This window comes from Poecilia mexicana, unplaced genomic scaffold, assembly GCF_051168715.1.
Source record: "Poecilia mexicana isolate PSO_F unplaced genomic scaffold, ASM5116871v1 scaffold_4, whole genome shotgun sequence".
In the NCBI taxonomy this organism is placed as follows: Eukaryota; Metazoa; Chordata; class Actinopteri; order Cyprinodontiformes; family Poeciliidae; genus Poecilia; species Poecilia mexicana.
Genome location: NW_028263373.1, coordinates 17,408,021 through 17,480,109, shown reverse-complemented (window position 1 = coordinate 17,480,109; position 72,089 = coordinate 17,408,021). Strand labels below are relative to the sequence as shown.

The following is a 72,089-nucleotide window of genomic DNA, read 5'->3' as shown; positions in this document are numbered from 1 at the left end:
TGCAATAGATCAGTCATTTTTTTAATGTTTAGTTCCTGCTTTTATACTTTACATTTTACGACAAAAAGAACAAGCTAGAGTTCAAAATAAGTGTTAGGTAGCCGGACTGATCAGTACTAAGTTTATATTCAAACAACATAATTGATAATTAAAAAAAACAGTTGTTGGAAAAAATATCATTAGCTGTGCTGGGTCACACTATACGTGCTAGATTTCTACTTCAGTGACAAAACTACTTGAAGTCTTTTAATTTAATTAGTTCACTCACTAAACCTCAATCAATTTCATGCTTAGTTTTTTTTATGTCTACACCACATATGGCAGGTAAAATGTAAAAATGTCTAAGATGAATTTTTAGTGGGCTGTCAACGTTTACAGAAAAGAACAGCCTCCTGTATGTTCAGACCTTTTCTGTAAATTAAAATATTACTGAAAAGTTCATTCAGTTCAGTGACTCAATTTACTAATTGAAACACAATATAGATTAATTACAGAGACTGTTTTCAATTAATTTTGATCATTTTCCACTCAGAGCCAATGAAAACATGACATTTCAGATTACATCAGACAAATAGAAAAAAAAATGTAATTATGGCATTTTAGGCTTAATGAAAAGCAAAGGTTTTTATTTTCAAAAAGGTGATTCTAATCTGAGAAACAACCCTCGTTGGAAAGTATATTCTAATATATAAACTCAATAAAATACGACTGTATAGTCCTCCCAGTATGTCCCCTCCCAATCAGAAATTGTTTAAAAGAAATTCTGTCATCTTGCTGCTTTAGTCTGACTGTGTCATTAGTGTGCCAACTGTAGGAACCTTATATAATAATAATAATAATAATAATAATAATAATAAAATGCTTGACATCTATTTGTGATCAACTTGATTTAATTTTTTTTTGACATATAACTTAGTCAGTTTAGGCTACTTATATACCTTACCAGTAGGAACAGTATTGCAAAAATATTTTTTTTGACTGTTCCTGTGAGTGAACCTCTGCAACTCTGACAGACCAGGTGCCCTCACAGCAAAGGATTTTTCCAATGAACCTTGGAAAACTTCTATGTTGAATTATGAGGATCTACTTAATAGATGTACTATATATCAGGCATCTCTAACGCTCCTCTATCAACCAGCATGGGGGTTCCTCTGTGGTTTTTCTTATTCTTGCATTATGCCGCTGAGTTCATTAACACTCATATTTCACTATTAGCTATCCAAAGAAATCACTGGACTCCATGGGCTTGTCAAGCAAAGTACCGCATGTGCTTTTTAATATGGCTTCTAAAATTCTATGTTGTTAGAATAGTCCAGAAGCAAATATTTATAGCTTTGAACTTTTGACCTATGGGTTCTCTGTCTCAGGTGCTTGATGTGGTTCCAACACTTTTTTACAAAAGCAGCAAGATGATACTGTGCTATTTAACAAAGACTGAGTTTTAAGAGGGGTGAATGGGGTAGATCTTTTCAGGAGTGGGAATTCATGGTGTTACTTGAGTTTGACCAATGTAGGTTTTTCCATGGGTGAATATGTTGAAAATTCAGAGTGTCTGAAGACATTTCAAATATGTTATCCTATATTTAGCTGCATGAGTCCTAAAACATAACTGTCACTTTGAATCGTCTCTGCCCTTAGTGGATGTATGTTTGGGTTTTCTGTGTGTCTTTGTGTTGCCCTGTGATGGACTAATGACCTGTAGACAGTGTACCTCCCTTCCCGCTCAGTGGCCTCTGGAAGTAGGCACCTACCCTCTCAGGCTCAGGTTCAGGAGTGTTTTGACATGATTATTGTGTCATGTTTTAGTCCAGGTGTAGGATTCCCTGTGAGTAGGGGCTCTTGATACACTGAATCTAACCTCAGTCCACTCATCGTGAAGTTTCCTAAATTATTAGGAAATTCAATGGAATTTGCCTGATGATCCTCTCAGGACTGGTGAACCTTTTCCTACCTCACTTTCTCCTTCTACTAAACTTTATATGAATATGTTTGAATACAGCACTCTGTGGACAACCAGTCTCTTTAGCAACTTAATACAAGTAGTATATTTTATAGATTTGTTAATGGATTGCATAATTGATAATCACTGCAATGTGCAAGACTGGAACTGATGTTTTCAGAAAGCACTTTGTTAAAAGAGGCACAATAGTGAGTTTCAAGAGCTGAAACAAAATAACGGTCACATCATTACACATAGATAACACATAGTTAATTATTGATTCATTTTTCATCCTGCCAGTACAAGTAGAAAGATATGTAACACATAATAAGTGTCAATATAGAGGACTTGTCTCTTCTTCATGCATAGTAGCATAACACACTGTGAGCTTGGGTTACAGAGTATGTGTAGGTGCTTTCTCTACATTGCTGATTCCATATGTCATATGTACCCTTTTCCAATACCAAATCTACAATAGACAAAACAATAATGAATTTCACAGCTGCAAGTGACACACAATAGAGACATCTATTAGATGTGACAGTGGCAATAATATTGTACAGGCAGTCTCCCTGTTTTACCAGTGGACCCTCCCAGTAAAATCAACACGATCAAACAGGACCCAGGGTTCATGTGTACATGTTCCAAAACATTGTAACAGTCTGTCCTGCCCCTTCTTTTCAAGTTTTCAAAGATTAGATTGGGCAGGGAACTCCCATGAAACACATGATTGGGTTCAGGTTTGAGGTTAACAAAAGGCAATCTTGCAACTGAAAACCTTATTTGACCAAACGCTAAGACCTGTTAAGGTTTTTCCCAGGAACTGGAACAAGGGAACAGGATGGGCATGGGAGCAACGCTCTATTATTGGTATAAATCCCCCAAAACGTAGCATAGAATATGATTTATGTGAACAAACCTGCCTACAGAGGAAAAGATGAAAGATCGCATTACTATTTCTATGTTTGTGCATCTGGGGCTCACAGGCAGTGTGTAACAGATCTCAGTCTACACACCTAGTGTTTTTGCATGGGTTGGCAGAGACACTTTTCAAATCATCAGATCATTTGACCGGCTTATACTGTGATCAGACAAACACTCTTGAGGTTGTGAAAAATATAAATTTTAGGCTTTATGGAGATGGCAGAACTTAAGCAGAAAATATTACAGTAATTGTGCAAAGTGTAGAAACATTCTCAATAACTTATTAAAGCTTTTTGTTGCCATTGACTTTTTGCCCATTTAAAAGAAAGTCTCAATCTGGTTCTTCTGTTTCAAATACAAGAAACAAAATATCACTGAAAAATACAGATAGAAATTGCTCACCATGTCATTGAGTGAAATAACTATTTGATCCTGTAAAAAACCATTGTTTGATGCAGAAAGCTTTGTTTGCTTTTATTCATGGCAAACCACTCAAAAACTTACCAAAAAACCCCAATCCATCCAGATTGTTCTGGTTTGTTCAAAATGTCACTGTCTATCACTATGGACACAGAAGCTTGTTTTATGTCAGCATATCCTTTTTTTTAGCAACTTCAGAATGAGTTATTTCTTATTTCTCTATGTTTGGAAACAACATAGTAAGCATTGAAAGACAACATAAAGACACATTGTTAAATATTTGACTGGCATTAACTAATTTTTAAACTATGACAGGAGAAAATGTGCATCTGCATGTTGTGCATATATGTGCTTTAAAGGTGATGTGCAATTTTAAATAGTAATGCTAAGTCAGTACTTGTGAGTTGTTGTTTTTTTTTTTCCTTAAAATGCATGTTCCTATTATCCAACAGAACAAATCAAATGCAACTCAAATATCAATCTTGTGAGATTGATATAAAAACCTTTCCTGTCTGTAAATGATGTTGTGTCAGCAAAGATGAAGTCAGACTTCAAAGTCACTCAAGTTGAGAGGAAGAAAGAAGGAAATGAAGAGGGCTGTTCTCTCATCTTATATTACACAGTTCAAAGAGAATTTTACATATTTTCTGCTGCATTTATAAACAATAACCTTTGTATCCAGAATAGAGTAAAGCTAGCTGGGTGTTTCTGCTGTGATCTTCAGATTTTTCAAGTAATTAACATTCAACTGACAATTTTATTTGCTAGGGATAACCTGTCTGCTCAATAGAGCCACCAATTACTATTTAATTTATGACCTTGACAGTCTATGTAAGAAACTTTGTATTCCAACAAAAAATGCTCAATTCTAGCCTTTGACAATTTCAGTAAATTGATGTTTCTTTCAACATTAACAAAACACAAGTAGCTCCAGCACAAAGAGTTCACAGGAGACTAAATCACAGCTGTGCCGTGTTGGTCTTTGATGTCTCATTAAGGGAAGGCAAAACAAGTGGAACCGAGAGTGAAAAAAGAGAGAAAAATAACACTTGGACATCACACCAGATCCAAGGAGGAAAAAAAGCTCAACACTGTGCAGACCCCTGGAGTCCTTCGGTGCCTGGTTTTCTGCAGGACCACCTAAAAAGCAGCTCTGCAAACCCCAAAATACGTGAGAAAAATCAGGGCTTCTCTTTAATGGACAACACCCTTTCCATTTACTCATCAGGCTCTCTCTAAGCAAGGAAGGTTCACACTCTTTTGATGTGGCTGAGGCTAGACCGTGAGCACGCATGATTCAATTATGCTCAATCATTGTTGTGGAGGGCATTGACTTTCCCCAGGTCAGCTGCCTCTCTGATTTACAAGGAGGCAGTGAGTGTGTGTGCGTGCGTGTGTGTGTGTATGGGCGAATGGTCCTGGATGTCACTTCAGCAAGATAGCCATAACAGTATCTCATCCATGCACTCATTGTCTTGGCTGAATAGCACTGTGTTTACATTGTGCAAATGGGCTAATCTAATGTTGCTCTGCACTCTTAACAAATCCATGTCCTAGACTAATATTAAGAAATGTGCAGCAGAAGTTACTATAAAAATAGAAGGGACGCTTTAAAATAAACCCCAACTGATTTTACATTTACAGAAATCAGAGTTCATCTGAGTCTCCTTCCACATTTTTGACCGCAATCTCTCACTCACTTTTCTTCACCGTTTTAAGTCAAATGTAAACACATGACCACAAGATGTAGTTCTTCTCTGCAATCCAACTGAGATAATGTTTCCTTTTCTTAAAAAGGTGCTTTTGATGAGAGATGTACTAACAAACAGGTAAATTTGTAGGACCTTTGTAAAGGGGAGTTGGAAAATATTACCAGTGAAATCATGACTTCCTGACTGACTGCAACTTCAAGACAGTCTATAGCACATGTGTCAAACTCAAGGCCCGCGGGCCACATGTGGCCCGCCATGTCATTTAATGTGGCCCGCCCCAGCATTTTATAGGCCGATGATTGACTTAAAATAGGTTTTGAGCACGAATTGACTACAAACTACATCTCCCACAATGCATTCCAATTGTTACCAGCCAAACATTACGGCTTCTCGCCACTAGAGAGCAGCAGAGTCACCCCAAGCTGCTTATTGATTTTCCCAGCGAATAAAACTGAGACATCGACAAGCTAACATCAAAACGTCCAAGAAAAGAAACATCGATTTACAAGTAAGACTGTGAATGAAGATGTGTGTGAGTTGGTGTCAGGGTGGCAGGGGGCGCTAGACTTTTTTTGTTATCCGTTATCTTGACCGACAACATAAAAAAATCGGTCCTGTACTATTTTTATCCGTGAAATCGCAATCATATTAACATCGGATCTTTAGCCGCATTTTATGCGGTTTAGTTAATATTCACCGTGAATTCAGATCCCATCACAGATTAAGCAGATAAATGTATCTACATTTTTCTCATAGTGACAAAAACCACCCCAATAACTTTTAATAATTTAAATTAAGCGACTTCACTTCATTAGCATCACTTCACCCGCTGGGGTCTGAACGCACTTCCTCCTGGTTCCCATCTGCAGAAAAATCTGCGCTAATTCATCAGTCAGTTGGATCTGTCTGATCCAAACAGATCAACTGAACTCTGTGAATGTTTTACCCTCCGCGGTCCGGTGTGAGCTTTTACCAGGATTTTTTTATTTATTTATTTTTTTTTTTGCGTGGTTTTGCTTCTCCGAAACGGACAGATGTTACGTCTGCAGCTCCTCCAGAGAGCCGCTCTCCTGGGTAACGAGCACCAAGAAGGCTCCATTTGTTAAATCCGCTGGATGAGTTACTTCCAGCGGTTTCTTTCTAATTCCGCAGTGGTTGAGCTGCGGACTGCGCATGTTACAGTCTAATTAACTTTTGCATCGTCATTTATTTCCTCAAGATAAACTACTGGCTCCTCAAATGGATTAACACAATGTTGCATTCTCTTTAGTTTTCTCTGGTCTGTAATGGAGACTTGAATTTAACACGCCATTTCAACAAAAGGTTTGTAATGCGCGTCCTAACCATTTTTTATTTGTAAGTATTGATTATATGGACAGAAACAGTTACCATTATACAGTTTGAACTCTTGATTTTATTTTTGAACCATTTTTTTAAATTGTGAAGTGTTGATTTTATTTTTGAAACCTTATTTATTGTAAAGTGTTGATTTTATTTTTGAACCATTTTTTAATTGTGAAACATTTTTTTATTGTGAAGTGTTGATTTTATTTTTGAACCATTGTTTAATTGTGAAGTGTTGATTTTATTTTTGAACCTTTATTTATTGTAAAGTGGTGATTTTATTTTTGAACCCTTATTTATTGTGAAGTGTTGATTTTATTTTTGAACCCTTATTTATTTTGAAGTGTTGATTGTCTGAAAGACCTTAGACATGAATTGACCATGTGGGGTTTGAACCGATGACCTCAGCATTACCAGCATGGTGCTCTAACCTGCTGAGCTAACTCACCTACCTTACAAACTGTTGAGTTTCCATGGATTTAAGAAGAACTTACATGATTTTACCACAATGATTTGATAAAAGTGCTTATATTCTAATGTTTTTCAAAACAACATACATAATATTTTATTTTCCAGAGATTTTGTATTTTTAAGTGTTGATATTATTTTTGAACCATTTTTAATTCTCAAGTGTTGATTGTATTCCAGAGATATTTTTTTATTTTAATGTATTAATTTTATTTTTGAACCATTTTTTATTTGTAAGTATTGATTTTATTTTTTAGCCATTTAGCCAAGACTCTGTAGAACCATTTGTCTCTGCTAATGACATCTTCAATACAATTTGTTGATCCCAGGCTTAGTTTATGGACTGTAATATGAAATTAGGCACAAGTATAAGTCTGACAGTTTGTTCACCAAGTTACTGTGCTCTCTGAGAGGATCTGTGGTATTTGACATTGTCCCATGCTCGTTATTAGTCTCTAACAAAATTTGGATTATCTACCAGGAACACTGCAGAGAACATGAGTTTCTGTAGTGTAGTGGTTATCACATTCGCTTCATATGCAAAAGGTCTCTGGTTCGAAACCAGACAGAAACAGATTTTGCATGTTCTATTCATGACAGGTGTTTACTAAAGGTCAACAAGGGTTCTGTGGTGTCATGGTCTGTACTCTGAATCCAGGCATCTGAGTGCAAACCTCAGTTGAAATTTTCATGCGTTGCATCTCACATCATCAACTTTAGAACCTCAAACTGAAACAAAGCAGAGAAGTTCAGTTCCTGTAGTGTAGTGGTTATCACGTTTGCTTTACACGCAAAAGGTCTCCGGTTCGAAACCAGACAGAAATGGTTTCTGTAGCTTATGCATCTCTTGGGGTGCAGTGAGACAACAAGAGCCTTCCTCTTTTGTGATGGTTCATTTGCCAATCGACTTCAATGTCGGCTTCTTTGAAATCGAAGCTACTTTACTTCAATTACCAATTGGCAGTTCTATGGCGTAATGCACATGTGTCAAACTCGTGGCCCCCCAGCATTTTATAGGCCATGGAAACTCAAATGCAATATATAAAACTTCAATACATAAAATCAGTTATTTAACTATTGAGGTGTTTAATTTATTTTTAACATTGTATTTTTATACAGTTATGCTAGGGCTGCCCAAGTCTAGTTTTCCAGAGCTACCATCTGCAGCTTTAGATGGTTCCTTCTCTAACACACCTGGACCATTGACTCATTATAAGCCTCTACAGAACTGAATGACGGAAGTCAGCCTTTTGTCTGGGGTGTGTTTTAGCAGGGATGCACTCCTGATTTGTACCGTCAATGTGGCCTGTTGAGGGGGGCCGATATGCTGAAGTGGCCCTCGGTGAAATTGAGTTTGACAACCCTGGTCTATAGGGTTATACCTGATCCATTCATCCATCTGCCCTTCCATAATCGTCTATTCACAGCAATACAGGACAAACGACCAAGAACACCCATTCATCTTTAAGGGCAATTTATAAAGACCAAGTGATATAACTCATATGATGTTAGACTCTGGGAGGGCGCCAGACAGAACCGAGTCAAGCACATAGAAAACATCCAAGCTCTATGAAGTCCTGGCTGGGATCTTCTTACTGCAATACCACAGTGCATAAAAACTCTACTAGTTGGATATCTGGTAAAATATTTCACATAAAAAATAATAATAATGTCACTTGGATTATGGGTTTATTATTACACACAAGCAAATGTTTGTTTTTTTTTGTACATATCAAACTGTCTGTTAGGTTATATAATCTGACACAACTGCAATGTTATTCTGTGCCAACTAGAACTGGTGAGCTATGCAATCACCCAGTTTAATGATTCAAGTTGTACTGAATCAAAAATTGCAAGTCTGAGTGGAAAGATTTTCTATTCTTCTCTTTGGACAATTCATCTGTAAGGAACCACAAGAACAAAAGCTGCAATGACATACTGTTTAATTGACTTTATTCGCTCTCTTTTGTTATCATTTTTCAAACCAGATGCAGGTTATTCCCTGCTGAAGCTTTAGTGACAATGTTTTTTGTTGGGAAAGAGAACAACAGTTACTCAAGAGACTTAAATTTACCATCGCTAATGCCTAGTGGAAAGCACCAGGTGAAATCGGGAAAATGGGAAGAACATCCTGCTCAGAACATCTCAAGTGTTCCCTAGTTAACCTCTTGAAGTCGGAAACCTGAACAGCCACAAAGAATGCTGTGCTGGCATTAACGCGCATGTCAAATAAGTGTGCTGGTGCTGCTCATAGTCACTTCTCATATGTAACAAGTATTCATTTTACCACAAATAAAAATTTCTCCAGGCACTTGAACATTTAATATGGTTATACTGCGTTTGTTTTGCATTGAGATTTAGGCTGAGGGAAAGAAACATTTACTTACAAAATTCAGATTCTTTGTATGCAGTACGTAAATAGAGGCAAAATAAGTGGAAAGCTATTTTGGGATTCAGAAAAGCCACAGATTAAAATTAATTCAATTCATAATTTCCATTTTTGCTTTGCTGCCAAGCATAAGAAAACCAGGGACCCACACCATAACTAAAGTGGGATGGTATCATATAACAGATCCGTCTGCTTTACAAATAAAGTTTTGTGTGTTTGCATGTTGCTGAGCTACAGGGCAGATTAGTCTTTTGCAAGCCACGTTGGAATATCTTCAGTTTCGCTCAAGTGCTAACCCCCTTTTTTTTGTCCAGGCCTTCCTTGCTTATTGGAAAAAATTTGAAACCAGCTACAATAATGTTCCAAAAATACATTTATGTGAATCTCCAAAAATGATTACCATTGGACATCTTCTGGGTTTTTGACAAATGAAAGTGGTGGCGCCGAAGAAAATGGTGGAAGGAAGTGTTGTATTTCACCCTGTCCCAATATTTTTTTTTTCTGTCAACCTCAGTGTAACACTTACACAAGTGCAACTGGGTTTTGCACTGTTGACGAGGTAAGTTATTTTGATTTGCATTACATGAATATGTAAAATAACATTGTGAAATTTAGTGGAAAAAAAAATATTGAGTGATTATTATTACTTTTTTTTTTCCTTGATACATTTTTTCTCCATGCAGGGGATATTATATAAAATTGACTTCTTTGAGCATTATATTATTTTATAATGTTACTCCCTAATCAAAACCTAACTTAGTGAGTTGCTTTGATTCTTTCGTGTATGTTTGAGACATCCTTGAATCACTGGTGGCTTCTTCTTTCACCAGACAAGTGGCAGCAGCAATTAGCAACACCTGGAGGTACTGTGAGTCTGCTGAGCTCATCATATGATCTACTTCTCAGTCCAACGCTTCAAAAAATGATTTATAGCGTCATAGTGGAAAGGCACTGTTGTGATGACGTGCTGAAGGCGGAGTGTCGGAAAGAGCAGGACTTTCTTAAAGAGACAGCCCAGTTTCAAGGCGTCAAATAGCAAAGTCAAATGTCTTTTCAATTATTTTTGATATTTCTAACAATTTTTATAACAAATGAAGGTAAGTTACTTCACTCTGTTAAGAACTACATTATACTACACCTTAAAAAATTATGTCTTCATTAATGAAAACGTTTGATGTAATTTGTGTCATTCACAGGGTCTTCTTTCCACCAAGCTGAGAGGACTTTTTTAAAAACTCTGCAGACACTACAGAAGAGTTAACATGGCACAGTACATGATATATTTATTGCTCATTACTCTTGCCATAAGTGGGCTATCTCTAACCCTTTACAGCTACTGGATGTTATCACAGCTGCAGCTCATTTGTCCGGCAACGCTTGGCAAAACTGCGGCAGTAACTATGGTTTTTTTTTCCCTCAGGTTTCGGCCGCGTTTGTGGTTAAAACTATGGTGCAATGGATCTCTTTAGCTGTGCTTCAGCAATTCCAAATGCAGCATTTCTGTCAGATTGCATATGTGTTACAAAAAAACCTCTGCTATGTATTAATAATGCGGCTTTCAGCTGTGTTTAGATATTGTTACACACAGTATAAACGAATAAGGCCATGTCATGATTATATGATAACCACATATGCAAACATGGCTTTAACCACAGTTGCAGTGACTGCAGTGACATCTGTGTTATACCGTGGTTGCCAGTCATAACATAAACTACCGAAACTTTTTTTTTTAGGATGCACACTAATATTTTCTTCAAGTAACTATGTTTCTTTTTTATCTCTGAGTAAACAAGGTCACAACTCCCAAAATTGGTTAAACTCTATGTCCTTTCTCTTTTAGCAGCCATACCGCTGAGTATTTTCTTCAATGCCTGTTTCACTACATCTATTCTGGTCTTTCTCTGCATTTAAAGTAACTACCAGCTGTATGTGTTAGCCTCTGCTATGGTAACAGGCGAAATAGAACCCCGTGTTAAAATCATTATGATGCCATGATGATGACACTTTCACTGTCACTTTCACTTGGGAGGAATTCCAGGTGTGCTGCCACTCCCTTCAGAAATGTTTAATTATAGCTGCATCTCAGAGAATAATTATGTTTTCTTCCATGTCACGTTTTCCAGGAGTTCACCCTTGGTTTGTTACCATTGACTGGGCATCACACACGTGTTGAGTGAAGTTGTTTCTCCGAATTTCATTGTAATTATCGCCACATTAACTTCACAAGGCTGTTAAGCTGGAAATTGGATTTCTTTGATTTACGTGGTTAGGTTGATTTGACGAATGAAAACGGAGGATTGAGCTTTCCTGTTGTACCCCCCAAAAAAGCAAAACATAAAAAAATAACTAATTTTATCAGTGTACAGACTTGAACTGCAGAAAGGAGATAAAATGTTTCATTTGATTCACTGTCTCTCTGGAGAGAGCATATTAAAACAACTTCTACCTGCACAATATTCATTACCTATGGAGGGTGACTAGTTATAAAAAAAAACCTGATACATTAAACAAAACATTCACTAAGAAAAAAAGGAAGAAATGTAACAATCTACAACTAAAAAAAAAAGAAAATTGGCTGGCATTCCTGGTGTTTGGTCCTAATCAAACCAAAAATTTACTAAATACATTATTTTGGGTAAGTCTTTAAAAACAGCAAACTAAAGGAGACTGATCTTCCTGACTTAATTGAAATAAAATATCACCTGAAAAGAATATATTAAGGGTACATAAGGTTATTTGGAAAAAGAGTGGGGGAACAGACAGCAGAATAAAATATGTCTGCTTAGTATGTGAGACTTTCTTAGTGTTACCATTCAAAAGAACCATTTGCATAAGTACCGAAGAGTAACTAAAAACAAAACATACAATATACTTCTATTTACTGGAAGTCCAACTGAAAGAAATAAAGTTTAGACATTTTATCTTGGTGTAAAACCTTATCTTTTGCACATGTGCATTTATCTTGTAAATGGCTTTGGTCTCTGAGATTGTGCAGGGCTGGAAACTATTCCTATCCGCAGAAAGACTTTGAGCAGCAGGTAGGCTGGACTCAAGGTAAAATAATTTTTTGTGTTGTTGAGGAGATACGGAAAAAACCTGTAGAGAGAATCAATGTGCATTCCCTATTTTATCTTCATCCATTTAAATTTACTAATCTTGTTCCTCCATTCTTTTCTGAAGAGCTACAGAGACATTGATTGCAATTACTATTTAATTAACTCCCCGTTATCTATACTCCAGCAAATTGATTGGTCTTGTTATCAATTTGAGTGCTCTAAATGAGACCCCCATTTATTAGCTTCCTTATCAGCTCTAAAAGTAATTAGAAAAATGTAACAACAATTAAATGCCCAAGCAAATGTAATGAATCAGAGTAAAAAATGGAAAAGCCACCTACAAAATGTACTTTTTTCCACTAAAGCCTGTGCAGTGTTTTAAGCGTATACATTACTGTAGTTGTCTAGTTGTAGAAGCGGTAATTTGACAGCTTCTTGTGACCCTTCCAAACCTTATGGTGAGGGACAAAACTCCCACAGAGCATTTAAAGAAAGGCATTACATCATTCTTGCTTGAGGCCAAGGTAAGTAGGATTGTGTACGCTGAGTCAGGGTGACATCATCCCAGCCTTTCATCTGCAATGGCCACAACCGTGGAGCCGGTTTCCCCCAACCGATCCCCCACATCCTCATCTGCCACCTGATTGCTTTCTTCTTAGAATCGGAGGGTTCCATCTGTCAGCAATCATCCACTCTTCAAGCCCCACTACTGGACCATTGTTTGCCAATCGGCCCCACCTGTCAGTAATCTTCCCTATAAGGTTGCAGCGTTGGTTCTGAACCAGGGCCGTCATTTGTTTCCCCTCCGATAGTAATCACCTGTTTGTTGTGAAACTCCCCTTTCCCAAGACAAGGCGGGAGACACTTTGCCGCAGTGTTTTGAGGGGGAATTAGATCCAAAAACTTAATGATCCGGGCCTCGTTGAACTGAACATACTCAGACTTGACCAAATGATCACAAAGATAGCTGCTAAATGGGGGGATCTAAATCACTATAAATTGCAGTTTTTAAATTATGTTTTTTCAGATAAATGAACAGTAGTGGTTGTTTCATGAATGGCAAACACTTAGCTTTTGCATCACTCTACACACTACCAATGACGCAGAGTCTGCAAAAAAAACAATATTTTTTTTGTTTTTTTTTACCATTTTATATAATGGAACCACAAAAAAAAAAAAAAAAAAAAAGAAATTTTGCTTAAAGTCTTCTACAAAATGGAAAACACTGCATAAATAACTCCCAATCTGTGTTTTCAAGAACCTCTATTAAGAGTAGAAGAATCAAATTCCAGCTGATGAACTAGAGATGATGAATGCTGTCAGATATCAAAGTTAAGGTGGGTGTGTACACACTGGGTCATTTATCTATTTTTTTACAGTCTCTCCCAGGCCTCGGAGAGGAGATATATATATATATATAGCTTATGTTGCGTACTTATAATATGTGGAAGTGTGGCCAATACAAAATGAATGGTTTCGTTCACTTCCTCTGCTGCCATTGCTAAAACTACAGGTAAAACTACAATTACAAAACAGCTCAGAAAATTGACATCATCATTCACAATTCCTCCTTCCATTTGCTGACTGGCCTGGTTGAAATTCAACAGGAGAAATCCAACTCAATGGGAGAAATACCAGACTGAGCTCAGAAGGGAGATGAGAATCAACCGGAAGATAATGGGCAGGCTACAGTTTTCTCTGACTGTTGCAAAACATACATATCAGGTTAACTGACCACTTTAAATTTCCCTTTGGTGTGAGTATTCATGCCCATGTCTTGTTCCCCTGTCATGGGCCAGTGACCCACAGGTATTTGGGTTAGTTATCCCATTTGGCTACAGTGACACCAGAAGAGTTGTAAAACAGTTACGTCATTAAAAGAGCACCAACTGAGGCGCAGTTTTATGGTTGAAGCTGTCTTGGGATGAACTTTAAATAGCAATTTAAATTTCTCCTCATTTGCCTTTGAATGTCTCAGACCATTAATTTGTTTGGGTAAAGAAATGTTTTGGTTTGTTCAGGAGAGAACTCATAAAGCACAGGTTGTTTAAATAGTACAGCACTAACCAAACAACTAAAATGTCCTTCACTTGATCTAATTGGAATACATATGAAAAAAATATATATCTATTTAAATTTCTGGACTTTTTATTATTAAAAACAAAGTGTTCATAAAAGTTGTTTGGCATTTCAGAGTGGTTTTGTAGGTTGAAGCATCATCAGCGTGTTGTTGACATGACTCATCTAGGTTGGAAATAATTTCTTTCCAATATGCAGAGCAAAAAAATAAAACCAAGAACTTCTGCGATACCGCAGCCTCACTGGGAAACACCACCATTAACAGTCAGTCATGGAATCTGAATGGAAACATACCCTGTTACCTTTGAAAACTTGCCCAGGACCCCCTTTTTAAGTGCATTACCACTCCAAGCAGCTCCCTGTTAAAAGCATGACCAGAAACGGTCTTGAGGTTTTATGAGTACGGTGGTTTTGATTTGGAAAATGGCAAATGTCACAGCAGGGAGGACAATTTCTTTAGAGGAAATTAAACTTGATCATACTCAAATGTTTTGGTAAATAAATTTTAACAGATCTATGTTTGCTACTTTCCTTCCCTGTAAGAAACTTAACTAGGTTTAACATTTCCCTAATGAACTGCTGTCTGTGTTTTATCTGTGGTTTGCTAAAAACCCTGTCTTAGGGAACTAATTGCCTACATACTGTTAAATGAGACAATTCAGAAGTTTTAGAGTCAGAAGATGCATATAAAGTTGAAATCCAGCGATTTTGAAGAAAGAAATAATCAGAACTGGTTAAGCTAAGTAAAAAATAGTACAAACCACAGGGTGAAAATAGCAATATAAATGATTTTATTATTATTTTTCCATGATGACAGGTGAGGCTCTGCCTCACCTGCCTCCCCTGACCGCACGTCACTGATATATATATATATATATATATATATATATATATATATATATATATATATATATATATATATATATATATATATATACAATAAAGGAAAATAGAAATAATAATGCCTTCCATTACAGACATCAATATACAAATGACACCAGCAATATTATTGGAAGCAGCTTCTGATGCCACCTGAGCTCATTAATGTTTTTTTAGCAAACACAAACACAAGAGACATCCTAATTCTCAGCCAGCACATAATAGTAACTGTGAAGCCTCAAAGGTCTTGGAACAGACACCAACCCAGTGGCTCTATATGATTTGTCCCCCTCCTACTGAATGTTCAAACAAGGACTAACTTTTTTCCTAATTCTTTGCTTCTGTTATGACTGAACATGCTGGGATCTCTAGATATGCAAAGCATCCAACGGAGCCAAATCCTGGTAACTTGGTGAATGAATAATAGAAAATGTACACCCTCATAAAGCAATACGTGTGTTATGGAAGAAAAAAACATGTGGGAAAGGTAAAGAAGGTGAAGTTATGTTTTTATTTATTAACTGTTTTTATTCATTTATGCTTTGATGCTTTTAAAATTAAACAAATGCATTCTGATTGAATGAAAATGCTCAGACTTGTAAACATTGCTGCTATCTTGCTAGATAGTAGCAATCTCTTTTACAATCTCTTGGAAAAAGAGATTACAGATCTCAAGTAGGTTTTGTATCTGGTTAAATAAAGGCTATTAATGATAATAATAATAACAATAGTAATAATGTAAAAGACACCATTGAAAAACCTTAAAAATCTGCATTTTTGTAATGCAGCCATGACATCACTGACCCTATTTTCCTTTCTTTGACCCATGTACTATCTATAGAAACCTAAATTATCCTTAAAAGCTTAAAGATTCTTTGCCACACTGCCTCTTTCCAACCTTTACAAAGGCCAGGTTTTTCCATGTTTTTGCTCAAATTTCCAGCACACTTTATGGTTACCCATAATGACCTGATTATTTGTCTTCCCCTATCAAAAACAGATCCCCACAAATTCTTTCCCTTGGAAAGTCGAAGGGTGATTCCATAAAGGCCCCTTCTAATCTTAGATGGTTTATTAAAGCAAAACATGCTGGCATCAATTAAAAAGCACTACAGACTTCACACCAAGTGGAATGTGCTTTGATGTAGCTACATTTGTTCGGGGCAGCTTGTAACTCTGGTCCATTTGTTTTCTGTAATTAAAAAAAAAATGCACGCCTATGTTGGCTTAGACAAACCTAAAAGTGGTGGAATCATCTGTATTTAATAAAATAATATAATACTTTAGCACACAGTGGGTGAATACACCGTGACACGCTCTGTTATACGGTCGGTAGTTTGTATAGGCAGCAGCAGGATATTTTTGTGTATTAAAGAGCGTTGCTGTTTCTGAAGCCTTCCATTAAAAACATCAATTAAAAGCATGATTCATTATTTCCTCCCTGCTACCGTTGCCTATTAAAGACATGGATGGAGACAAAGAGGACTTCACAGCTGGCAGGCGGAAAACTGATAAAAACAAAATGGCAGCCCAGTGCCTGATGTGTGAAAGCCACCAGCTATGCAGCGCCGCAGGGCGAGCTTTGCTAAAAGATCAAATATCACAGTCTGCAAAGTCTGATAGTATTATGCTTTTCACATTACTTACTGCTGGCAGGAAACACAGAGAACCTTCCACTGACTCAACAGATTTGACATACACTGCTACACTGATTGTGGGAGGTAAGGTCATGTTGTTGCTAATATCTGATGAAGTTCTTGATAACTGATAAACCTGTACAACAGTATGGAAAGATTTACACCGTTTATTTTTGTGTTTTCTCGTAACTGCGAGAGGTAAACTTTCAGCGACTGTTTTCAGGAGTGTTTAGATCTTAATTCAAAGTTTGATTTCTTGCAGGTTGTGAATGGTCTCAATTAAATTCCTGTGCAAACACAATACAGCAGAAGCCTCTTTGCAGAAAAAAAGAAAACGTCTTGTCAAGTAACCCAAAATGATTGATTTCATGATAAATGAATGTCACATGTGTCTAACGCTGTGTAAAGTTGTGTTAACCTAACAATTAGCAACTGGTACAATCTGGTGTTTTTCTTTCACTTTTTATCCTTTTATTTGCTCACACAAACTTCCAAAGTAGATGTGACTTGTAAATACTACGCTCTTGAATTGCATGCCAGCATATCTGAACTCAATGCCATTTAAGTGTAATATGAAATCTTTTTTTTAAAACAAGATTCTTTGTGAATTAATGTAGGTCGAAACTATTATACCAAAACATTGTTTTGTACCATATTATTTCTCAGGAAGCTGCTTACAAAATGGCATGAATGGGCCTCGTCTTGTGCAAAAATAATAGAGCATGGCTTTGCTCTATAGCTTTAACAACAATGTGTGGAGTATTCTGAGTTTTCTGAATGTCACTACATTGTGAACTTAACGCTATACGACCTCACGGAGACCAAAACCAACACTGTTGGTACATATTTAACATAATATCACCGGTGATTTTTCTGTATGAAAAACATGATTGTTAGGTCAACTGAATACTCTAAATTGCTGTTAGGTAAGAGTGTATGCGTATGCATGCATGACTGTGTTTTGCCCTGTGACTGACTGGTGAGCTGTCTAGGGTGTATCCCCACTCTTGTTCAATGGCTGCTGGAGATAAGCAACAGCTCTCCCATGACCCTGTAAGGATATGCAGGTATAGATATCTGATTATTGGATTTCCAAGAAAAATGAAAAAAACAATACAGAGAATTAGCATAATAGCATAGTGAACTACTTTGCAACTAAGAACATTCAAAATATAATGTAAAAATTGAAAAACTGAAATGAAATATGGTAAAAACACACATTTTAATGTAAATAGAGTGCTTTGAATGTGATCTCATTGTTACAGTTTGTAAGGAAATCCTTACTATCTTCACAAATTAGAACATTCCCCTCTTACAGTCGGTGTTCACTTCAGACCTCTGCCATTAATGACTCAAAATGCCTCCAATGTTTTGGTGTCTGAGGTCACATCCTTAAAGGAATTAAGAGCCCTCAGCCTCAATGCAAGGTTTAAATGCATTGATCTCACTCTACCAAGGGCAAACAAGCAATTTGTGATAGAAAATAACCCAGTTTCACAGTTGTTTGCAGCAAACCAAAAAGAAGAAAAAAAGGTTTTGGCTGTAGGTTTATCAGCTGCTAAAGGAGATAAAACGTGAGATACGAGAACCTTTCAGTTGTATGTATGTTACCAAATGCAAGATATTTTATTTACTTTACCACAAGTGGTTTGTATCAAATAATTTCCAACAAAACACAAAGACAAACTGAAAAACAGATAACCTCCATCGAGTCACTATAAAGTATTTTCCATAGAAGCTACTGTGATGCAGGGCATCACTCGACGCAAACATGGTTTAGAAAAAAAAAACCAAAACCTTGATGTATACATTCCTGTGGTGCAATATGTCGTTCCAGAACATCATGCCGGTTGCATTCTCACACGTCATCCTCTCTTTTCCCCAATTTCCTTTCCTCTCACGACTCCATGTCTACTGGATAGACAGTAATGTCTGTGAATTGCGCTGTAATTAGGTCTATCTCTTATAAAGCTACAGATGCCTGCAGCACCATCTGGTTTCAAAGCTAGAGCCTGGCATGTCCCTAGGAGACAATTGTTTTTTCTCATCAGGTAATTAGAGCAATTAGCCACATTGTACCTGATTACCTGCTGTCATTTAGAGTAATGATAATACTTAAAAGCACTCTTTAAAGAGAGATATTGCTACTTACCAAGCCTCCATTTTCTTTGTTAAAACCATTGAAAGGAAACACAGCAGCTGTTCTGCAGATTTTGCTACATATTGTTCACAACCGGAAGGCTTTGCACCTTTTTTTCAGCACTAGTAGTGGATTAAACATGTCCTTTTATGTGACAAATCTTTGATCCATCTGTTTAAGGCCACAGTTCTCCAACTGTGGTACAATTACCACTGGTGTTACATTCTCTGCTTTTAGTGGTACTCAAATGAATTTTTGTCATTATTTATTTGTAAGATAAATACATAATAAATTACCTGTGATGTAGAACTAAGGATTTCCACACACACAAAAAAAACTGGAATTTGAGCACATTTATCTTTGCTAAAAGATAAAAGTTTTAAAAACTTTTCAAAAGATATGTTGGGTGGAGAACATTTGGAGAACTCCCAGTAATAATTAAAGTGGAAATAATGAACAAGGAACAAGCAATGGTGTCTTGTTATGTTGCGTTCATACTACCTCTGAAGAAGGAAGTAGTCGAAATAAAAAATGTTTTCCATGATTTAAAGTTTTTTAACCCTCATCCTTATTTATTAACTAAATTGCATTGATTTTATTAGATTTGTGGATTACTTTGATTATTGCCGACATCTGGTGTTCATTTAAAGTTTAGAAATGTTAAAAGCACATTTTCTGGAAAACAAAACAAAACATTGTTGTATTCTAAACCTATTTTACTCACTGCCGATTCGAGTACATGGCTGGCAATGGAGCTGAATTCTGCTCAGGACATTTCCCCAGCAGAAATCAGGGAAATGTTTATTTGTTTGTTGCTTTATTTTCAGGTTGGAGGAGGTATTATGAATTTTAATATTTTTACACAGCATAAATATAAACAATGTACTCTCTAGTAGTAATAAAAGTAAAAGTTTTTCTTCACTGGCTTCCCTCAGCAAAGGATGATGGTGGCACATAAAGCTCAGCACAGATTGGAATAAGGTAAAAGCAAAGTTGTTTTTTGATCTCTCTGGGGCTAGAGAATATTTTTTGCATTTTTATTTTTTAAAACATGATATAAAATAAACAGGTGTAAAATAATAAAATTACAAAATTATTCACATATAAATTATTTTCATCTGCTTCTGAGCAACATATTCAGCAAATAAACATTAATGTAAAAAAAAAAAAACAAGCTAGTGGGGTGGGGCAACAGCACAGTTTCAAAGTGACTTCCCACGTGGTGGTCTCTATTTAGAAACTCTGAGTAGTGTATACGTTGCTCAGCGAAAGCTCCCTGTCATCTACACCACTGGGCACTAATTGCCTGAAAAGAGCAGAGTCAGCAGCAAAACAAAAATAAAGTCAGTCGTTCGAAAAGTCCTGAAGAAGTCTCTAGCGCTTGCTAAGACATCAAAGTGCAGCTAAAGTAAAAACAGCATTGGGATTTCTGCCAATCCAGGATGGGTCTTTAGACTTATCATAATGAGTGTGCAGTTTTGTCAGTAATCATCCTTCAAACTTAAGGGGCTTGCAAGCACAGAACCATGTCTTGTAAGCATAATCTAGTGAGAAAAGACCCCTGCCAGACTTTCTTTTTTTTATCAGGCCTGTAATTTACTCTGAACTTTTGGCACTTGAGAGGAGTGGTCATTGCACTCTAAAAGATTGAGGAAGAAATCAAGAGCACTGGGATAAAGAATCTTCAGACTGCAATTAAAATAAAGCTTCAGATTTAAGTATGAACAGCCTCTTCAAAGACAAAAGAACTATCTTCAAAGAACACTATGAATTACATTTTAGATTTTTTTAGCTTTTGAACATTTTCAGGTACTTACTGCTTGCTTTGAAGTTACTGAATTATTCATTTTTATAGTGTACGCCTCCCACTGATGAGAATAGCAAAACACAAGGGCATGGAAATAATCATTCAGCCTCCTTTCCTTTCCAAATACATCAACGTTCTATCAGAATTCCATGAAAGGCCTCAATATTAAAAAGATCCCTGTGCTGTTTTTCTTTATCAATATTTACATTTAGTTTATTTCTCAGTTGTACTATGAGATTAAATAAGATGTTTACGCAAACCATAAAATATAAACAATCTTCTTCTCTGTCTGACATTAAATCAGGCCAAATATTTCCTGCTGAATGCCTGGAATGGCTGCTAAAGAAGAGGAGTTATACTCATTATCATTGTCTCAGTCTGTGTGTAGAGCTTTCAGCCCAAAATGGTCAGGTGAAGGTTCAGCATGGAATGAAAACAAAAAAAGACATGAATGAACAGTAAAAGTAACTTACACATCCCTGATGAAGAAGTATACTGTGCATTTTGCACCGTTTGTCACACACACACACACACACACACACACACACGCACACGCGCGCACACACACACACACACACACACCCACACACACACACACACACACACACAGATGCATTATAAGTTCCGCAGATACTTGCACAGAAGACTTATTCCTTTTTTAATATTTGAACTAAAACATGTCTTAAGATATGTCAACACATGAAGACAAAAAAAGAGTGTAATGAAAATTTGACGAAGGAAATCGTTTTGTTTTTTTTGTTTGTTTTTTTCCATATTTTTGACAACCCACTTTTATTTCCTTATTATTTACACTACTGATGCTTGAAAAGTGAGAATGAGGAAGGGAAAGTGAGTCCCAATTGTTTGCTCTGTCCACCTTTGTTAGAGGATCATCACACACAGTGTGTTTAAAAGAAGGCTGTGAAATGTCTAAACTGTAACCAATTTATTCTTCCAAATAATTACCCAATTTCTGCTTCCTGAAAGTGGCCCAAATTACTCATAAGTAGCTGACTGGCAGTCATCCTGACCACAAAACGGAACTTCGTTGGCTTTCTAAAGTGTAGTACAGCGAAGGTTCAACTCTGTCTGCGTTTTTCTGTTGTTAGTCAGTCTTGTCTAATTCATTAAAATCAGATGCAACATTAGCATTATTTGTCCATGTAAAGAGGTTATCTTGGGGCTAAATGGTAAAGCTTTTGGTCACACATGGGCAATTGGCTTAACATGATGCAAAATTCACAATAAGTAATTGTCCAAAACGGGAGTTGCTCATCATTTTCCAGCTTATATGTGATTTATTTTGAGTTGTCTTAGATCAACATACAAAAATGGAACATTTCCCATTAAGTGAAATATGCTTTTGAATCCTGTTTGCCCCAGAAATTCTAAGAAACAGTTTAATAAACAATGAAATCTTGGGGAAGCAAAAAACGATTAATTAAATGAAAACTAACAAGTCCAAAACTAACAAATAAAACAAATATGGATAGTTAGACTTAAAATTATTTGACCCAATACGAATTAGGTTTATTTGCAGAGTATAAAACTTAGCAGCTAATCAAGAACATTAATGAGCTCAACACAAGAAACTTTACATATGTAATTAAAGATAAAATTAAACCTTTCTCAAAATTATTAAACTCCTTCATGACAAGCATGTTTACTGTTTTATTGAGCAGCATTTTGTTTTTATGATGTTTTGCAAAAGTGATTCACTGCCAGACAGCTTCTGGCAAAGTTTCTGAGAAATCTTAGTCCATCCCTCATGAGCTAAAGCTTCCAACTGCCAAATAATAAATGCTTCGACCCCGCAGCCAAGATTTTCAATAATTTTCAAGGCAGGCAACTACAATAACTGTCTTGTAGGCCTTAGTTCCAAAGATACTTTAGTATCTTTGACAGATAACTTAATTTATAGATTAAAAAATACAACAGCTTAAAGATAGATGAAATACCAATAAAAACAGTTAAAACAACAGGTATAAAATTAAGGGACTAATGACACAGTAAACAAGTGAGTCTTTAACTTAGGCTTAAAATATTCCATTCTGGTCTTCAAGTCAAAATATGACTTGAAGACCAGAGTTGGGAAACACTGGGAATGCTAAGGTCATGATTCAACCGTTATTACAACATGGCACGAGTTTATTATGGGCACTCAGAAAGCACAGAACAAACACACTATTGGTTTTGTTTTCATGTTTAGCACAGATAAAAGTACAACTTCTGTGTTTTTCAGGGAAATTTTTAAAATTAAAAATGTTAAATTTAAATTGTAAAGCCTGGCGCACATAAGCGCACATCAGAATTGGATTCATTAATTTTGTGCTTATGTTAACAATACATTTGGATTATTTCATATGAATACATTTCAATCCGATCAAGCAATTTTGTGCACATAAACATTCCTTCAGTTGCTACCATGCTTTTCACTCTTTCAAATATTGCTGATTCACAGAAGCAAAAATGTCCAGCTTTGATTCGTCATTCCAAAGGGAAAAAAATCTCAAAGCATTTTTTGCTTGTTTACATATCTCTGAGTACAGAGATTTTTTTTCATTCATTATATCATCATTTAAAATTACAATAAAAAAAGAATGTTATGAAAAAAGGTTTAAATAGAATTATTAAGATCAAATTCTCCTATTAGAACTTCATTCAAGCAATATTATTTCTTTATTCTCTGATTACTTCATTCTTATATTATGGCAACTTCATTAATTATTACAACTATTATTTTTGTCATTTTAATACAAACACCTGAGAAATATTGACTCATGCCAATAAACCTAATTTGCAGTGGGGAATAAATTTATTTTTGTGCAACTGAACTAATCAATTTCTTGACTTCTAACAGTAGTTATTATAGAGAAAGAGCCCTCAAAAGTGAGATCTAATTATTATGCACTCCCCTGAAGAGATAATTAGTGTTCTCCAATAATGGAATCACAATATTCCTACTCAAAAACTGAGTTACTGAAGTTTATTTAACCTTTTGGTCCAAAGCTCCACTCAGCCTTATGACATAACACTTCTGACTTCTTTCAGGTCTGTGGGGAAGGAAGCAGGGCAGTGTTCAAGTAATGGCTAGGACAGAGATTGTCCTCATGGGAATGTAAAACCGGGAATTGGTGTCACCATCCCCTTCCTGCCTGTCAGGCTAACTGCACAACTTCATCCCTAAGATAAGACCACTGAGCAGTCTTAGCTCAACTTTATTTCAGTGGTCTAATGCAAAATCCACAAGTCAATATGTGGCTTCATACCCAGGCGGCAGGTCATTTTTCACCAGCACCAGCAAGTGACATGAGCGGATACTTTAAGGGGAAATTAGGGAAGCAATATTTGTCTGTTTTACATTACAAAAGTCTTCCGTGGAGGATGAGACAATTGACAGCATGACTCCAAAACAAACCGGTGCTATGCAAAACCATCGCTATGAGGTGGTTCCATGATGATCCAAAGGTTTTATTATCTCATACGTTTATGTTTGCTTTAGATGAATGGGACATTTTGAGCCATGCTAATGAGTCACTGGTTACTCAATAGAGGAGAATGAAATGGTAACCAAAAACAAAGGTATTTTGTTTTGGTTCAAATGGCACATTGTGTTTTTTCATTAATATGAGTGTAACTGAACACAACCCTTAAAAATGTGTTGAGACATGTTTGCTATTCTTTCATACAATAAATTTTGACGATGACAATGAAAGAAAAGTATTTTGAGAACTGTAACTGTCATGTCCTGGGGGTGTTTGGGTTGCTTTGCTTTTTCTGTGTTTGCATTTTTACTTTTTTGTTTATCTGTGATCTGCCTTAGTTTCTGTTTATTCATTAGATCAGTCTTTTCTTGCTTTGGTTAGGTCTGTTGTTCATTCCTTGTGTTTAGCCATTCTTTATCAGAATTTTATTTTTGCCTATTTGTTGTTTGTTCCTTCTTGCTGTCTTTTTTTCCTCCGCCTATCTGTCTGGTCCCCTCTCCACCTATAACATGTTGTAAGTTGTTTTGGGGATTTCTTTAATGAAACTTAAGTTCACCATTACCTCTGGATTCAAACTGCAATGAAGTGGAATCCAGTCAGACACATCATGACAGTAATAATGCATGTTGCATCACTGCAATATAGATGATCCTGCAGTAGAATGTGATTGACTTGTTAATCATGCCAGGATTGTGATGATTGAAATACCTGAAACAGTCAATGTAAAAAAGAAACCTGGCAAAAAAAATAATAAATTATTCTGCTTTGCTAGCTCCTACGATATGGGAATAATATCCTTCATGGTCCTGGAGGTCATGGGAAACTAAGTTTGCATTAAAAGTGAAATATATATACGCATTGCCTGCTTTGTGTCTAAAGATGTATCTATATGGATAATTGATTCACACTTAGTTGCTTATGATATAGTGAATTGGCAGTTGAGAAAAGAAGTAAACTATACAAGATTTATTTTTCTTCAAAGTACTCCTTCAGATTAAAAAAATGTTATTTGTCATGTGACCTAGTCATTTTAAACTGAAAATTAATCACACAAAAAAAATTAATAAATAAAAAAGCAATGTTTGGTTCAACAACCACATGGAGCCAAACAACACCTTAAAAAGTAAATGGCAAAAACACACAATGTGTGTTTACATACGTACAGGCAATTAAGTAATGCAATTTGCAGATTCACGGAATCCTAATCAATATTCAGAACTGTAAAGATTGAAACAAACTAAAAGCTTGGAAAAAATTAACATCTTGATTTGTTAATACTTTAAATTAGAAAGAAATTTTAGTATTTAATGGTGTTAAAATGTCAATGAAGTTCTGAACAATAACACCAGTTTTGGTGTTTGAGAAATTGATTGAAGAAATTCCTGATGAACACAGTTAAAAGCAAAGAAAAATAAATGTGGAACCTGAATGAAATTGTAAGTGCCTGATTCTTATCGTAGTTTGCCTTGTGCATCTTAAGACATAACTCTGAGGTCGAGAATAGCCCACCTGGGGCACAACACATACTGTTAGAGGAAGTGGTCCCTTGCCAAAGAAAGCAGTAGAAATTTTCAGCTAATTGAGCAGCCTGCTTGGATCGCTTTGCTACAGTCTGAAAACAATATATCTAATTTTGAGTTTAAAAGCTCTACAATATTTCTTTTAAATGTGGTAATATCAATTAGTTGAATTGCATTTGGAGATGTCAATGTGCTATGCACAAATATGTGAAAATCACAGGCAGAATGTACATTATCTATTGCAATCAACAAATCCATTGACATTTGTACTACTGGCAGTGTAACATTTTAAATTATTTATATCAAACAAGCATATTTTTTCTTATAAGAAATGTAGCAGCTCTCATAATAACTAAACAATGTATTAGGAGTATCAGTTTTCAAACAAAAATACCTGTTTTGTTTACATACTATTTGTAGAAAAAGTTATAAATAAAAAGATTTATACACTTCTCAATAAGCATTTCAGAATTTTGCAGCTAAAGCCTTCTTATAATTGCTGACCAATCTTCAGCATGTTTCCATAGTTTTAGCCACCTCTCCGTCATGCTATACTTTAGCTGTCACCAACTTATAACAATGCTTTAAAGAGAGGGTATTGTGTATATTCCAGGCAAATAGTTATATTTTATAACACAATCAAGAAACTATGTTATCTTCAGTTGTTAAGAAAATGCAGCATCTATCAAAATAACTTAAAAGAAATTTGACTTCACATTTTAGCCGTGGCTGATACCTTGAGATTGGTCTCTGTCTCCTACACTTTCCGACTGCAATGCAGGCAATCACTGCAATGCTTCTCCATGCCATCCTTTGATACCATTTACAAGACTTCTTAGGAGAGTTGTAGTTCGTATGATGAGCTCGGCAGACATGCAGTTTCACCAGGTGTTTGCCAAATTGCTGCTGCTAGTCTGGCAGGGCCGTGGAGGGAAGGGTGCTCTGTGGGTCAGTAGCTCAAGTGGGGACTAAAGTGCCAAGGAAGAGCTTTGGGTAAATAGGTGATGCACTGAAGAAGCAGGTACTCTGGCACCCCCAAACAGCACACATGGGAGATTCAAGGATGAATGAGTTAAAGCAAAACTCTGGGTATGGTTTTGGTGAGGGAATGGTATTATAACATGATGGGCCTCTTAATGACAAATAGTCATGTGTTACGATATGAGCAAAAGGCTTTATAAATGAACTGCATTACTTTTTCTTTTCTGTGATGTCGGTTTGTGGTGTTGAGCTTGATTTTCCAGTGCCTGCACCTGTTCCCAAATGGACTTGCCTATTATAGTGCAACCTATTACAGGTTAAATTCCATCCCAGTACCCAATAAAATTGCTATTTAGATTTTTATAGACTGAATCTGTGCCGGTCATTGCTTTTAATGGGTGCTTTTTATGGTTTGGTTACATTTTGAAGAACTTTATCTCCCATTTTACTGCAAAACTGTACTTTTTCCTTTCAAAACTTCAGCCAAATCATCGCTGTGCTTCATGTCTCCAAGGTTTTGTAACAGAGAAAGAGTTCTTATGGGTAAAGCTTTCTTCTTGTTTGGTTAACAACGTGTATTTATTTTGTTCCTGTTTTGACAAGTAAAAATCCACACAAGCCTTGAAATATCTAAAACAAACATAATTTAGCTAAGCATGGGTGTTGGTTGAGTTGAGACTATGAAGCCCCTCACCAAGAATGGCAAATCAATCATATTGGAATGTATTAATTAAAGGCATATTTTTGATAAGAATAGATCATGATGGACACACAATCCCAACAAAACCACCAGGAAAAATGACACACAAATCTCACATTCCCCGGTTCACAAGTCGAGCCTTCATCGTGCCTTCATTCAGCCTAAATTCATAATTTTTATTTCAATGAAGATAAGGTTATCTAGAGAATTACTACCTAATTAAGACAAGTTGGGAGGATGAGGAAAAGGCGTATTGTTCTGAATAAAGGTTATCAGAGAGGGCCTTGCATCTGAACTTTCTCTATATTGTTCAGGTTCCTTATTCCAGGAAATTGGTGGGGTTCTTCCTGTCATGTATATTGAAGTCATGCTGATTGGTGTTTACACAGACATTACTAATCCTGTTATCAAGAGGCTCTTATACTTGAGTCAAGAAGTTCCCATTAATGTTTCAGCACACCAAAATATCAGTGGCGTTACTTTGCTTCTGAGTTAAATTTTAAATCAAGATAAGAACACAGTGTTGACCCTGTTCAATATTCTGTAAATTGTTTCTTTATTAATAAACTCTCAGTATAAATGTAAACCATGTTTAACTTTAAATATAGTGTATGGCCTTAACAGATAAGACCTGTCAATGGTTCTTTTTATCTGCTTTGAAACAAAACAATGTAATCCTTGAACTCCGCTATTATCTCTGAATAGTCCACTGCTGGGTGTAGTTCTACGGGAAACTGCTCATGCAGACATTTCCTTTAAAGAGTTGACAGAAGCCTAACTCATACCCTTTGTTTTGGGAGTGTGTCAGTTTCCCTCGGGATTTATGCAGTAGGATCACCACAATGATAAGCTGAAAACCTTGTAGTAATACTATTGACAGTGTAATTTCTGTTGATATTTAATAGAGATCTATTCTTGGTTTCATTTTGGCAACTTTCTATTTATGATTGAAGACATCCAAGGTTTGCCTTTGTTTTTAACACAATAACAGCATTCAATCAGGGTCACTGCTGAAATGGAGCAATTTTCAGGAATCAGATTCTGCTTCAGCCCACAAAGTCATTTGGCAAGTTTGTTTTATTATCCATAATTGTCTTAGAGACAATTTTGGAGACATTCTCCGATGCCTATGAAGATTACAGTGGGTTCTCTGTCATACATGAGTGAGAGTTCCCCGACTGCTAGTTATATCACATCTGGTCACTGCCAGGTACCAAGCAAAAACATTTCACATTGCAGCTGCAATGGACAATACAGGCTCACAATAAGTCTTAAGTCAAGCTCAGACCCTTGAATATGGAATCATGTCCACATTAACAGGACTATCTATTGGAGTAAGGTTCCTAGCTAAGGATTTAGATTAGGAGTCTATTAATGTCTATGTTTTAAGAGAATATTTTTCAATAAAATCCATTTCCCCTTCTCCAAAAATTTCAGTTGTTTCATTACTGTCATTATCAGTATTATAAATTACTATATAATTTCATTAATTGTTTATTGGACATGCAGAAGACAATTTAACATAGCAAAACCCACATTTATGCGTCTTTCACACTGCCCACTGTGCCATAGTCCACCATCACAAGTGCTGCTACTTCTGTTTGTGTATATGTGTAAAATATGAAGATAAATAGAGTGGGGCAGGGTTCTCTGAGACACATTAACAAAGCGTGCAGTGGAACGGGTCTCACAACACATCTGCGCAAAAACAGTTTTATATAAAATAACAAACTGACACAAAACAGAAACATCTCAATGGAATAGCAAGGATGGTTGATGGCAAAAGGGATGACAACTTTGTGAAACTTAAAATGGAAAGTTGAATGTGTTTGCTTCTGTGTTTCCCTTTGTTAATGGGATGGTTACAAAATTCTGGCAAAAGAAGAGACCCACTTTGACAAAGTGGTTTTGATGCAATGACAGTTTTTTTAAAAATTTCACAGACAGAACTTTTCAATTTTTCCTGCATGAAGGAGAATTGAAAGTGCCTGTGTACAACAAAAAGAAGCTGTATTTGACTTTCATTAAAATAATAGTAAAATAACGAGACTTTGACAGTGTGCCTTCAAGTCAGTATAAGCAAAGAATATCACCTGGTTAATTCTGAACATTGCTTTACCTATAACTGTTTTAGTGGTTTGAAATAATAATCTGCATCAGGACACTAGTTGTCCTTTGCTCTTTACACATCAAAATAGAGACGGCATTTACTGCTGTCTTAGTGTTACATTTCAAAGTAATTTTCTATGGTTAGCTTTGCATTTGTTTAGTCATTTCTTTACAAAAATGTTCCTTAATTGTGAATTTAAAAACCAGCCTTTAAATAACACCTATACTTTCTCTGGTGATGTCAAAACAGTCATAAAATGAGCAATTGGAATAAATTTGAATACTGGATATTTGCTTGTGTTTTTCTCTGTGGTTTTAATCAAATTCTTTCTAATCTGGTTTTTAGGTTTTTACATGGCTGCAGCATAACCTGGGAACACTGTATGGATTTCCAGAGTGATTTAATGAGAAGACACACATGAAACAAGTTCAAGAAGCTCATCAGAAGAGATTAAATACCCAAATGTTATCATTGAGAATGTTAATTTACAGCAATCATTTTGAGCCTGGTTGTAATAAAAATCCTATGGGCCGGTTAATGCACTCTGTTAAGAGGCTTATCCTAAAATTTTTAAGTCCCAATTACAAATCCCTTAAGGGGCAGAACAGCTGCATTACCCACTACCAAGGCCACATGACGTTAGTGCCAAATCAAAAGCTAATTGAACGCTAACTTCAGCCTTCTGACTACGTCTGAGAGTGACAAATGAGTTTTTGAGGCCAGTCCAACCCCAACCAGTTATTCTCGCTGTACCTGCATCTGTAATGTTTCCAAACAAAACACTGCCTTGGAAGGTGAATTTAGCTAATTCTGTATCATCTTAAATTTGCATTAATTGGTAAGTATTCCAAGCTTGCATGTACAATTATGACACAAATATATCACTTAAGTGCCCTGGAATATGACAAAAAGTAGAAAACAATAAAACAAGGGAGTACCAGTTTAGTTTATGAAGACAAAAAGAAGCTAACACCAATAGAATTCCTCACAGGCCATTTTAAACAGTCAAAATTACTGAAATTTGTTGATGTTATGTCTTACCAGACAGCAATTATTATGTACAAAGCAAATAAGAGACAGTTATCAGAAAATATCCAATATTATTTGGGAACCACAACCATTTAAGAGGGAAATATAAATTTTAAATACTAACCATGCGAACAACTTATAAAGTTTCTGTGAAGAAGTGTTTAATACATACTGAGAGAGTGAATACTGGAACAATGGACCTGAGCTGATTAGCTAATGGGTTGCAGGTGTGGGGGGACAGTAGAAGGTGGACTGAGGAGAGAGAGTGAGAAAGTGACACAGGGGGTGAGGAAGGGGACTAGGACATTAATCTAACATTAAAAAATAACTAGACATAAGAAGGATAGTTAACCTAGAATAACAAGGAATAACTAGATACAAGGAATAATAAAACATAATAAACTAGAATCACTATGAAAGGACTGACTAAAGAAAACCCTGAAGTGTTTCACAGACAAGTGAACGTTAGAAGGAACAGAACTGGAACAGCACTGTTGTGAACGTTTCACACCAAATATGCTGCCAGAATGACAAATGTAGGGATCTCGAGGACACTAGCTTAAACTCTAAACCAGCTGAGCACAAACTTCCATCCAAAGCATGTGCATTTCTCACTGGAGATTATATCATCACTGTCGCCATACCCATTTGCTAGTGACAGCAGAGTTCAGCTACATATAGTGGTATAACACATATGGGAACATTTTAACACAAGCCAGTTGGAGTAGTCACATGTGGCTGGACCTTGCGGTAGTCACACCAGTTTAACTGAAGTTAAACTGCCAAGTATGGTTAAAGTGACAGCAGATGATTTGAAGCTGATGCACCCATGTCTTTGCAAAACAAGCATTTGGTTAGCTCTGGTTGTGCTTTAAAAGATGATAAAGTCGGTCTGCTTTAATATTATTGTCTGAGTAACAGTTTCCAAAGATGCTGAGAAGAGTTTGATGAGCTTTTTCCTGCTGTCCTTATTCCTGTTTAAAGGTTGTGGCTAACCAAATTGGGTGGGACCCTGTAGTTCGATTACTTTGCAACCAGCACTGAGTCAAATAAAGTGAAACATACTGACATTAATCCAAGACTGCTGAGATGAAACTATTAAAGACACAGTGCCATTTTCATATATATATATATATATATATGTGTATGTGCGTGGGTGTATGTGTGTGTGTGTGTATGTGTGTGTACAATTACGGCACAAGCATAATTGCTATTTTTTTCTTTATTTAATGCAATTATTTCATGGTCACTTTAAGTGGATAGAACTAAATGTTGGATGAACATGCACATACAGTGGGGAAAAAAGTATTTAGTCAGCTACCAATTGAGCAATTTCTCCCACTTAAAAAGATGAGACAGGCCTGTAATTGACATCACAGATAGACCTCAACTATGAGAGATAAAATGAGAAAACATATCTAGAAAATCACATTATCTGATTTTTTTAAGAATTTATTTCCAAATTATGGTGGAAAATAAGTATTTGGTCAAGAACAAACAAGCAAGATTTCTGGCTCTCACAGATCTGTAACTTCTTCTTTAAGAGGCTCATCTGTCACACCTTTTTGAACTTATCAGTATTAAAAGACACATGTCCACAACCTCAAACAGTCACACTCCAAATTCCACTACGGTGAAGACCAAAGAGCTGTTGAAGGACACCAGAAGCAAAATTGTAGACCTGCACGAGGGTGGGAAGACTGAATCTACAATAGGCAAGCAGCTTGGTGTGAAGAACTCAACTGTGCAAGCAGTAATTAGAAAATGGAAGACATACAAGACCACTTATAATCTCCCTTGATCAGGGTATAAACGCAAGATCTCACCCATGAGGTCAAAATGATCACAAGAATAGTGAACAAAAATAACAAAGGCTACAGTCAGTAACTCTCGGTAATGTTGGTATGCTGCCAGGGACTCATGTCCTGTAGAGCCAGATGTGTTCCCCTGCAACCAGTACATATCCAGGCCCGTCTGAAGTTTGCTAAAGAGCATTTCTCCCTATGCTCTTCTCATCACCAGAAGAGCATAGGGAGAATGTTATATGGTCAGATGAAACCAAAGTAGAACTAGCACAACTTGTCGTATTTGGAGGAGAGTGAATACTGAGTTGCATCCAAAGACCACCATACCTACTGTGAACATGGGGGTGGTGACTTAATTCTTTAGGGCTGTTTCTTTGCAAAGCAACCAGGTCGACTGATCTGTGTAGATGAAAGAATGAATGGGGCCATGTATCGTGAGATTATGAGTGCAAGGCTCCTTCCATCAGCAAGGGCATTAAAGATGAAATGTGGCTGGGTCTTTCAGCATGACAATGATCCCAAGCACATCGCCAGAGCAACAAAGGAGTGGCTTTGTAAGAAGCATTTCAAGGTCCTGGAGTGGCCAAGCCAGTCTCCAGATCTCAACCCCATAGAAAACCTTTGGAGGAAGTTGAAAGTCTGTGTTGCCCAGAGACAGCCCCAGAACATCACAGCTCTAGAGAAGATCTGCATGGAGGATTGGGTCAAAATGCCAGCAACAGTGTGTGCCAACCTTGTGAAGACTTTCAGAAAACATTTGACCTTTGTCATTGCCCATAAAGGATATATAACAAAGTATTGAGATGGACTTTTGTTACTGAACAAATAATTATTTTCCACCATAATTTGCAAATAAATTCTTTTTAAAAATCAGATAATGTGATTTTCTAGATATGTTTTGTCATTTTGTCTCTCACAGTTGAGGTCTACCTATGATGTCAAATACAGGCCTGTCTCATCTTTTTAAGTGGGAGAACTTGCACAATTGGTGGCTGACCAAATGCTTTTTTCCCACTGTGTATGCCTGTTTATATTTAATGGCTGAGAATGTGTGAATGAATGGCTGAATGTAGTATAATGTGCATTGGACATGTAGGACAATGCTTTAAATATGTCACCGCATGTCACCAAAATGTTAGATTTGTTCTTTGGGTTGTGGAAGTTGGCAAAGTGTGTCCGTTGAAGAGCGCCGTACTTGGCGTCTGTTATTGTGCACTGGCAGTACAACGGTCAGTATTTGATGTGAATTCTGAAGATAAGCAATACTGACCGCCAGCTCCTCACTCTAGCCAAATGTTACTTTTAATGTCCAAGTAGTTAGTTTTGTATCATTTTGTCTGTTTCTTCTTTTTTAAATATATGCTGTATCTGTAAATAAGAAAAATAACTGCGTTAATGAGACTTATGTTGACACGTAGTATTTGATGTGAATTCTGAAGGCGAAGCCGCTGTGCTGTCGGGTAGTCCGAATAAACGGTCTGAACCACGATCTCAACCACCGTGTGTGTCCGATTCCTGCCTCAGGTTTCCTTCCGACAAGAAAAACCCTTAAAGAAAACACAACGCAGAGTCTAAGGAACAGTGAGTTGTCATCTCGCACGGACTGGGTTACAGACACAATGTATCAATGTATGGTGTTCCTCATACTTACACCATACAACGTTTCAGAAAGCAATTGCAAAGGGTACCAAGGACACTGAAAACAAATACATGAAGTTCTTGAACAAACTTCAGTTAGTAACAAGTTGGGAGTGATTGTTTTTTATCAAAACAGTGTTTGGGATTTCTACATGTTGTCAATCTAGTTTAAAGTGTGTTACGTCATGGTAGGTTAGAGAGGGAAAACCCGCAATTGTGCAATTACAATGCAGCTTTGGAGCAGTTAGATTTACTACCATGTGGTTAACTTTCAGCCTTTTTCTATCACAATATCTTTTTTTTTTCATCCCAAAATCCAAGTATTTATTACATGAGAACTTAGTGTGAAAAACCAATTAAATAGAAAAACGTTATATATGGAACATATAGTTCTCCATAGGCTGAGGAATAATTTAAAAGAAAAATTACTATTACCAGGAAAGGTATAGAAACTGGCTATCTCAAATAAGTTATTTATTCCATATTATTTGGTGTAAACATAAAATAGCTCTAAAAGTGAAGTTGGTATGTTTTCTAATTCCAAGCCTTTCAGTCACCTGCCACAAACATCCAGACAGAGCGGTTTTTATTCCCTGCAGTCTATTAACATTGAGTCACGCTTTGGTTCTTCAGTGGCCAAACATGCAACTAAATCACAGATTGTCCCTAAACCATTGGGCTTTCACTGAAAGTTGCAGTGATCAAAGTAACACATTAGTTATTTGTTGTTATGTGCAACAAATAGCAGATTTCTTTTCATAGAAGTAAAACAAAAATTATCTTGGATTTTCATTTAAAATTTGCCAAACATGTGCAGATGATAAGCAGAAGCCTTCAATAATTTTTCCTCAGTTACAGCAACTCGTTGATCACATGCAGTATCTACAATTCTCAAGCCTCTCGTGATCTCGGATATGAAGCCTATTAGATCAAATCTCAAGTCCATGAGGATCTCAATCACTTTTTTCACATTTTGGTTTATCACAGCCTTATTCCAACTCGTTTTTAATTAATCTCCTTCATCAAAATTTTACACACATACACTGATGTGAAAAATTATTTCCCCCAATCATGATTTCCTTTATTTTGGATTTTTGTCACATTGAAGTGTTTCAGAACATTAAGTCGATTCAAATATTAGTCCAAGACAGCAGCAGTAAACTCAAAATGCAGTTTTTAAATTATGGTGTTAATTATTAAGGGAGAAAAAAGTCCACACCCACTTTTTTCCATGTGGAAAAAAGTGATTGCCCCTTAAACCTAATAACTGGTTCATCCTAAAAAAAAAAATGGTCACGTTTTTGTTGTCATTATTAATTTAGTGGTTTCTGTTTTGTTTTAGATGCAAGTACAAGTCTCTTTTATATTTTTGCTTAAACATTGCATTATAGTGTATTTTTATATAATCAAAGGCCCAACAAGACACAAAAATTTTAAATTGGCTTAAGCTATAAATGGTAAAGTGTTTGATGACTCACTGTACGTGTAGCCATGTTGTTGAGTGTATTCAATTCCATTATTAAGTCTTTCTAAAATAATTAGTCATATATAATCTGATAATTTACTAAGCCCCATGTCTCTTGATACCTTTCCTGTGGCTGAGGCTCTGCACTTTACTTTTCTTTCTTAGGCTATGGTAATAAGTGGGCCTTTAAATTGCTGTTGATTTTTATTAACTCAATTAGAATATTACTGGAAGATTAATTTATTTGAGTAACTTAAACAGTAAACATATTCAAATTCAAAAACACTTGATCAAAAAAGGTAAATTAAATATGATATAAATTAATTCCACATTGACTTTTTTCAAACTTTTAATTTTGTTAATTATAATTATGATTTTCCACTCAGGTAAAGAAAACATGACATTTAAAGTTAAAATATTACATCAGATCATTAACAAACATGTTTATGTGACACCAACCTTACACAGCGGCATCAAAAATGCTGGGAATCAGAATTTGCATCAGTGTTTGGCTTATTTAATTATTAGTAATCTTAAAATTAATTTATTATTAAATTATTAATAAAATTAAAATTCTTTAGTTGATCTAGGGTATCAATTCCAGTAAGTTTGGAATTATAAGCCAACTTAGTCTCACATGAATTCAGACCACCAGCAGAAGAAACTCTTCACAGAACAAGGAATGATCACTGACATACTTATTTCTAGTCAAATCTGAGAATTTATAAGCAAAATAGCCCAACTTTACAGCTGAAATGTTCCACAAACCTCTTGTACTAGCTTGCAATATAGCTACTAATTTTGCAACTGAAATATATTAAATAATAAAATGAGAATCAAATCCAATTAATGAATGAACTGTGACAAAATGCAATGAAATACTGAAAACGAACTTCAAACTAATTAACTTTATTAAACAAGAAAACAAAGGAAAATCTGATTTGCAGAACCATGAATGCAGCACACTGTGCCGTAAAACAGAGACCTCCTCTGGCAAGGGAGGAGGAAGATCAAAGAAAAACGGGAACAGAAAGTGAGCCAATGTCAGGTAAAGCTTCTTTATCTGAAGCTTTCCTTCATATCGACTTTGGCCCTCTGCTGTGGACAATGGATCATAAAATTCAACCATGTGCTTTGGCTGACCTCAAGCTAGACAAAGGACACCTAATTTAGACCAGAAAATGCAACGGTCAAATCAGTGTCCAGAAATCCAAAAGATGATGGAAAAGGTAAAAAAATAAATAAATGAATAAATAAAAATCTTATTCTTTTCAAGCATCTATTTATTTGTCAAATGACTCCTTATCCCAAGACGGCAACATTCACATTGCCATGAAATCAATCCCGAATTAAGCTCAGTGATCTCTGCCTCGTTAAAAATGGCCTTCAGCCAGATATTTATCCATAAAGATTAAGAAATACATTTTCCATACTAATCATATTCCTTTCAATGAGACTAAGCCTTTTATTCCATCCTAAATTGCCCCAGTCAGATGCCTTTTGGGTGTTTCTTCCTACTCAGAGCAACAGTATTGGGTTCCAAGCCCTTTATTTAGTTCAAATCAACATCCCCACCCAGACCTCAGATGACTCTCATAACAGATTGCACAGTGTGAGCTCTTATCGCCTGCCGTGCTTCCTATAAGCTTGGATATAGCCCTCCAAGGAACCTTTTCTCATTAAGTGTATTAGCACACTCAAAGCACATATGAAGCTATTTTCTCATTTCAGATTAATTTTCCATGCCCAAATAAATTTGAAATTCTAGAAAATATTAAAAGCACCAGAAAATCGAAACAAGGCTAGCAGTACTCAGAGGCTAGATTGCTTATCTCCAAACTATTGAAGATTTTTGGCTAACCCACATTACTGGTAGTTTTTTTAAAGCTTGTCTCTGATGAGTGGTGTTTGTTCAAAAATGAGCAGCCTTAAGGGGCTGTCAGTCAGATGGAGAAGGAATGGGGAGGAGAAGGGAACTCACCCACAGGGAGGATACGGCACTGCAGGAGACGACATGGCAAAGTTTTCAGGAACGCTAAAAGTATATGGCCGACTGCCAGGAGTAGTTTGGTGGACCTCAGCTGATACAGCACTTTACAGCAGAGGCCACACAAAACTTTCATTGGTAAAGACATACAGTATGTAGGTTTGATCTTAAGTTCTCTCAGCCTTATTCATGTACAGCTGAAACCAGATATATACGTTTAAATACCACTCCATATAACCTACTGCGCTTTTTTTTTTTTTTTTTTTTTACCCAATTATAGTTTAAGTTTACTGGATGTTTTAGAAATGTAATGATTTCAATAAATTGGTCTCTGTATGCTTTTATTTGGCTTGGATCTGTTTTTTTTTATCTTTTCAGAAACATGCTTGAAATGATTTTTATTAAGAATCTTCGCTGTGCTCGTAAGGTGTACTAAATTGTACTGATCCATCCATCCCTTTTCTATGCACTGTCACTAGGGCCTTGAAGCCCATCCCTGCAGGTCATACCCTAGCAAGGGCAAAAGTCCATTCCTCCAAAGTCAACACAGAGACGCAAATTACAGACAGCTGTTCATGTCCATTACATTTAGAATAACTAATTAATCCAATATGCATGCCTTGGGACTGCAGCAGGAAGCCTGCACAGAAAGAATATCACTCCATTTTATTTTTATTTTTTGTATTTTAAACCCTTAACATTTAGAGTATTTTAAGTTTGCTGTTTATGTTTAATATGCTAATATATTTCATGCTACAACTGAAGCAACAAACTGGGGCCTGAATAATTGAACTTTGACAGATTTATTTGGTTCGAACTACGTGCAAATCAGAAAGAAATGTTAGGTTCTTTAACAATCAAAATGTTTATTTTTATGCACAACTCTTGAGTCACTGTTACAGTTTTAAAGAAAATATTTTGCAAACACAGAATAATTTATTACTTAAATGAGCCGTCAAAACACATCCGATATCTTCGTACATGTTTCTCTTGGCAGTCTGTGGAGTCATATTTTTATTATTATTTTATTTTTTTCAAATCTTAGTTGCAGCATTAGTAGCTTCGGGGCAAAAGTTAACACTTCTTGGCAGCAGAGTTGGTTGACACACCTTTTCCAAACTGTTTAATTGTTGCTTGGAAGTTGCCAGTTAATTACAAATATCAGATTCACACTTTACAAAATTAACAGAACATAACAGGGAAAAAAATATATATTTTGGTTTTGACAAAGAACTCCATCACCAAAACGGACAGGATTTTTTTTAATTTTCATGTAAAATGGATGTTTATCAATAATATAATACGAAACAGTTTTATCTTAAATAAATACAGGATTAGTAGTTTCACTGAAAAGCATTATGATTCATTGCATGTCAAAGAAACTCAAAAATTACATTCCTGACACCATTGTGTTGTCCATCAAAAGGAATTAACCCTTCGTGATATAAGTCAATTCTGAAAACATTAACAGCAAGAATTGCACAGTAACAACAATTTTAATGTGCATTAATAACTCAGTCCTCATAATCTATTAAAATTTGTGGGGAAATCCAAGAAGTTTTTATCAGCCCACTTGATGACAAAAGTTTATACTGGCTCAGATAGTGTTAGCTTGTGTTTCTTTGGGAGTCATCACAAAGCCCTAATCAACCAACCAGAAGCAAACTTGAGAAACATTCAAGCCCTCTTTTGCTAGACTTTCTTCAGACTCTAGGAGAGACCAATATTGTGGACAAACTATTCTTGCAAATAATATAATTTTCAGAATGACATAGTTTCTACATTAAGAATATTGTCTTAAGTTAAAATAGAGATGTGCATGTCAGACTTTATCATAGTAACCACTTTTTAAAGTTAAATAATAGAATATTTCAAAAATGCATTATTACAGTTTTAAGTAAGCAAATTGAGATAATTCATACAGCATATATTTTGACACTGATAACCCTATAGACAAGAATTCTTTCAAGAATTATTTTTTAGTCACTAGTATTAACATGCTCTGGCTTTACTGCCATGTATACTGTATGTAAAGTATTACCATAATGCCATTACTGTAATCTTCCTAAAGACCGACATGTAAGAGCACAGACAGGGATTGAGTTGGAACAAAATAAACAAAGATCTTCTCTGCTCTTATTTCTAAGAGAAAGCAGCAAGTCAGAGTATGCAAGAGTTTAAACTGTACTAGCAAATGTTGAGCAACAAAAATAATCATTGTGAGGATTATCATACACATCAAAAGCAAAGAAAAAAAAAACTCCATTACTTTTTTAGGAATGAAAGATTATTATCTACCAGTCATCATTTTGTCAACAAAATGCCACATCACAGTTTTAAGGCCTACGGGGTCCCGCAGAAAAGAAAATGATAGCAAGAACAGCGTCTGGAATCATGTCAACACTGGTAGATGGCACCCATGTTATAATTGATATTTGAAGCAAACAATAAATCACTGTGTGCATGCCTAGAGGGGAGGGTATGTGAGGATAAAGCTAACCAAACAAAAACCACAGTTCGCAGTAGATAATGAGTTATTATAGGTTGGCTACTGTTTATATAAATGAATGCTTTAGTTTGCAACCAGTTGGTGGTGCAGCTTATCTCTACAACACCTCGGATAAAAATGAGCAAAATGAACTCTTATAGTTACTGATGGTTGCCATAGTAAGAAGTGACCACTAAATGCCTTGTGAATTGTTTATCTTCCCTATAATGTACAAAGCCACACATATCTCTGACATTGAATCATGTAGAGCTGCACACGATTAAAATTTTAAAAATTTGTAAAACACTGCACTACTAATGACAGCTTGGGATGAAAGCTGAACTGTCCAGTTATCTGACGTTGAGTTCTTTTTCCCTATTGATTTGTTTTTCTACTTCCTGTTGCTAAAGTTATCAGTCCTGCAGATTTGTTGGTAATGAGAAGATTTAATTTTGTTTCTTTTATCAGCTTCATTTTTTACCATGTCCACATACCTGGTTTTCACTGCTTACCAACACTCTTGGTCCTGGTTTGATCAACACTTCTCTGAATTCATATGCCTCATTGCAGTCGCAACTCGACCTCGGAAATCACCATCAGCCATCAAGTCATTTTGCAAGCAGAAAAACCAGTGGGATTTGATAATTGGATTAATGTCCAATGAGCAGGCTGACTCTGGTTAGTAATACAAGACAGTGAAACATATTTATGTCACAAATATGTTGCCAAATACTGATTATTTAAAAACAGATGGAGTATTTTATGTATATTATTGATTTAAAGAGATGTATTTTATCAAAAAAAGAGTTATTCCCCATGAATATCTTGGTAGATGTAATGCTATCTTTTATTTGCCATGGTTAGTCTTTTAAAATATTTGGACTAGGCTTTTCTAAATAAATTGTATGTAAAGACTTAGTAGTTTTTAAAAAAAGACTGCATTTAGTTACCCGACTATGAAGTTTCTCTCTTTCTCCGGTCTTCAGCCAAAATGTTTCTGTTTGATGGAAAAAGATTGTGGTCCTCTGCTGTTTCAATTAGATGTTCCTTTGTGTGTGGCCATTGAGAGGTAAATAAGGCATTCCTATATGTAAATAACACAATTCAAATATAATAAACTGATTCGAATAGTATTGCATCTGCAGGGTCGTACAAGATTAAACACATGCATGGAGGTTGAGGCAAAATTAGTTTATGAACCAATTTCAGACATTTAAACACTCACTCTACCAAGGCACAAAAAATGCAAATCACAAATATTGTAAATATGAAAAGTCTGTATTTTGCTTAACACTCTTTTGCTCATTATAGACCTGCGTGGGCTCTGCGCAGGTCTAGTCTAACTTGACGTCAAAGATCAGCCACTAAATGGGATGCACATGGACAATGAAAGTGAAAGCTATTGTAAAAACCCCATCGCCAGACTGGTTTGGTTTGTCCTATTTGGGCTAGACCTCAGTTGGTCACCATGTCTGTTGTCAAATGTTTGATCTTGTTTGAAATTCTGCTGTTGAGCAAGCAACAGCTCCAAGCTGTTGCAATGACTTCTAAATACTGGTTAGGGTGAAAAGAAAAGCCATCATTTCCAGTCAGCCAGAATAGTCACTAATTCTAACTCCCGTGGCTTGCAGCCTGTTGTTGTAGGTTAGTTAACATGACACCACCAGAGGTGTGTTAGTAAAAATGTTAATTTAGGTTCTATACATTTCTTTGTAAATTTTTCTGTATAATTACAACATAAAAAACTTGCATACAGAGCTGCAGCAAAATATAATCACATTTATTCTCTTGGTTATTTACTCACTTGTGAACAGTTAGAATAATGCAGCATTGGCAAAAACATTTGAATACATGCAAGTTTACCCAAAACTTGCATGTTTTAGGTAAACATGCCAAGCTTACCCAAACAAACCATTTAAATGAGGTCTGGTAAAATTTCTAAGGGCTGTCCCAATAGAGACTTTTTTTTGTATCTCCAATACCAGAACAACTTAAGAAAAGGCATTTGTTAAAGCAGAATCTCGCTCCATTAGAACATTAAAATTATGGCAATTATGTTTGGAAGCACTTTAAATTCACACATGAAATTTATTCTGCATCGGCTCCTTGTCAATTCAGATGCTGCAATAATCTTTTTTTTCTTGACATCATTAGATATGTTGCCCCACCAGGAGTTTCTGCAGGACTATCGTACTTTATCAAACATATATTTGACTTGACATTTCTATAGTTTTTAATAAACTCAAATCTTGCTTCTGCTGCTGATGTTTGTATCTTGTCAACCTAAAGCAAAAGCTTTAGGTTACATTAAAAGGGTTCCTCTCTGCTTTGAAATGACTCACTCACAGTTAAGCTCCTGGCACATTTAAGTGCTATTTCAGCAAATTGTATATGGATACTATTCTTAAGTAACGTTGTTGTATTTTTGTTGTTTTTTTTTTTTTGTTTTTTTTTCATTTCTCACACATTGATTTGCTTTGAACATCATAGAATGTATTTATATATAGACGTGTGAACACAGCTTGGAGAGCAGATCTCATGACAAAATCTGTAATAATCCAGAAGTGATTGAAGGAGAAAGAGGAGCCTTACTACTGGGAACTTCATTAGATGATAAGTGGTTAACGTTTCTTGCCAACCGCCAATAAATTTCAAGAAAAAGAAGAAGAAGATGACAAGTGGCAGGTGGCTGATTGAGAAATGGTGCAGCTGACAGAGGAGACCAGACAGGCAGGCTGAGGGAAAGCGACTAACAAACAAGATAGGGGCTGAGGAGGAAATAAATAATATTAACCAAGGCAAAACAGTGATCAAAGTAAAAGCAAGAATAACTAAGCTAAATACAGCAGAGCCAAGTAATCAATAAGATTTAGATTGAACATAAATTAGACAAATAGTCAGAATACAAAACCAAAGAAAACTCAAACCAAACATCCAAGATCATGACATGCACACTAAAATATTCTGACTTTGAAAATAATGGTAGGACGATCTGCGACAACACTGTAAGATAAAGACATTCATAATATAACATTCATTTTCAATCAGTTTATTTAGCAATTATCTACAAATTAAACCATTTTAAGCAGCTGCATTTTAAGAAACAACTAGCCTTTGTGGTTGTGCTGACACATTCCTTGTTGCTCTTTAAGCGGAACAAAGTGGTGACCTCACATAAAGTGTCTGCAGCCCTGCTTTTTCAGTTCAGCTGATGTTTGGTTGCGTCAGTCCATGCATGCAGCTTGTCCTCAGACATTACGACAGGAATGACTTCAAAAGACATTTTAGTTGCAAGTAAGTGTATTACACCCCTCTGTGTTAAGTGATTCTGTTTTTAAACTGTAAAAACAGTCAGTCCAGATCTTGCAGTCTAGTAATTGCTTTGCTCTTTGGGTTTACTCCACAGACAGCCACATGTCACTTTTATGAGATCTTCCTTCCTTACAGTAGCTCAGTAGGTTTCGTTCTTCTCAGAACAGCTAATATCTATGCTTAACCTTTTGTAGCATTCTGCAGGAGAGGCATAAGTTTAGCTTAGCGCAAACTCAACACCCTATCACTGGGTTGAGTTTCCATGTTTGATGTACCCTTCATCACTGGATTTGTTTAACACTTTCAGCATTTTGAAACAACTGCAACACAAAGTGTAAGGTTCTGTTGAGCTCATAAATGATCAATATTATAAGTGACTCGCTGCTATATTTCAAACTATTTGCACCTAAATCACACACTGGGGAATATGGGTCTCAAATTAATCAGCATTAGCGTGCCAGTGTTTTAGTGCAGTGACATTAGCTTAAGGACTCGCCATTCACAAGCAAATTACTTGCAAGCTTATTATGTGGTTATATATTTGTGCTGCACAGTCCTTCTTTCCATGTGGCTTTGTCACGGCGTACGCCACCCAAACCCCAAGTATGGATTATTCCACATTGGCTGAATAAGTGGCCAACCTTACAGTGGCTTAAAATCTGTTCCAGTCATCACAAATGTGTGGTATTACAGTAAACACAGAGCTGTCTGCTCCTAAAAGTGAATATTTTTCACTTTCATGGCTTTAGTACAGTTCAGGTTCCAAAATAGATGACCATTAAAAAAAAAAAAAGAAATAATTTGCACACCTTTACATGTGTTTAGAACAATGTCCATATAATATGCTAAAGTTGTTGGCACTGTCTTGCTAAAATGAGCAAAAATTTCCTTCAAAAACTACCATTCAGTTAGCAAAATATGCTTCTTCAAACATGATCATTCAGTGTAAATGGCTTTTTGCCCTAAGTAGACATGGACTTTTCTTTTAGAGTAGATTTTGATTTCTCCTTTGTTCAATACAGCAAAAAATGTTGCCTAGAAATTATATAGTTCCTGATGCAATGCCACATGATAAAGAAATTTGGAGTTCATTTCAGACTGGCACAGATGATCTCATGTCAATTCTTTTGTTTCTTTAAATATAATCTCAGTGTGTGCAGATCAATTTTCATTATTGGATTTATGCCAGTCTAGTTTCATTCATAAAATAGAGTTTAGATCTTGAGAGTCTCATATTTATAAAGTAACTTAACGCTGGATACAAATGCAATTTTATCCCAATTATAAAACCCCACAGCTACTTGCATACTGACACACAAAAACTTTATTTTTCACTGCTCCTTTTATAAATGTGTTTCAAAGTCATCTATACAAATCTTGTGCTCAGTTGTTTGCCTGACATTGTACTTTTTCATTTAAGTGATTTTCAGTGTTTTTACTCAATTCAAACATGAATGTTTTGTTGTTAACTAAATAATGTATGAAGTATTAGAATTCTTCAGACAAATTACCTGTCCAAACATTGGTGACATCTGTACCTTGTCCATGCGCATTTCCAGTTATTTCTGCTGTAAAATAAATTCACTAAACAAATAACTAAACAATTCTCATGGTTCAGATAACAAAATAAATCTCTGTAACAACAGGTTATTACCCCAAAGCCTCTTTTATTTTTATTTATGTAGGCAGTGAAATTTTTTCTTACTAAGACATTAAACAATTATGAATTCTTTGTTGTGTGTGTATGTTATTTTGGGCACACAGTTAAATATGTGCAAACCCACATTTACCAATTAAAAGATTGGAATACTTTTCAAAATACTTTTCAAATCCTGTGGAATGTTTGGAATTATTTTTAAGCAGAAATAAGGGGTAACACATAACTAACAATTAAAACCGATCCTTTTCTCATCCTATGTGCTTTGAAGTGACTATGCTTTTTCCAGTTCATCGTTCAGATTTTTCTTCATTCGTCATCTCTCTGTCTCCTCAAAGCTCATTAGTATGTTTTGGTTATGGAATTACAATAAAGACACTAGTGCATGCTTTGGAAGAAACAATAAAACTATATTGTTCATATGACTGTATTCCACTTGTGGTTATTTCATTCTTCTAACATGAACAGTGAAACAATATTATGAAAGTTTCCATCAATTTTGGATAACTCACCTCACATGCTGTTACGCCAGCATTAGTTTTGGCATGCACACTTTATTTGTTGGCATGTTACTGACTTGAAAATTAAGTTAACTTATTGAGATGTAAAAATGACTAGTATAGATCATTTAAAGAATCTCACTAAGAAATATTTAGGATTTTCTTTCTCTATTTCTGTGAACAATACAACTTAAAAAAAAAAAAGTCCTAAAACACTCCACAGGTGTGCCTTTATTTAACCCAAAGCTTATGAACTTACCTATCTGAAGCTTAAAAAGCCACTACTTTGGAGTGACATTAAGTCACTCCAAAGTCATTTAAAAAAACGATTTTGTATTATTTTTGAAACAGAGCTATTTTCATCTGATTTAATGTCAGACAGCAAGGAAGAAAAAGATTGTGTCCCTTACATGGCATTTGAAAAAATCTGGCTTTAACTGTATCCATCCTTTTCCATTAGGTTCAAGCATGTTATGGCAGATGTGAAATCCGTCAGAGCAGTTTTGTAAAAGGCATTAAAATTCCACATGCAATAAAACTGTTATTTATAGGGCCATAACAGGCTTGTAGCTTTACTAACACAAACACCAAAGGAGAAACCAAGACACTGAACTCTCCCATATACACTAATTGAAGGGTCTTGTCCTTCTGTAAGCTTGCATTAATGCACAATTAAAGTAAGTTAGCAAATCTAATTTAAATTCAACCACATGACAGCTAAAAATCACTAACTGTAAGTTAGCACATAAGAGTATTTATTTTAGTTAAGAGATCAAGAATGATGAATAACAGGCAAAAGCATCAGTACTCGCCGGCAAGCTGTGTGATGTCATTGGGAAAATCGTGTAATTACAAAGCACAAACCTGTGACACAGAAGCTGTGGTATTAAGGAAGAATGTGTCACACACTTGTTAAAATTTTAAATAAACTAATTAGTAATCAAGAAAAAATGTTTGGCTGAAAAAAAAATTATGAACAGAAGCTGAAGCTGATGAAAATAGAGGTCAAAAATGAATTTGCTAGATATGAAGTGGCTCCACCAACAGCGTGAGTATTTTCACTACCGGTACTTTACCTTTACGTTAGTGAAGACAAGGAAGCTTCATTTTGTTCTGGAGCTCGTTAGTGAAGATTCTCCTTCTTCTGCCATTTGGCATTTGTCCCTTCACTGTAAGAAAAAAGAATAAAGACTTGGGACCATTTTTGGACAAAATGTGAACCTAATATATTTGCTGCATAGCAAGTACGTTTCAAAGAGAATTATGCGGACCAAGTTGAACTTGTACTTGCTGTAAATATGAACAAAACCATCAATTTGTCATTCAGATGTATGAGAATCCAGTAACGTCAAACCAATACTTCAATCAAGATGGCACCAGGGTACCTGGCATGCCATCTGATTCACTTTCTTTACTTTCTTATTTTTGCTTTATTTATGTATTTATCCTGTTCCAGTGCCTCAACAGTTTATGTTCATTAAGCACTTTTGGACATTAAAACTTCAATGGATCTACATTTTGGATATGGTTTGGGGAAAAGGAATTGAGGCTTCCACTTCCTCTCTCATGTCCCTACTGAACTGTTGGGTTAGCCACATGCCATTCCGGAGAGCCGAATACCTCAAAGACATGGTAAACGTGAAGGCTCAAAGCTTACCTGGCATTTCTTCACCATCCGGTAGGCGGCTTTCCTAGGCTTGTGAGGTATTGTTGTTTCCTAGTTGCTGGATTCGCCTCGCTCTTCCGGGGATGTACTCTTCTCTCACAAACACCCAGGGATCCGAAGTGCTCTGTTTAAATTCAAGATCCGTCATGTATTTTGTGAAGTCTTTGTTCCAACAATGAGGAGACAGACTGTTTTAGTCCACTGATTTATTTTTTAGCTTGAACACAAGGTGCTATTGACCTGGTTTGATAAGTCCCTCAGGTTGTTCCATGTATATTTCTTTTGTCCAGGTGTCCATTTAAGAATGCAGTGTTGTCGGTTATTCTGGATGGCAAAGTACAGTATACGTATTGAGCTAAAACTTGCCACAGGTGAAAATGTTTCAACTGCATGAGCACCATAAAGTTGTGAGTAACCTTTGGCAACAAGTCTGCACATGTATCTCTCTCCTTCTCAATCACTTTGATGCTTGACTTTGAACCCAATGACCCGATGACCTATTTGCCCTTTGGTAGTTTCACTAGAACCCAGGTTTAATTTTCTAGCAGTCACTAGAAACTGCTGCTTCTTCCCATTCTTTTACACTTGGACTATTTAATACTTCTTTCAGTGTGATTGGTTCTGTTACAGAACCAACATTAGAACAATGATCAACAGTCACCATTTCTGTGAACTCGTCATATCCATATCTCTATGGAGCTCTTCTAATTCCTCTTCTCTTTTAAGAGTTTCATAGACAATGATGTCATCATCACTTGTTTCCTTTTCTTCTGAGATGGTAGTCACCTCTTTCTCTGGACAGGAAATGTCCACCTCATGTTTCCAGTCAAAGTCTGATTCATTAAAGACCACATTTTTGGAATCAGAATTCTTCTCTTTTCTTCGTCGAACAGACAATAACCTTTAGCATTGTCTGTATATCCCCAAACCTGAACTTCACAGCTTTCTTGTCTAGTTTTCGTTTTTCAGCGTCTGGGACATGTGCTTAAGCAACACAACCAAACACTAACCTGACTCACGTCGGGTTTTTTGCCAGCCCATTGTTGGTAGGGTGTCTCTTGCTTCAGAACAGATGTTGGCAATCTGTTTTGTATGTAGGCTGCTGTTGCTACTGCTTCACCCCAGTACATCTTTGGTAGCTTAGCATGTGACAATATGCGTCTCGCTGCTTCGTCCTGTTTTTTCTAACTGCAGCTCAATTTTGCTGAGGCGTATGATGTACAGACATGTCATGGTAGATACTTGGAGCCTTCAGATATTGTTTAAAACTCACTTGAAATGTACTCCCCTCTATTATCTGATCTCAGTCTTGCAACTATGTGTCCACACTCATTGGACAATGAGTGTCCGGTGACGTGACACTCATTGGACACTCATTGTCCATTGAGTGTCCATTGGACAATGAGTCCATTGGACAATGAACTCATTGTCCAATGGACAATGAGTTCATTGTCCATGAACTCATGGACAATGAGTTCAATGGACTCATTGAACTCATTGTCCAATGAGTCCATTGTCAGTGAAACAATATAGTACTGGAGTTCGGTAGCTTGTTATTAAATACAATTGATTGTAGAGTACTCACATTCAGCACTAATATGGAAAATACTCGTATCCCTGTTTCTCGATTTCTGCCCGAGTTTGTGCGTTAGCATCCGGAATTAGCATATATATCACTCTCCGTTCTATGTACAATAGTCCTCTGGTCCGTTCAGCTTGTCGATATTCATCTTGTCATTCATTGTGAATCCCGCAATTCTGTTTGTTTGACTCAAAAACGTTTCTAACAGAACTTTTTTTTAACGACGCACTGGGACCTTAGGGCTTTCAACGTGTTTTTTCTATTCTCTTCAGAAAGGAATAGTACAACTGCAGTACTCAGAAGACACAGCAGATGGCAGCATAACAGTCTTTGCATTAACAGCCACTGAACAAATTATTGCTTCACATTTCAACATATCAGTACATCTACTGAGATACCCCAGAATAAACTAAGCTAGTATAATTGAGTGTCATACAAAATGAAAGTTTTAAATCTAGCCCGAAAAGTGGACTAGTGGGCTAAAACTGGGAGCTGGTTCCACAGCAGAGAAACCTGATAGCTAAAAGATCTGCCTCTCATGACCTTTTTGATTTTGATGTGTATTTACTTTTTGTGAGAAGTCTAACTGAAATTTTCTATAGAACCATTTGATGCAGAGTTGCTATGTTAACTTCTTTTTTGCAGTATTTATGAATGATAAATACTACTGAATGATGACATAATGCTTAATGTTATTTTTCCCCCGTGTATGTATAAATAATGATGAACCAAAAGCATTCTACTCATTGTGTAATATAATCAGGAAAACAACCCTGAACCCTAAACAAATCAAATCAGTTGTTAACACTGGATGAATATAATTAAAGTAATTCTGATTTTAGTGCTAATTGCTGTTCTAGTTTATTCATTAGTTATTCACAGCAAAAACATTGGAGTGCCATTGCTAATAATTGAGTTTAATTTGAAACAATCATAGCTATTTAATTTAGGTTATATACATGTAACAGACTTTTGGGGGAAATTAAACAGAGAACAATATATTTTATGACCTTTTTATTTAGTTCCAGCAGATGCATAAACACACTTAAAATGACTGCACACAAATATTCTGCAAATTCTCTGCTTTACTTGGATTTTTTGTTTGATCTGCTCAGTTTTTACCAAGTTTCATTCATTGATGCTTACCCACCAAACATTTGGCTACATAGAAGTGTCCTTCATGCTGCCATTAAAATGTGATTGAGATCTGTTAAAGCAGATGGTGGGGTGAAGAGATGGCGGTATTTATCATCTTGCCTTTAAAATATTCTCCAGTGAATTTCTTAATAGCACATCAGATGGTTTTATGACAAAACTCTTAACTTTTAATCTCTGGGCCTGTGAGATACATAAAATCTGAACAAAACTGCATTAACAACTCTATCACAACTCTTATCACAACGTTGATAAGGACATCTTTACTAATGTTTCATCACTGCCACACTGTAAGCCGAAGCAATTAGGATAGATACTTGATGAGAATCTATCCTAATTGTCTGCCTTAATCATATAAATAAACATAAGACTGGAAAATAAATTTATTTTTGCATGTTATCTGGTTATTTTCTAAAGAGCCCTGGTAGAGGTGACAAAAAAGTATGTCTTTGACTTTCTGAGCAAGAAAACCTGAAAATCACATCTGCGATTATCTGCTGCTTAGTCTAAACCTTCTTTTATTGTAACTCTCCCTCAAGTATATTGAAACCGATGCCTTCGATGGTGATGTCATTAGCCTACTCTTCTTTATGTAGAGATGCTTTGTGTGTTGAAACAGTTTTTTGTTTGTACTTTGTCCTTTATTTCTTTGTGAAATCATATAACTTTGTATTTTCCTATCCAAGAAGTTTGCATTTGCTCAGATGATTTGCTTTTAGTACACAATTCTTTGAATTTATCTAGTAAAGTCACTAAAAAAGACTTGACACTTAAGTTCTAGCGGAAAATTTAGCGTTTTATTCTTTGTGCCTGTGTAAAGTCATGTTTTTTCGTGTTTTTTTTTTTTTTGGAACGTTTTATCATCATTGTTGCATTTTCATGGGTCCTTCACCAGGACGTCTTTAATCTTATTTAGTACCAATTCGGCTAGGGGCTCAAAAGTTAGAAGTAGGGGGATTTTGTGACAGGGGATAGACGATATATCATTTCCTGTAAAGCCTCGATGACCAGAACATTGTATCATTTAATTAAACCCTGACATGACGTGCTCGGAGGCAGGTAACGAAAACAAAGAATTGGCCTGAAGGAGGACCATTACGCAGGTTGTCGTGACATCATTGAGGGCTGGCTATAAAGAGCCGAGGACTGATGCGCAAAATTAGAAGAGCAGTTCAGAAGCGTTGGGGTAAAGGACGCGTTCAATCCTGTTCAGTGGCTGACTGACTGAACCGACCTTCCATCTTCCTAAAGAAGAAGAAGAAGAAGAAGAAGAAGAAGAAGAAGAAGAGAGGAATCCCTGTAAGACTTGACAAAATGAACTTGTCCTACTTGGTTGCTTGTGGACTTTTGGTCAGCCTGCTTTCAGAAAAGATGGGAGCAAGACCTTTAACTCAAGCGCAACAGAAGGTAAGCCGGTTGTATCTCAAATGATGCTTGGTGTTGCGTTTATGCATGAAGAGTTGCTTTTTTATTTGAGCGCAAAAAAAAAACAAAAAAAAAACGCGTCAGATATTAATTTAGTTCACATTTGTCATTCTGGTATAGCATTGTTTTCTCTTTGTTAATAAGTTAAAACTTGTCCAAGCGTTAAAGCAGTTTCTTTTTGTTGTACTAAAATAACATTTTATTCTGTAACATAATTTGTCACCATTTTATTTAGAAGATAGCAATTTAAAGAGATGTTAAATGGTATTTCACAATTTAGTCATCAGCAGGTACCGATAGTTCCTTTTACATTTATTCCCGACTTGAAAATGTATCTGTTGGAATCTGTTGTGTGCGTAAAATCAAATTATAATAGCGGCAAAGGACTACACTAACTAAATAAGTTATGCAGTCATATATCCGTTATTAACAAATAAATAAATAACCAGGGTGAAGTGGATACCAAAGTCCAGACTAAATACCGTTCATATGCACCTGCTTCCCAGTCTGGTAGTTTTATTAGAACGCAGTGTCACTTAATAAAAATTAAAGTAGCACTTATATGCGACAGGGGAGATTTATAGACTAGCTGTGATTCAATTAACCTCTAATCTAATAACTGCAATATTCTCTTTTGGGGTGGAATTTGAAGCCGTTATCCCCGAAGGGTATAAAATGTTGAAATATTCCCTCTAATGCTCGCCGTTTATTTGAATATTATACTGTATTGAGGCTTACCTCAAATGGTGTAAAAATATGTAACCTCTGCCCGAACAAGCAGTATATATTCTTGTTGTTAAAGTTATAAGAGGTTTGGAAAAAAAAAAAAAAAAAAAAAAAAAAAAGAAGAACATTTGCCGGAGGGATGCACTGCTCATCTATCTTGTTCATCTCACAGTCACTCCGAAGTTTGCTGGGTGAGGAACTAGCGGAGATCCTGGAGTCAGATGAGAGGGAGCGAAGGATAGATGCAGTGCGCTCTCGGATGAGGTTACTGCGAGATTTACGCATGGATACCCGGGCCAGAGGGATGTGGGCACGTCTCCTCAACGACCAGCCCGCAGCGAGGAGGCACAAGTCGGGAAACAAGAAGGCGGGCTCCACGTCACGGAGTGGCTGTTTCGGACACAAGATGGACAGGATAGGGACCATCAGCGGGATGGGCTGCTAGGGCTCGGAGCTGCGAAGAGACGGTGAGTTCATGGGGCATCCCTGCTTTTTACACTTAGACGGAACCGGAGTAACCTCCCAGATAGAAACAATGAGGAAAATCTGGAATAGTTTTGAATAAATGTCCAAACATGTTTAATGTTGAAATAGTGTTTTAGGACACTTCCATTAACTCAGAAAGTACACTGAGGAAAAACATAAGAAACTATTAGAAGTGTTCATACCTGGGAGAAAAAGTAAGTATGCTCTACAAGGTCAGACAATGTCCTATATATATATATATATATATATATATATATATATATATATATATATATATATATATATATATATATATATATATATATATATATATATATATTAATGTCAGGATAATACATGATGTCTGAATTCTTATGGTTCATGAGGCAGTATGTTCTGATCTTATGCAATAACAGAGTCTAGAACAAATAGACATGATGATACTTGCATTTTGCAATGAATTCCAGTTTAATTCAGAAATTAGTTGCATGTCAGGAGTCACTCTCAAGTGTGCTATTGTGTCATAACTGTGTGATTAAATCCTTGTTATTAAACCACCTGGAACATAGGAAGATTCTAAGCCCCAAAGGATCCAAAAAAGATAATGTATCAAGTTATTAAAATAATAAATTTTCAACCACTGCGATACTTTCTTCGAGGACGCAAACTGTTTGCCAAAAAACTCCCTTAAACCAGAGTGACATATAGGGTGCAATCTTGTGGGTGCTTAGGAAGTCCACTCTCTTGTTTCTACTCATAATCGTGAACGATCCCATCTGTTTCATTTGGAAAAACAGCGGCATACATCATGTTTAGGAAGTGGAGACGACAAGGAGGGATGGAGGAAGGAAGTGGCGATGTGGACGAGCACGTACACATCCATGCACTGTCTTGAAAACGAAGCACCCTGCAGTGGTCAGATTCTTTCTGGGAAAGCCATTTTCTCCAAACCCAAGTGTTTTGACCAAAAGCAGGGAAGGGGCTGTGTTTGTGAATGAAGTAATGTGGAAGCTAAGGTGACACACAATTAGTCCTAAGGGCTGGGGCCTTTTTGTGGTTGTGGTGAAACAGTGAGATCCAGCGTGGGGACGTGAGAGTATATGACTAACTTGGAAGTGTTGGTCACTGGTTAACACCCAGAAATGTGAAAGTTTGTAATGTATTCCCAGTTCAAGAGACCAGAGTAAGATCGTTTTATGGAGATTAAAACCAACAAGCATGTTTGGAAATCCCCAGGATGATGAGCAGCTGATGAATAGCCACTTAAAATTACAGGATAAATGATAACGTGTTGACGAACCAGCCTCTGACAGTGCTTATAAGATTTTCTCTCCTGTTTCTCTTCCTTTTCTAGGTCTTTGGACGATGGGTTTGGACAACATAGGCTGACTGTGTTGCCACCTGAGCGAAAAATGACCAACTGATACGATTTTCGGTACGAACGAGCCCACAGCCAGCGTTGGGCAAAGACTGAGAAGACAATGCTGCAGAAGCCTCATCACTTTATATAAATAAATATGAATATATAAATAGTAAATATGCAGGTATATATTCATCAATGTATGCCATACAAAATGGTCTACAAATACAGAGATGCATACTATGACGTTGTGGACAATGGTGTAAAAACTAAAAACCGCAAGAGCTGTACATTGTTGCTGCTGCTGCTACTGTACATTCAAGTACTTCATTCACTCCTGCGTTAATGTATTTATGTTTAAAATATTTATATGTTTATAAAAGAGATATTTATAAATCTGAGTGTTATTTATGTAACATTTTTGAAAATGGATGCAAACTGCAGGTCAATTCTGTTTTGTTTCCTTTTACTTTTGTCTTATATAGTTGTGAATGTTTTAAGAAAAAAAATATGATAAAAATGAACTTCCATGTGCACATGCCATCCTTTCTGGGCGTCTTGTGTCTCACTAATGTTGTGAAAGAACAATTAGACATTTAGCGAAGAACATCAATAAGCTGAACAACAAGTAGGAAACATTTCACTATTTTTTTATTTTTACTATCAGTGTTTAAATAAGCATTAAACAAGACAATCCTAAAGTTAGTTTCTGCAGTGTATTTAAGGGCTATTTTACTCCCTTTCTGGTACCTATCTTAACTCATGTTTTATAATAATTAGACAAGTTAGTTTTTGTCCATCCACCCATGCATTTTTCTATACTTGCGAAATTCTTTCAGCGTTGAGAGGGTTTTGGTGCCTTTCTCCTGCCGTTATTGAACAAAAGGCAAATGTACTATCGACCAAAGTATGTTAGCTAAATAGATGTAAAACTCACTGACTTTTCACAAATTCACATTCTTATCCTTTATCGTACTGGAAAAAGGATTAAAGGCCAAAGTTCCAGTTTAACCCATGTTCACTTTTATCTTTCTCAAAATTGGAAAAAGATAACATTAAATTCCATACTATTCCAGAATTTTCAAGAACCATTTGAACCCTGGTGTTATGCATCCCACACTAAAACATTTTTGCCTCTTTCAACATTTTTGGTTCATCCTTTCTTGTATTCAGCATGCAAGATTGTGATGTATCGTCACAATCTTTTAACATCTACGGTAGATTTTTTACTTTTAGCTACAAAAATTGCTAAACTACCTTCAGAATCGTGACCTGGATCAACAGGACTCAACTATTGGATGTCCCTTTATCTTTGTCATGTGTTTTGTAAAAAACAAATTCACCTGAACCCTCAGAAAAAAAACACACATTTAAACTATCCTTGAAGCAAATTTTGCCCATCACAGATACCTCAGAGAAAAAAAAGTTATGCTGGCTGTCATAACTAGAAGATTGCAACCTCAGAAAAATATATATTAGCAATATCATGTAGCAGCATGAATAAAAAGCCAACTAGTGTGATCCCAAATCTTTATTCTTACTAAAGAATACTCCACCCTGCCTTTTAACTCAGCTTATCATTAACTTTTAGGGATATTTAGGGGAATATATTTGGCGTCGGTTTATTGGGTAGAAAAGACGAAGCACTAAGTTTCTAAGTTTTTTATTGCTGCAATGTTTGGAACTTGGATCCAAACCAAATCTTTACTGCTGCAACGTCAAGTTATATAATGGTGGTAATAATAATTAATGTCTCTATTTTTGTGGCACTTGTCCCAAAAAATTTTTTTCCAAGGTAGAGGTGGGATAAAGGAGGGGAGGAGGGAGCAAAAAACATTTCCACGAGGTATTCAAAACTTACAAAATAAGTGCAATGTTCAAAGAAGCAAATAATCAAAGAAATAAAATAATATGGAAAGATATAAAATCAAGTCTATGAAAGTGTTTATAGGAAAAATGTGAAAATAAATGAGCTGCAGTTTAAGTCTCTGAGAAGGGTAGTTTCAGTCTTGTGAAACGATCAGATTTAGATGTTACTGGAAGTAATTTTTTGTAAAAGAAATTGAATGAATTATTTCCAAAAGGTTCTGATCTGAACATTATCGTCGACCAATTTTAATTAACAAAATTATAACTCTGAAACCATGATTAAATGTTTCAGATTATAATTGTATTTTGTATTGAACCTATTTTTTTCTTCAAAAAATGCTTTTCATTATACCACAAAAAAAATTGCACTCATTAGTCACTTTAATAGGTACACATTTACTAGTCAAGTCATAAAACAAATAAGACAATCATGTGGCACCAACTCTATGTCTTTAGGCAAGTAGATATTATGAAGATTGTTATTGAAGAACAAAGCATCATGAAGTGCACCATGTCACAAAGCTCAAATAACATAAACATGAGTTCACTGTATTCCAATGGCCTCCACAGTCATCAGACCTCAATCTGACACCTTTGTGATGCGGTGGAACAGGAGATTCAGACATCACAGACGTTCAGCCAACAGGTCTGCTGCAACTGCGTGATGCTATTGTATCAATACAAACCAAAATCTTTGAGGAATTTTCCCAATACCTTGTTCGGTTTTTATATCACAAAAGAATCAGCACCTGTCAAGACAGAAGAGGATCCTACTTTGTACTTGCAATGTGTACCTAAAGAGGCTCTTTGGTCAATGTCTGTGATATTGTGTTCTATCATGTCACCTCCACTAGGGGGAGCTGGAGAATAGAATAGTGACGAACCAAAAAACACCCATCTTCAATATAAAAACTACATGCTTTTATCAGGACGATTTAATTTCAAGCAAAATGTTACACAGTTAAATCATGTCATATATTTCTATGCATATAACCTAGAAAAGGTAAATACCATTTAACAGAAAGTGTAAAGTGTTTTTCTCAGAGTCCAAAATATTTTCAAATGAGAAACTTTGCAAGAAATGTGCAATTTGGATACAGTGTGAGAGCATTTTTTTTTTCCACACAAGAGGCAAATTAATTAACTCTAAATCCCATAATAAACTCCAGTATAGAATTTATTACCTGTGGGTACAACTCTTCTCTTTTTGTCGTCACAATTAATTTTCTTTGTCGTCTTGGGCTGAATGAATATCTGCAGCAAATTTGATGCTGTTGCTAGAATGTGATTCAGGCAATCAAGAATCTTAGAACTTAGCTCCATTAGCGATGGTCAATGGAAAACGTCATTGACAATATAGAGGAACAGTAACATGATTTTCCAAGTTTAAATCTCCCTATGAGTAATTTGGGTGGCTGCCCAGAAATAATGCGTCTGTTTGCGATAAAGAAGGGAGATGCATAGAAACCTTTGGGGTGCATCTATTTTTCTCACTAATGCCTTCATTTGTTGGGTTCACTTGATTTAATCCACCAGAGCAACACAAGTGTAAGGGGAAGTGCTTTGAAAAGAGGGCGCAGTCTTGTATGCCCTCTAGATTTATCTTAGGAGCTCTAGTGAGGTTTGGTTCTGTTAATGTGTCTCTGTAGCATTGGAATGACGTCTTTATACTCTGAGATGGTTTCTCAATGTCTCTGATGTCGGAAAACTTGCATATGGTTTACTGGCACAGAAAGCAGCAAAGATAATGAAAAAAACCCAAATGAGTTTGGATCAGCGTTTTTACAATAGCCAGTATATTTGTAAAATTAGAGAATGAAAACTTAATATATATAACTTACCATATATATTTCTTAATCTTTAATACAAAAGTTACAAAAGATAAAGAACAGCACATCCTTAGCTATGACTCTCAGAGATTAGTTTGAGTGAAAGATGTAAAATGCAATGCTGCCTCTGTGTGGTGTTCAGTGTTAATTACTCCGATGTGCTGTGACATCTCCTGTGATTCAACAAAATAAAAGTTACTTGGTATCACACAGATTGCTTCCACCACCAACAGAACTAAATACAAGGAGCTAATCTAGGTCATGACGTCACTGTAATTATTCTGGAGGGCTACAGACTTTTTGGAGTCATTGAAAACAAGCACGGCCTTTTGAAACAGGATAAGCTTTATAATTAAAAATCTTTCTGAATACTCTTTGAAATTCCAGGAATAAAGTTGCCCCTACACCTACCAAAAGTTAACATTGAGTCATTTTACTTAAGCAAACCTGAATGTGTTTTATTTTATACAGACTAACAGACAGAGCAAAAGGCAGAGGTTTGTAAAACATCTTAACCAACAAATATCTAGACAAAAAAGATGTGGTGTACAGTTAGCTTATGCTACAGACTTGCACATTTAGAGACTACTCAGTCAATTTGGATGGATATCTTACCACAGGCTCTCAGTGTGTTTTAGGACTGGACTTTATCTGGTTCATTCTAACATGTATACTTTGGTCTAATCCATTTCATAATAGTTCTGGCTAAATGTTCATGGTTTCAGTCTTACATAGAAACTTTGTCTAACTCAAAAGTTTTGAATTACAACTATCACCACCTTTAATGTACAGGATGTGTGTGCTTAACGTAGACAGCTGCAAACTGTCACAGACGGCCCTCAATCTGCAGTTGACATTCCATTTGGACAAGTTAATAAAATAGTGGACAAGTTGAGCCAATACTTTAAGTTTTGCACCTGTCTCGGTTGTATACAGCTAATATGTATCACATGAAGGTATTTTTAAATATTTCCGCAACAAAAATGGTATCATTGATAATTTGATTTCAGTAATAAGTTGGCTAATTCACATTAAGATGGAGGGAAATTCCAAATTCTGAAATAATATTTGAAAATACCTCAAAGGCAAATCATATTTTGATTAATCATAGTATTATTTTAATATTTTTGACAAATGTAAAGACACTGTGTAGTGACTTAAATGAGATGACTTACATTCACATTTTTGGTCAGCTTAAATAAACACATATTTCAAAGTATTAATAAATTTCCATGCTGCCAAATGCCAAATCAGTTTTTTTATACCTGTTTTAAAGTATTTGTATTAGCATAAAAGAAAAGTAACAAAAAAAAAATCTAATGTAGACATTTGACTCATGGCCGCTGGCGATGATAGTTAGGCAGACACTTGATTACCTTTGATGCTGTTCTTCAACTTTTTATGTTTTGTCCCTTAACAACGCTCACATTTTTTAACCGAATTAAAGATAAAATAAACGTTTCAAAAAACGAAATACAACTTGAAGAATGAGATCAGTGTTTTCTCCACAGTAGGCGTACACCACGTGTAATGACGATCCATAGCAGATGGTTAAATCCACGTGGTTATAACAGCTGCATAAGTTTAAACGACATTTTGTGTAGTTTAGCAAACTGGATTTTAAAACTTTAGCACTGTTACACCATCAGTAGAACTCTGCTAATATTTGAAAGTGCGTATTTTGAACAGATTCGCAACGCAACGCGATAATTTTGATGTTAAACAAAGAAAAACTTGAAATCGTGCAAAGGATTTCACTTATCTCTGCGTTTGAGTAAATTGTACGTCATACGCAAGGCCCACGCACGATGGGAACACTACAGCTTGTGATTGGTTGATGCAGGTATGTGGGCGGGTCGGCGTCATAGCGTAGAGCAGGAGAGAAGCCGCGGCTGCGACCTATCTGTCTTTTTCCAGTTCAATGTTCCGTCGAGCAGACACAACCACGTGCATGTACTAGCAGTTTAGTTATCCGTCTTTACACATCGAGATTCCAGTGTTTCATTGAAACACAACAGCAGTAATCATGGTGAAGTTAGCAAAGGTAAGATAAAGTGTTTTTTTAAAATCTTTTTAGATTACGTTGTATGAGCGCGCGCTTGTGGTAGATTAATCTGTTTACGCACGAGGCCCTTACGCTAAAGTTGTTGCGTTTTTAAGAAAATTACAGAATAAGTCACAATATAAATATGGGCTAATGTGCTGAAGTGAATCAATGGGTTATGGAGAAGTTTTTGCAAGTCGCCTAACTGCTCGTGTTCGGTTTATTTTTTCCGTAAATAACGTTGATCCTCTGTCGAAATAGCCGTGGATGTGGCCTAGCTCGGCCTGCTAACTGTAGCCAGCTTCCCAACATGGTACTCACGCGTCTCTGTTTGTGCAGTATCTTTTAGTCTTCGATAAAGGTTAATTTCAACAACTAAGCCGTAAATTGAGACTAATATCGAACTTTTTTGTTTTACCTGTATACTTGGAAGCATGCGCTATGCTAGCTCAAGCTAGCTGTAGCTTTGGTCGCGTTTTCAGCAGCATTTTTCCCCCCACAACTTGCAAATTAAATTAAATTTATATTTGCTTTTCTAGAGATTGTGTGTAGTAGCTTTGTTTTTTGTGTAATTTATTGCTCCTAAAAATCTATTAACCTATTTGATTTAAGCTTAGCCCATATGTTAGCTGGCCTTCCTCATGAGTCCCACGTGGGTGGGTGTACGCTGAGTGACACACGAGGCGAGCAACCAAAACCGAGTGTGTATTACAGCGTTCCAACGCGGAGAACGTGACACTTGATGGTTTTATTTGATATAATTAACATTATAATGGTCTATTTAACATAATTTTTGGGCACCAGTTTATATTTTTATTTGATAATCTGAAATGTTGTACATACAGTTGAAGAACTGTTTTCCATTGTGAATAAGGTATTTGTATTTCAAGTTGATTCTTTTACTAAGACAAATGTATGGCAGTACTTTCAGTAGTTTTTTAAATTATTCATCAAAATGTGCTATTGTTTCATTTTCAGGCAGCAAATCAAGCTCAAAAGAAAAAAGCCCCCCCACCTAAACAGGTGGAGGAAGAAGAGGACTCTAGCGAGGAGGACAGCAGCGAAGAGGAAGAGGTACTTTCCACTATGATTTAGGTTTTCTTTTTCTTTTACATTTTTAATTTATTGGAGTGAAATAATTTTGACATGTTTCTATTTTGCCATTAGGCTCCTCCAGCTAAGGTTACAAAGAAAGCAACTCCAGCAAAAACTGCAAAAGCTGTCAAGAATGGTGTGACTGCTAAGAAGGCTGAAAGTGATGAAGACGACGATTCAGGTATTGCTTTGAACATCTCAGTATTTTTTTTTTTCACTCAATAGGTAATCGTAACACCGAAAACCCTAAAGTACAAAAATAGCATTCATTTTTTTTATGTCTGTTACCCATCAGCTAAAACACTATTTTGCCTCCAGTTTTAGTGTTCACATATTTAAAATACACAAACTCAATTATTGAAGTTGAGGCTAAGAATCATTTTGTTACACTTTCACAATACTATGAAATTTTCTTGGAAAAAATCTCAAAATTTTAGGATCGTCTTTATCACCCCTACTGTTTTAAATTCAGTTGATGGAATTGTTTTGGACATTTTTGAAAACAGGATTTGTAGCCGTTTTCGGACACACTTGTACTATGGATACTTAATCTTACAATTAAAGTGTTTTTGTAATTTATTCAGTGTTTAACAGCTTGTTCTTCAAAGCTTTTGTTCTGCAAAGCATTGCAGGTTGTTTTATAAGGAGCTATTATCTGAAACTGTTGTCTAAAAATGTGCCATGGTTTGACAATTTACAGAAGAGTCATCCGAGGAAGAGGCGCCACCACCAAAAAAGGCGCCTGCAAAAACTGCACCTGCAAAGGCAAAAACAACAGCTAAGGCAGCCGCAGCCAAAGCCGAGGAGTCAGATGATGATGAAGACGATGACGGTATGTGGTGGTGGAGTTAAAGCAAATGTAACTTTGTTGTGCACGTATACGTAGGACTTGGACATTTTGTCAAAATTGTCCCTACACCCTCCATTTCTTGGCATGCATGGGTTTGTTCAGTACTCATGTGTGTTATGTACGGAGGAAAAGCAAAGGCAGCGCTATGTCTTCGGTGCCGGTGCGTATTTAATTGTCTGCCGGTTCTATCCTCAATCGCTGTGACACTGTTTACATTTGCATCTTAGAATCTTTACCTTGTACAGCTACGATTAATATTAACACCTAGATTATTTTCTGAACAGATGAGTCTGAAGAAGAGGCGCCACCTCCCAAGAAAGCTGCCAAGGCAGCTGCAAAGCCTGCCAAGGGTCCTGCCAAACCCGCAGTGAAGACTAAACCTGCAAAGGAGTCTTCTGATGAAGAAGATTCTGAGGAGGAGGCTCCGCCCCCTAAAAAGGGTGCTCCTGCTAAGCCTGCAGCAAAGGCACCAACCAAGGCTGCTGCTAAAGAGTCCTCTGATGATGATGACGACGAGGAAGATGACGACTCAGAAGAAGAGGCCCCACCACCCAAGAAGACCCAAGCAGCCAAGCAATCAGCAAAACCAGCAGCTAAAGGACAGCCTGCTGAAGAGTCGTCTGAGGAAGATGATGACGAAGATGGTAAGACCAGGCCTGTTTGCTTTAATATAAAATCTGTACATTACTACACCGTTGTGATGATTACAAGGGACTTAATACTGATCATGGATGATGTCACCTTTTCATATATCTGATGCAGGTTAATTACTTTTGGTCATGTTTGTTTTTTGGGGTTTTTTTCCACAATGAAATAAGACTTAATGTTTACATTCTGCAGACTCTGAGGAAGAGATGGATACCACTCCAGCTCCTGCAGCCACAAAGGCAAAGAAAGCCGGCATGGTCAAAGCAAAGGAGGAGTCAGAAGAAGAGGAGGAGGATGATGATGAGGATGACGACGAAGACGATGAGGAAGAAGACGAGGGTGAGTTTAAGAACACATATTTTCCTCCCTGCTGAAGAATAAAACCTGTATTTGGTTATGTGGGCTCTAGATTTGCCTCCAGTTTTCTTTTTTTTTTTCTTTTTAAATATTTATTTTTTGTGCCATCAAGTTTAAAATTCTTTCCTCCCTCCACAGAAGCCCCAGTAAAACCTGCAAAGAGAAAAGCAGAAGGCAAGAAGGAGACACCACCTGCTAAGAAAGTGAAGTCAGATGGTGAAGGTAAGGAAGGATTTCATTGAAAATGTGAACTAAATTTCTACATCGAATCCTGCTTCACATAAAATAATGAAACTTGTTACTTTTATTTAGGGCTCAGTTTATTTGTTGGAAATTTGAACTGCAACAAAGATTTTGAAGAGATCAAAGATGGGCTGAGAAAGTTCTTCTCAAAAAACAACATCGAGATCACTGACGTCCGGCTTGGAATGTCAAAGTAAGCAGCTATTTTGAGTCATTTGTGCTTTTTGTGGAATGAACTGGCAGTATATTGTGTCAGATTAAAGCTTGCACATTTTAAACTTGGGCACATTGAAGATTTTGGTTTTGTGGCCTGAATGTTTTAGCGAAGAGAATTGATTAAATGGAAGACATTCTCTTGTTTTGGACAGTGTTAAAAGTGACATGTGTCTTTTACCTTGGTAGGAAATTTGGATATGTAGACTTTGAAAATGAGGACGATCTCAACAGAGCACTGGAGCTCAACGGCAAGAAATTCATGGGTCAGGAGGTGAAGCTGGATAAAGCTCGCAGCAAAGAGAGCTCACAAGAGGGCAAGAAAGGTAATAATTCTACCTTCTTATAATAACCTTTATTATGTGGGTTTGGTAGCTATATTACTTTTTTGGGCTGTTTTTTTTTTCTGTTTCTAATAATACATGTTTTTCAGAGAGAGATGCTCGGACACTGTTTGTAAAAAACCTTCCTTACTCTGCAACAACCGATGACCTGAAAGAGGTGTTTGAAAGTGCGGTTGACGTTCGGTTACCACAAGGCCAAACTGGTTCAAACAGAGGGTAAGCCATAGTTTTTCATAATTATAATAAGTATAATTTTTTTTTTAATGTAAGTATCTTGAGTTCTAAAATGTGACTGGCCAAAAATCTTGGAAACAAAGATTTAATTGCAGCGGCTTGTTGTATTTTATACATTTAAGGTGTACATCGTGAAGCAATATTATCACCACATGTCTGGTCTGCAAAGTAATTTTTTTTTTCTTTTCACAGCATTGCCTATGTTGAGTTCAAAACTGAGGCTGAGGCAGAGAAGATGCTGGAAGAAGCGCAGGGAGCTGAGCTGCAGGGGAGATCCATCATTGTTGACTATGTTGGAGACAAGAGCCAAAAAGGAGCAAGGGCATCTGGTAAGCTTTAAAAAAAATCATACCAGATTAAATGTGTCCATCTTATTTATGGTGCAGCTGGTTTGCAATATGCAAAATATTCATATTCAACAATGTAAAGGGAAATGTTCTCAACTGTATTCATCTCACCACTTTGCTCTTGTCATGCAGCAGGTGGCGCTGCCAGCAAAACATTGGTGGTGAATAATCTCTCCTTCAGTGCCACAGAGGAAGTGCTGCAATCCACTTTTGAGAAAGCCGTCTCTGTAAGGATTCCTCAAAGAGACGGACGACCTAAAGGGTAAGCATTGCTGTGACAACTTTTACTGAACCTCCATGCTTCAAGAGCTTTTCTACAATAATTTGACCACACCTTCTCATGAGCTCCTGTTAATCTGATCTATGATTATGCATGGATTCGCACGAGAAGCAGAGGCAATGCACAGTCAGAACTGGCTTTGCCCTATTTCTATATGGGTATTGACAATGTCTACTGTGCTACAAGTCAATGCTTTTGTAATTTTCAACATGGATTGTTATTGTAGTTGTCGGCACTTTTTGTTTATTTTTCTTTCACACTTGTGTCAGATTTATCTTACTAAGGTTTTTTTTTTTTTTTTTTTTTTTTAGCTTTGCTTTTGTAGAATTTGAAAACGCAGAGGATGCCAAGGAAGCTTTGGAAAACCTCAACCACACAGAAATAGAAGGTCGCTCCGTCCGGCTGGAGTTTAGCCAGAGCAGCGGTGGAAGAGATGGAGGTAGAGGAAACTCAGGTACATATCTACACTTCATTTTTATATTTGTCTTAACTTTTCATTTTCCTCTCACACAATTGGCCTGGCCAGATATGATGAAAACTTGATCTCCTGAAATTTCTTGAAGATTCTAAGATAGTCAAGTCCTGATCTGGTCTTATAGAGGGCTTAAACTTCTTAGAACTGTTGTTTTTAAGGACAAAACAATTAACACTACTTTTTTTTTCCCCCCTTCTTCTCCAAGGTCCAACAAAAACTCTTTTTGTCAAGGGTCTTTCCGAAGACACAACAGATCAGTCTCTCAAGGACTCCTTTGAGGGGTCTGTGGCAGCCAGAATAGTTACAGACAGAGACACCGGCGCATCAAAAGGGTACGTTTAATAGAAACAGACGTTCTCCACAGCTATTGGATGCTTCTCGTGAGCACCTATCTGTCTAATGGTGACAGTGTAAGGATTCGCATGAGAAGCAGAGTGAAATCACAGTTAAACAGACAGCTTTCTAGGTGGAAGTTGTCCATGTCTGTTGTGAGACAGTTCTATTTTCCCTGATTGAAATTTAAAATGAGTTGAAATGGTTTCTCACAACTTTTAAAATGTAGCGCAAGTTATTGAATGTTGGGTTTCCTCCTTGTTTATTAAAACACTGTGAGCCCTAAAGTTAAGCAAGTTTCATAGTCTGGTTTTGTGACGATTTTATCAGTAACCCAAGGACTCTCTCAACAGATTTGGTTTCGTGGACTTTGATAATGAGAGTGATTGCAAGGCAGCAAAGGAGGCCATGGAGGATAGTGAAATAGATGGCAGCAAAGTGACTCTGGACTACGCCAAGCCAAAGGGTGATGGCGGCTTCCGTGGAGGCAGAGGTGGCGGCGGCGGCGGAGGACGAGGAGGTTTCCGTGGAGGCCGTGGTGGATTCGGTGGGTTCGGCGGTCGCGGTGGCGGCGGCGGTAGAGGAGGAAGGGGTGGACGCGGCGGCGGACGTGGAGGCTTTGGAGGTAGGAATATTTACTAAGGAGAGATTGCAAGGTTGTCATGTTGATTTCATACTTGGATCTTGAATTTATCTGCTTGATGAGGTTTCATTTTAATGATGCTTGGTGGTAAAATGTTTGCTCTCTCCTCATTTTAGGTGGAAGAGGAGGTGGCGGATTTGGAGCAAAACCCCAGGGGAAGAAAATCAAGTTTGATGACTAAATCTTTGGTCTATTTTTTATGTTTTTCAATGGACTCTGGCTTCATCGGTTTTCAGAGCCTTTGGACATTCCAGAAAACGTCATAGTTATATTTAACTGTAAAGGGGCATTTTAAGCCCTTTCTAGACCTCCCTCACCTACTCTACCCTCCTGTGCCAGAATGGTACTTCAGACCTTTTCAGCTTATGTGCTACATGTGAGAACTGAATGTCCCAAATGCAGACCTGCACCTCTTTTCCTCCTAAGGTTTTTTCAGAAGGAGTAATGTGGAATATCTGAAAAGCAAGTTTGTGTAACAAAAAGCTTGTTTTCTCAGATATATTGTGTAAATTTAAACAGTTTGTATGTTTTCATTTTACCTTTTTGTAAAAAAGAATTTACACTTGTGTCTGTTTTTATTTTGTTTTAGTTTTCATTAGTTAAGTTTTACTGTGAAATGATTTGTATTTCCATGGTTCGCTGAGTATCTGTCACGGTTCTTTGGGGATAAGTAAGTTATGGATGCAAGGCCACTGTGTAACAAAACATGTATTGATTTTTTTTTCTCCATCTCAAGATTTTCACTTGAAATAAAACCTCCTAGGGCAGTCTTTTTAATGTCATCAAAATTAAATCTGCAGTCTGTCTGAAATTTAATGGTTGTACAACTGGGCAGTCATAAAATACCTTTACAGTTGATGTTCAGAAAGGTTTTGGTTCAGATGCCTCTTCAAATACTAATCAACACATTTAGGGGGAGGATCCTCTAAATAACATGATTGTTCATAAAATATTAAATATCCAAAGGTTTACGTAGATGAGTTTCTCCAGAGTCTGATGTATGGAAGTTAATGCAAATGATTTACAGGACTGGACAAGTATCAAACTAAATTTTATTCTGTTAACATCAAAAATGTCTAGTTAAAAGTAAACATGGGCCACAATTTTGTTTTAAAATTAGAGATCCTTTTTTTATGCACTTAATATGCAAAACATGCAAGGTTATAATAAAACTAATAAACTATTAATTGTAAAGGATTTGTAAATTTTTTTTTAAAATGTTTCCATATATTTTGGACTAAAATGGAAAGTTTCTGATTTCATGGGTCAGTGCTTTTCCATTTTGGGCTAAATCCACAACTGTACCATTTAAATAATTTAGAAAAACTTGTGGTTTCTAGTTTCCTATCCTGAAGTGACTCATTCACTTCAGGATAGGATAGTTAATCTATTTGATTCATTTTTTATTTACTTCATATTTGTCCACCATCTCCTTCCTTTCATACTTCTTTCCATGCACCTTTTTGTCCTTGGCCATATTCTCCTGTTTTTGTGTCCCTTCCTTATGTCCTTTATGCCTTGCTTTTCATTTACTTATGATTTATTTACTTTTCTTGTTCTGCTTCCCTTTTTTTAATTTTATTTAATTTTTTTTTTTGCTTGGGTCTTAAACTTTGTTTCATTGTATCCTTTTTGTTTCTCCAATATTTCTTCTCCACCTTGCTGGTGCTTTTTAAATGTCCATTTACAATTCCTTTCTTGAATTCCCTTTGTCTACATTTTGAGTTTTTATCTTTAAAACCTGATTGGACTCTAGAAACATGTAGGAATCCTCATGGGTTAATGTTTTTTTGACACACCCCAATTTATTTTAATTTCTACAAGTTGTAAGCACAACTGTTAGGGGGTGGGGGGTCACAGGTTTCCTTCAGTATTTTGGAAAACAGTGCTGGAAAAGTTGTTGGAACAGTATACAACCTTTTGAAATGGACCTCCTTAAAGTTCTTGGTTCTATGAGTTTGGTTGAGTCAAAGGTTTCTATAAATTATACATTAACTATGTTTTATGGAGGAGGGGTTTACCTGATTTCAGGAATTAAAATTAAAAGGGTAGACTAAAAGATTGCTCAGTCATAAAGAACTGTATATTGGGGAGGCACTAGGCAGCTAAAAGATGATTCTTATGAAAAACAGTGTTGAAGAAAATTATTTTTATCTTTAATTTTTGACATTGGGGAAAAGTTCAGATTATAGTATAGCACAAAAAGGGAGTGAATTGTTTTCATTAATGAAGAATTTAACTGCTTGCCATGGTGGTGCCAAGTTGCAGTTCCAACATGAAGCTGATTGCCAGAAGATGAACACACGTTTCTGTGCATCTCCCCTGATTTGTTATATTTATGAAGCCTGGCAGTATATACGGCTCCAATCGATTCACAATAAAAGTGACTAAGAAGTTAAAAGTAAGATTAGATTTTAGATAAGCTTTCTGACCCCTCATGCTGACCATTAGGATTCATTTATGCAGAAATTCAATGCAAAAGGAGCTTTTAAGTACTTTCTGCTACAAGCAGCTAATTATATTAACCAGGAGATGGCGCAAAAGAGTTAAGAACCTTGTTTTAGGAGACAGCCATCCATTTTCTGTACTTGCTGTCTCTCTGTGCCTATTTCCAGCGTTAAATAGATTAACTCTAAACAGATTTGTTTTTTCCCAATTTATCACAGGAATAAACCTAAGAGCAGATTAAAGTGACCGATTTAATTAATCGCATTTTTTGGCCTGTAGGTCTACACTGGAACATCTAAGTACAACAAGCCAAGGCTCTGAGAAAACACAACTTTGCTACAATGTTACTTCTAAATATGTACAACCTTATGAAGGTGCTAGGGGTAAAATCAACAATGAACCCTGCAGGTAGTAGTTGTCTAAATCATGAACAACGTTCAACACTAGTGTGTGATATCAAAGTTATCTCGGTTGTATTAGTCCATAAGATTTGTTAATCTGCCAAATCAAATGTATGCTAGCTTCCCAGCGCATCTCTTGTAACAGCCTCTTGCACACCAAGTAGTCTACTAACTACTTGTAACACCAAGTAGTTAGTAGACTACTTGGTGTGCAAGTAGTTTATGTCTCGTGACTTTAATAACCTTTTTACTTTTGAGGAAAAGTTGCATCAACACTGATGACTCCACTCCTACCTTCATGTTTCTAGGAAAAGAGGTTGACATTAGATAGGTAGTGTTGACCCAGAGCTCTTGGCAGGTCTGTCATGTCAGTAATACCATAGGACAGGGGACAGCTGCAGAAGTCAGTCACGCAGCTGAACAGGGATCTTTGTTGCTGAAGGTGCCTGGGCAGAGACCCTGATGATGGCACCAATGAATAACTCCATTTAGAGATCTGCTGCCTCCTCTGTATCACTGACAGAGGTCTACTATAACCTGTGTCCATTCTTTTCTGTTTCACCTAGAGACGCTGCGTCCAGGTCAACACTTTAGTTACTTTCCCGCTGGCTTCTTTGCTGTATTTGAAATAAATTAGAAAGTTCTGTGATGATTCAAATGCATTTTTAGCAAATTACTAAATAGTGCAAATGCAAAGATATTTTAAAAGTCCTTGAACCTTCTCACATTTTGCTATGTTATACTCTTGACAAAAACTGAACCTCTGCCCAAGCCTAAAGACTTATGCAACCCTTTAAAGATTTTCTTTCTAAATTACTCTGTCCATCAACTCTGGCAAGCTTTTGTTTCCCGGTAAAGAAAAGTATTCCCACAGCATGATGATGTTTTCAGTGTTCTGGCTTTTGACAAACTCTAAACAGTTTCTAATTGCTTTTGTCTAACAATGAATTTAATTTTACCACTTGTCCACAAACTGGATATACCTTTACTACAGTTGGACATGTCACCGACTCAGCTGTGTGTTTTTTTGTGTTTTTTTTTTTTTTTTTTTTTTTTTGCAGCTCGTTCATCGTGGGGGTCTTGCTACTTCTCTGATTAAGGCCCAGCTTAACTTTGGGTGAACAGCATGTCTTGCAACTGTGCGCCATGCTCTTTCCATTTTCGGGTGAAGATGAAAAGAGTATGGCACAGTAATAAATAAAGCTTTGAGTTATTCAAAGCTTGAAATAGCTTTCGCCTTATACCTGACTTGTCTGGTTAGTTGGTGTTCACAGTAATGTTTGCTCATTAATGTTCTCAAACAAACCTTCACAGAAGGTTCTTCACAGAACTGCTGTGTTTATACTGAGATTACATTGCATTCAGATGAACTCTATGTACTAATTAAGAGACTTCTGAAGGCAGTAAATTTTACTTGAGGTTATCAGATTAAATGGAAAAAAAACATGCATGCTGTGCTATTCATGTTCTTGTTGGTTAAAAAGAAAGAAAGTTGAAAACAATGTTGATCTATTACAAAAAATCCTAATAAATATAACAGTTTTAGTTCCAACTTAATAGCTGAAATGAATGTTGAATATAGTGTGGTGGAATCTAACAGATAATAATGGAAATAGAGAAGAACATCCATTTGTTTTCAATTTGTTGTAGTTGGTAGACAAATCATGGCTTTCTTAATTTGCTTCTGTCATAATGATGATCAGGGTAAACAATGATATTCCTTGTTTAAAGCTCTGTCAGTCGTGGTGCTCTAGAATGATGGAGAGCTATTGTGAAAGTTTGCATCCTCATCCAACTGACTTTGCTATCAGACTGACATCAAAGGCTCCTTCTAATTAATGCTGGCAAACACAAAGCTCTGGCCTGGATGCCGGTTGTGTACTTTCTGACACAGACAAACATCATCACTGGAGTGAGAAATTTTCACCAGAATGTACATTCTGACAGCTGCTTGATGAATCCGTTCTGTCACTTTTCCTGATTCCACTTATGCTTGAAATTGAGTTCCTTTTTCTTTATCATGAAGCAAAAAGTCATTTTTTCAGGGCTTTTTATTTATTTTTTTGTCCTGGCTTATTGGCTTTCAATGTAGCTGCCACATGCTTGGAAAAGGCTGGTAAGAAAAGAGTCAGTTGTTTTTGCTTTTCATTTGCTTATCATTGATTTTGATTTATACACATCTTCACATCTTTGACTTGGCTTCTGTTTTAGAATATGTTAATACAAGAACAATGTTGTTTTCCACGTTTACTGTCCAGCATTTTATGTATTATGTTTACAATATGAGCGAATACAGCGATTTTTTTTCTGCATAATGTACTTTTTATGCCTTTGAAGACCATATTATAAAAATTTAGCTTAAAATGCATAAATAAATGGATTTAGTGTTTCCTCTTTGAAACACTTTGTAACAAAGAATTATTTGAGATGGAAAACCATATGGTTGAGAACATGAGAGCCATTTCAATTTCTTTCCATTTATCTTGTACATTTCATCTATGAAACACCATGAAACATTTTTTTTTTTTTTTCGTGAAAACATATTATTCAATCTCAGCATCCATTCGTCCTTATCTTCTTATCTGGAAATGTTTGCCCACTCATGCAAAAGTTTTTTGAAGTATAATAAATTGTGTAGACATCTCTTGCTCAGCACATTGTTTTTCACACTGTTTTAGTTCTAGACTCTGGCTAAGCAACTCCTAATTTTTAATTTTCAACTTGAATTCTTTGCGTCAAACTGACTTTTTTTTCTGGAACTGTACATTATTTCATCCACTTTGTTGAAATCAATTTCACTTGAAAAAAAAAGTAACCCGAGAACATGATGCTGCCACCCCGATGTGGGCGTGGTGTTCTTTGTTTTGTTCCAAACATGTCTTTTAGTCATAGCCCGTGACTTTGTGTGTAGTTTCATCAAACCATGATGCATTCTTTCACAAAACTTTAGCCAGGACAGCATGATTTTTCTTCTTTTTTTTTTCTTCTTTTTCATAACCATCCTCGTCACCATAGACATATTGAGTGTACAACACATTGTTGTTCCAAGCAGAATGCGTCCAATGCTTGTTGGAAATTCCAGCAGCTCCCTGCCCGTTAGTATCATCCCAGATCAGTTTTTCCTTCTGTGTTTTCAGTACTTTAGGGAACACATGCAGTTTTGTGGTGTCATTGTTGTTTCATATTTCCATTCATAACTTATGTCTGTTTTCATTATGCCATGGAACGTATGTATAAAGCATTCCTGACTGATGTTTTTTAAGATCACTGAGCTCCATTGTAGCATCTTTGCTAACTCTGCCGTCAGCTAAAGGATGCTAAATGGGAACATTACAGAAAGTAAAAAACCTGAAGTTTGTTTTGGGTTCATCTGATTCACAATAATTGATTAAATGTATACATTTATGAAGACTAAACCTGTCAGACGTTTGGTCAAGCATGCAGTAGTCTAAAGATGTGCCCACTTATGCAACCCTGTATGCATAAGATAATAAAACTCAAAGGGCTTTATGTTAATCTTTATTGTCTAGTTCTACTTCTGTGACGCAAAAGCAAATAAAACAAAGATTAGTTAAAAATTAATGCA

At 36.3% G+C, this 72,089-nt stretch overlaps 2 protein-coding genes and 4 non-coding genes across 6 annotated transcripts; all 6 read left to right on the top strand.

The window, feature by feature from the left end:
* Window positions 1–7,308: 7,308 nt before the first annotated feature.
* On the top strand, window positions 7,309–7,381 carry trnam-cau (transfer RNA methionine (anticodon CAU)). The gene has a single exon. It is a non-coding gene; the product is annotated as a tRNA-Met (tRNA).
* A 43,072-nt stretch (window positions 7,382–50,453) lies between these two features.
* On the top strand, window positions 50,454–54,393 carry nppc (natriuretic peptide C). Its single transcript, XM_015009874.2, has 3 exons — window positions 50,454–51,281; window positions 52,198–52,492; window positions 53,845–54,393. The coding sequence occupies exons 1-2, from the start codon at window positions 51,189–51,191 to the stop codon at window positions 52,468–52,470; spliced, it is 366 nt and encodes a 121-aa protein (XP_014865360.1). The 5' UTR covers window positions 50,454–51,188; the 3' UTR covers window positions 52,471–52,492; window positions 53,845–54,393.
* A 5,009-nt stretch (window positions 54,394–59,402) lies between these two features.
* nucleolin (nucleolin multifunctional protein) lies at window positions 59,403–66,447 on the top strand. The gene is made up of 16 exons (XM_015009879.2): window positions 59,403–59,592; window positions 60,571–60,666; window positions 60,760–60,868; window positions 61,388–61,519; window positions 61,822–62,181; window positions 62,378–62,524; window positions 62,681–62,764; window positions 62,855–62,978; window positions 63,188–63,324; window positions 63,432–63,558; window positions 63,769–63,905; window positions 64,056–64,185; window positions 64,515–64,657; window positions 64,884–65,010; window positions 65,365–65,636; window positions 65,771–66,447. Exons 1-16 carry the CDS (start codon window positions 59,575–59,577, stop codon window positions 65,833–65,835), a joined length of 2,208 nt encoding a protein of 735 aa, XP_014865365.2. The 5' UTR covers window positions 59,403–59,574; the 3' UTR covers window positions 65,836–66,447.
* LOC148159963 (small nucleolar RNA SNORA57) lies at window positions 61,607–61,746 on the top strand. Its single transcript, XR_015762785.1, has one exon. It is a non-coding gene; the product is annotated as a small nucleolar RNA SNORA57 (small nucleolar RNA).
* On the top strand, window positions 64,256–64,390 carry LOC148159962 (small nucleolar RNA SNORA75). Its single transcript, XR_015762784.1, has one exon. It is a non-coding gene; the product is annotated as a small nucleolar RNA SNORA75 (small nucleolar RNA).
* On the top strand, window positions 65,051–65,177 carry LOC148159961 (small nucleolar RNA SNORA75). The gene has a single exon (XR_015762783.1). It is a non-coding gene; the product is annotated as a small nucleolar RNA SNORA75 (small nucleolar RNA).
* Window positions 66,448–72,089: the final 5,642 nt, after the last annotated feature.

What these genes read in the sequence shown, in the direction of transcription:
- nppc (XM_015009874.2), top strand. Translation starts at nt 51,189, where the DNA reads ATGAACTTGTCCTACTTGGTTGCTTGTGGACTTTTGGTCAGCCTGCTT. An exon ending in TAACTCAAGCGCAACAGAAG is followed by an intron (nt 51,282 to 52,197) that starts GTAAGCCGGTTG and finishes TTCATCTCACAG; the next exon opens with TCACTCCGAAGTTTGCTGGG.
- nucleolin (XM_015009879.2), top strand. An exon ending in AGTGAAGTCAGATGGTGAAG is followed by an intron (nt 62,765 to 62,854) that starts GTAAGGAAGGAT and finishes ACTTTTATTTAG; the next exon opens with GGCTCAGTTTATTTGTTGGA. An exon ending in CAAACTGGTTCAAACAGAGG is followed by an intron (nt 63,559 to 63,768) that starts GTAAGCCATAGT and finishes TTCTTTTCACAG; the next exon opens with CATTGCCTATGTTGAGTTCA.